Source organism: Gracilinanus agilis, chromosome 4 (genome assembly GCF_016433145.1).
Source record: "Gracilinanus agilis isolate LMUSP501 chromosome 4, AgileGrace, whole genome shotgun sequence".
NCBI classification, from domain to species: domain Eukaryota; kingdom Metazoa; phylum Chordata; class Mammalia; order Didelphimorphia; family Didelphidae; genus Gracilinanus; species Gracilinanus agilis.
In genome coordinates this window covers 63,454,002-63,526,090 of record NC_058133.1, presented here as the reverse complement: position 1 = coordinate 63,526,090, position 72,089 = coordinate 63,454,002, and the positions used below count along the sequence as shown (strand labels likewise).

Genomic DNA, 72,089 nt, shown 5'->3' with positions numbered 1-72,089 from the left:
TAATATTCCTTGCAAAACCTTCTCATCTCCCTCATTTGCTAGTGTTCTTTCCTTCTTCAAATTACCTGTTATTATACCTATCTGTGTGCATGTCAAAGGTGAACTTCTTTGAGAATTGGGACTATTTTGTTTTTGCTTGTGTGTCCCCTGCACAACTAGCATCTTGTACATAGTAGGTACAAATAAAAATGTTTGTTGAATGGAATTGAATTAACCTTTTACAGGGAGATCAGAAGTTCTGATCTGTAGTTGCTCATTTGTTAAAACCAGTCTTAATATCTGGTTAGAGATATAAGGCCCCATTAGGGCTAGATTTATTTAATCTAGTTTTCTTCTTGGACGGGAACATGATCTTTGTGTGATGTTTTGAGGCGTCTTGTTAGATGATGTTGGCACTTCCTATTCTCTCCTCCCACTTTATTGTCTTCTTTAGAATACTAGGAAATGGAAGAATGGGTAATAAACAGATTTAGGTAGTGACAATCTGAGAACTAATCTAAGATGATCTCCGAGAGGTATCTCAGAGAAATCATGCTATCCATCTCATAATTTGGGAAATCCTAGATGAGTCAAATGAGAGGAATCCTTTCTCTCAATTAGAACAGATGTTTCCTCATCACTGTGAAATGATTGTCTGGATATTATCTTCCTATCTCATCCACAGGCTAGATTCTAGTTAAAGTTAAAACCAAGACAAGTTTTATATATCTCATTTTTAGGCTAGAAAGAGCTAAGAAATGGTGCTTTATCCATCCATTCCCCCTAGAATTACTAGATATTAGACCATGAAGAGACTTTGGACACCATCTGGTCCACCTCCCTTATCTTGTGTTGTGGAAAACAGGCTTAGGAGAGGTGAATGACTCATTCAACTCATTCCATCATACAAACTAGGACTTGGCTCCAAATGCAAACCCTTTTTTCCTCTCTGGTCAGGCCTTCCTTTAACACCCACAATTCTTGTTAAGGGCATCAACACAATATAGCAAAAAGTACTTTGGTTTATAATCCTGGAATCAGATCCTAGAGGTTTGGGACAGAAGATATCTAAAAATCCTTTTCAACTCTGTGATGGAATATAGAGAAATATCCATTTGAACTAACTGGGTAGAAAGCAATAATAACTTCCCATTTGTTACTCTGAGGTATTGCTGAGACTAGGGGTAAGCAGGGCAGGTAACCACTTAGGGAGTGCTACATCAACAACTCCTTATGGGGCAAGATTAATTCAAGTCAAGTCAATGAGCATTTATTAATTGCCTACTATATATTGTGCTTAGTGTTGGGAATACAAAAAAAGGACAAAAATAGCCCCTTTTCTCAAAGAGCTCTCAAAGTATAATTGCAGAGACAACATTCAAACAACTATGTACAAACAAGATATATACAGGATACCAGTAATTTCAGAGGGAAGGCACCAGCATTAAGGGGTTCTTCTTGCATAAGGTGAGATTTTAGCAGAAACTTGAAAGAAGCCAGGAGGTGGAGGAGGTAGAAAGTTCCAGGTATTGGGGATAGCCAGTAAAAATGTACAGTTAGAAAATAGAGTGAGGGTCTCATAAGAAAAATAGGAAAGAGGCCAGTGTCACTGGAATGATGAGCATATGAAAGGGTTTAAGACTGAAAAGGTAGTAGAGATCTAGGTTATGAAAGACTTTGAAGGCTAACCAGAAGATTTTACGTTTTATCCTGATAATAACAGGGAGCCTCTGGAGTTTATTGGATAAGGAAGTTGACACAGTCAGACTGGTTCTTTGGAATGTCAACTTGACAGCTGAATAGGGAAGAGACACTTGAGGCAGGGAGACCAACCAGCAGCCTATCATTCCCTCCTTCCTACTATTCAGTTAATTGCCAAGTCCTGTGATTTTTGCCTTTACAACATCTGTAGTGATCTAGATCTAAATATGGGATTCTAAGGTTCTGCAATAGGATGGTGGCAGTGTCAGAGGACAAAAAGGGACATATGTGAGAGATGTTCAAATCAATAGGACCCGGAATTATATTGATATGGGTGAGTGGGAGGTGTGAGAGACAGTGAGAACTTGAGGATGACACCTAGTTTTCTAGCCTGGGTGACTGGAGCGATGAAAGAGAAAAGGGCTGAGAGTGTGTCTGTGTGGGTGGGAAGAGATAACAAGTTTAGTTTTAGCTATGCTGAGTTTGTGATGTTTGTAAGACATTCAGTTTGAGATGTCCATTAGAAAAATGGTAGAAAGAGAAGAGATGAGGGCCCAGGATAGAGCCTTGGGGAAAAGATACCTATTTATTATGGATTGAGAGAATTGAATGAAGATCTAAAAAAAGAGACTGAAGAATAGTGAAGTGAATAGGAGATCAAGAGAGAGCAGTGTCCCAAAAACTTAGAGAGAAAAGAATATCAAATGGGAAAAGGTGATTAAAAAAAACAACATTAAAAGTTAGACAGAGGGGGCAGCTGGGTAGCTCAGTGGATTGAGAGCCAGTTCTAGAGACCGGAGGTCCTGGGTTCAAATCTGGCCTCAGACACTTCCCAGCTGTGTGACCCTGGGCAAGTCACTTGACCCCCATTGCCTACTCTTACCACTTTTCCACCTATAAGTCAATACACAGAAGTTAAGGGTTTAAAATATAAAAAAAAAAATTAAAAAAAAAGTTAGAGAGAGAACAAGAAGGTTGAGGACTAAAAAAAACATTAAAAGTTAGAGAGAGAGCAAGAAAGTTGAGGACTGACAGGACAGATCTTTTGGCTCAGATTCTCTAGTGGAAAATAGAGGATCAATATTCAAATAGAAGAAGAGCTGATCAATTTCTCAGGCTTGTTTAAGGCACTTCAATGCTTTTGACTCAGTCCTACTTTCAGGTTCATATGGACTAGGCTAACAAAGTATGTGTGTAACTTCATAGAATCCCTTAAAGACCTTGATTGAATCAACAGATCAGAAAGAAAAGTAAGGAGTATTTTAGTTGTAATTGGAAGCATAAATTTAAATAGAAGTAAGTGCTTTAAACTTTCTTGAAGCTTTCTTTATTGATAGTGGAAAGGTTAAAAAAAATAGATAAGTGATGCAGTAGATAGAATGCTGGGTCCTGGAGTCAGAAAAAATTTATCTTCCTGAGTTCAAATCTGGCCTCACACACTAGCTATATGACCTTAGGCAAGTCACTTAACACTGTTTGCCTCAGTTTCCTTATCTAAAATGAGTTGCAGAAAGAAATGGCAAACCACTTCAGCTGAGTTTTTAAGAACTATTTTGTTCTCATTTGCTCCCAAATGGAGTTACAAAGAGTAAGATATAGTTGAAAAATAACTAAACAGAAACAACAAAAACTTCTAAAAGAGTCTTCAGGGATTTATGTAATTCAGTTCTGTGCTATTTGAATTTTTAATTTGCTCCTGGGAAAAAAGAGTAGATGCAATGCTCATCTAATCTAGTAAGATGAAAATTAATGAAACAAAAGTAAAATCTTACACCTGGATTTTTTTAAACCCTTAACTTCTGTGTATTGGCTCATAGGTGGAAGAGTGGTAAGGGTGGGCAATGGGGGTCAAGTGACTTGCCCAGAGTCACACAGCTGGGAAGTGTCTGAGGCTGGATTTGAACCTAGTACCTCCCATCTCTAGGCCTGGCTCTCAATCCACTGAGCTACCCAGCTGCCCCCTTACAACTGGATTTTTAAAACAACTAAATTTATAAGCATAAGTTGGGAAAGGTGTGACTAGACAGCAGTTTTTACAAGTAGAGTCGATCAGCAAGAATACCCTTCTCCAATCAATTGAACTTATCTCTCTTTATAGTGCATGGATATGTATAATCGATAATTTATGATTGTTTTATGGTCACTAAGGCTGTTCCCAAGTTAGTTAGTTGACTAAGATCCAAGAAGATGGACTCATTATAGAGGAACTCAGCTTAAAAAGAGAGCAAGAGACCTTCCTCAATTAGAGACCATTTTTTATCAATTCCTTTTCACTTTTCTGGGGCAAAAGGATAGACCAGCAGAATGGACTGGTTCTGGTAAGGGTAGGGGATAGAAAGGGGTGTGTGTACGAGTGTGTGAGTGAGTGAGTGTGTGTGTGTGTGTGTGTGTGTGTGTGTGTGTCTAGAACTTGCATACAAAATCTCCTCCTTTCTTCCCAACCATCCAAAGGATTCACAATGCTGCCTTGTTTAGAATCTCATTACAGTAGTCTAAGTGCAGAAATATTGAGAGTAGAATGTTCTATCCCAAGACATGGGAGCAGCCAGTGCAATAGTAAGAATTCTTTTTTATATTTTATTTAATGTATTGATTTTTAAAATATTTTTCCATGGTTACATGATTCATGTTCTCTCCTTCCCCTCTTCCCTCCCCCTTCCTGAAGCTGACAAGAAATTCCACTGGGTTATAAATGTATTGTCATTCAAAACCTCTTTCCATGTTACTCATTTTTGTAATAGAGTTATCTTTTAAAATCAAAACCCAAATCATATATAATGGTAAGAGTTCTTGAAGAAGCATATAGTAGAAGCAAATATGTGGCCCATGTGGCCAAAGAGGGGAATTCATGGATAATACTATTGAAACTAGGAATGTTTGCATTGAGGAAGGGAAAGCTTCAGGAAATAGATCTAGGCTACCAATAAAAAATTCTTGAGAGAACCAGAGAACTGAGGAAGAAAGCTCAACCTGAGCCTGAGGATTGTTGTTGTGGTTGTGGTTAAGGTTGTTAATCCTTTGTTTTTGACTAGATCAATGACTTCATGGGGTGATGTCTTGACTTACACAAGAATTGGATTTGAGATAGAGTGGCACAATGTCATTGACCTTAGTCTCTTATCCAGGGTCATTGAAATTCCGGGGAAAGATAAAAGATTTCTGGTCAAGACTCAGAATGCTATGTTTGACCTTAGCTTCTTTGATGGGTAATCAAGCTCTAAGCACTCCATGGTGCTTCCTTCTGCTGTCTTCATGGCCATTGGAACAATTCTCATCTTCCCCTTCCACTGGGGAAGTCTTCCCATACTCAAGGTAGACATCCCCCTAATTCAAAGAAAGGGTTGAGTCTTGTTGGTTACTCTCAAACTGGTTTAACCTGCCTGCTGGGTTGATTTACTGGGGTGTAGCAGCTGTGCATGTTATAGCTTCTTGGAGCCACAGGTGAGAGCTAGGTGGCAGGTAGACACCAAAGGAGAAAAATAGCTCCAAAAAGTCATGTTCTTCCATCAGAGATAATAATCTTCCCAGAAGAATACACTGAACACATGGGTGAAGACTTAAAGAATTGTTATGAATAAAAATTAATCTTTATACTAAATTTCTAAGAATTTACAATAAGGAGAAAAATAAAGTTTCAGCCTATTTAACTCAAAGTCCCCAGTTGAGTTACTTCTGATTCATTAAGTCCTAGATGGACCCAGCTAACCACATGGTTGAGCCAGACAAATTAAGACCAGCCAAGGAGTGGGCTTGAGTTCAGAAAGGGTCCAGAGCCCAAGAGTTCCAGTTCTGGGACCTTTTGCACCTCTTGCCGGATATGGCTTACAAAGCTTATGTAGATAAGGGCCCGGACTGCTGAGAAAGAGCTCTTTTCATGATCCCCCAAAAATGGCAGAGAGAGAGAGAGATCCTGTTTTACACACTGACTTTTTAAGCTCAGTCTAAACCCTCCCTTAAGAATTTCTAATTGGTCAGGGTTCCACTTCAGTCCCTACACATCAAGAGAATCATTGAAAAATTATGCATAGAGGGGTTTCATGGTTGGTTCTGTATTTTAAGAATATTATTTTGACAACTGTATAGAATATGGATTGGAGAAGGGAGAAAATGGAGGAAGAGAGATTAGTTAGGAAATCACTGAATAGTCAGGCGAGGCATGATGAGGTTTTGAATTAGAATAGAGGTTATATGATCAAAGAAGGAAACAGTCAACATGACCATGATCATCATTATCACTCACATTAAGACTTAGGAAAGTTGACTTTTGCTACTTTCCATTTACCCTCACCATTACCTCTTATAGTTGGGCTGCCTTTCCTTCCTTAGCACATTTTTAAAATTACACTATACTTGTTTTCTTTGTAATTAATTAAAAACACAGTAGAGTTAGAAGTAAGCTAAAGGGAAAGATTTTTTTAGTTATGTAAAATCCAAAGTTGAAATAATAATAGACTTAGAGGAGCCCCTCTCTAGGCTGAAACCAGGCAGCAAAAACAACCAAGGAAAACAACCAAAACAACACTGCCATTAGAACTTTTTTTTTTAATCTCAAAGGCGACAGTCTGTAAGCATTCAGGAAAAGTCTGGTAAATTAACCAACCTCCCTTATGGGGAAGTATCTTTCATTGTGGGAATTTACTGGGGGCATTCCTGTATTGTAGAGGAGCTCATTACTCTATGAAGTCTGGTATGGTAGAGCTGAGACACAAGGAGGAAATCTCAAGATAAGTGTCTGCCAGATAGGAAACAAGGAGGATCATTAAAACTGTAAGACTGAGAATCATAAAGGAAGCTTTTTAAAAAAAGAACATTTAGGGGAATTCCAGAGTTTTACAGAATCGGAGAAGAACTGATGCAAGAAAATCTATAGGCCACATGATAAGTGAATGGCAGACCAATTCACTTTTTCTGTGTCATTTTCCTTAATAATTCTCTTTCTTCGGAGGAAAAAACCAACACTCATTTCCTATTATAAACCATTATGAAGATTCAAAATAGTGACTTTCTCTAAGAGCCATCAGGAGGCAAGTGGAAGTTCTACTTTCACCAGTAGTAAGATGTGATAGACACAAAGTACAAACCATGATTATTAGCAGGAATATGGTCAGAGAAGGTACCTGGCATAACCCCATTCATTCATTCATTCATTCATTCATTCATACATACACTCATTTATTCCTTCCTTCCTTCCCTTAACAATCAACAAGCACTTACTTAAGTATCTACGGTGTGCCAGACACTATGCTAGATACTGGAGTTGCAAAGTTATAACAGTCTCTGCTACCAAAGAATTTAAACTCTTTTAAGGGAAACGACATGTATATAGATGTAACGGGGTCTGAATAAAGAGGGCTCAGTCGTCTGAGAACAAATGGTCTGATCTACCTGATACCAATGCACACTGAACGTTTGGGAGCCTGGGCATCCCATGGCCATTTAATTAAATATATATTAAATATATTTTAATAATTATTAAATAAAGAAGAAGAAGGAGAAGGAGAAGGAGGAGAAGGAGAAGGAGAAGAAGAAGGAGAAGGAGAAGGAGGAGAAGGAGAAGGAGGAGAAGGAGAAGGAGGAGAAGAAGAAGGAGGAGGAGGAGAAGGAGAAGGAGAAGGAGAAGAAGAAGGAGGAGGAGAAGGAGAAGGAGAAGGAGGAGGAGGAGAAGGAGAAGGAGAATACATATGTGCATATGTGTATATATGAACACATACATGTATATCTATATCTATATATCTATATACCCACATATGTATTTACATATTTCATGAGCAGCTATATGGCACAATGGATAGAGTGCTGGATCTGCAGTCAGAAAGACTCCAGAGTTCAAATCTCTCTCCCACACTTATTGTCTGTGGCACCTGGAGTAAATCACTTAACCCTGTTGACCCCATTTCCTCATCTGTAAAATGAGGTGGAAAAGGAAATTGCAAACATTCTATTCCAAGAAAATGTCAAATGGGGTAACAGAGAGTTAGATATCACTGAAAAAATGGAACAACGAGTTTGCATATTTCAAATGTAAAGAAAAAACAGTATGGCATACTAGTTACAATCTCAAAGTCAAGAAGACTCACGTCTCACCCATGACATAATCCTGGCTGTGTGACCCTAGGTAAGGCATTTAACTTCTATGTACTCCAAGACTATATACAGCAGAGAAGGTGCTGAATTACATTGAGGTGTTTTCTCAACTGGTTGATTCTTATGCCAATGAAATTGTAAGTACAGTTTTACCTCTACAGAAACAAGCATTTATTGAATACCCTCTGTGCAATAGGCCTGAGCTGGGCACTAGGTATACAAAGACAAAATGAAAAACAGTCCCTGCCCTCAAAAAGCTTATATTTTACTGAGGGATAAAACACTTAAACAGAAAAATAAATTGTTAAAATTAAAATTCTCTGGAGACTGTATCTTAATTTATATGTATTTTTAAAATATTTTTTTAAAAAGTGGATCAGAAAAAGAAAAGGTATCAACCACATGTGACTAGTGGTTCCCTTTACCAGCCTACTCCTCTAATCAACACTTGCCCCTACTAGCTCTCTTTATCCCCTTTCCCAGAACTAGCCGGGTCCTAGCCACATTATAGGCATGCCAGTGCTCACCTAGCCACCTATTCTTTTCCTGATTCCAAGGCAAAAGAAGCCTACTTTCTTTCCTTAGTCCCATTTAAACAACTTGTAACATCACTTTTCTGAGTCCCCTCTGATTTGACCCCAGTTAGGATGAAAGTTGGGTTTTCCAGACCCCAGAAGTCACATGGGACAAGAGGCAGACATCTTCTAGGCACCAAGGAGCCATGAAGTCTCTGATGTCCCCCTGGATTGTGCATGTATCCCCCACATCTCAAGCAGTTTGTTGATGGTCAAGCTTTATTCTTCATGGAATCAAAGGGTGGTGCTGAATTGTTGCCCAATTTAATCAGTGAATAGACTATTTTCAAACTCAATGTGAAACTTTCCCTTTTAAAATTTTAAATTCAACCTTGGGGCGCCAAGAAAAAGAAAAGAAGTGGTGCAGGCTAGTGTTAAATTCTGACAATATCTATAGCTTCTCTTGAGAAGTGACACTTGAAGGAAGCTGAATATTCTCATGGACAAAAAGATGGGATCATTTTCACCTTCTTCCCTCCAAGGAATGAGCAGAAACACCAAAACCACTGGGTGTTCATCTTAAATTGGAGAATCAAAAAGAAACTGTTAATGTCATCCCAGATTTTCTACTAATTCAAGCTAGCCAGTAGTAGGGTCTTGATGTAAGGTGACAGACTGGTTCCAGGAACTCTTCTTACTTTAGCTTTTGGTCAAACTTATTATCATTTTCTTTCCCTTGGGCACATATAAGTTTTGGGTAGGTTTTTTATAGGGTCAAGAAGCACCTCCCCTGTCAAAGAAGGCAACAACAACCAAATACTAAACCCAAATTTATATACGAGATATCTACACATATACAGTCTTCTCCTCTCAAAACTCCTTTATCTTTTAACTTGCCCACACCATAGTTATTTTTTTTATAGCCCCTGCAATGCCATTGTGTCCTCTGCTGTAACCTAATAGCCAATGCAGCTGATACCTTAAGTTTCCCATCTTCTGTTCTTTTTCTTCAACATATATCTATCCTTGACAACATGGGCAGGCTTTGCCCATCCAAGAAAAGTAAGATAAAGAGCTAAAGTATATGCCATATCTGGATTTTATTTTGAAAGGAGAGATAGGACCAGAATCTCATTAATGAAGATTTCAGTTGGTGAGAAGAGACACTTCCCAAAACTTTCAAGGTACCAGAAAATGCTGAGGGAATGATAAAATGGAGAATGGAGAAGAACCATAGCTGTTTAGATGTATAGTGATTGTAAGAGGTTGGATATGGGCCATTTTTTGATGCTGTCATCTGTTTTGTAATTTTTTTTACTTTACATTATTTTAACATGTAATAAGAGAGTATTCATTTTAGTAACCCACTTTAGTGTGTCTCTATAGCTACACTCACTATACATGTACCTCTTAGAATTCTCAGAAAGACACATTGCTCCTTAAAAACCTTTGGGTTGATGAAGTGGTTAAACAAATGGATTATGTAGACAAAGTATAGATGGCTTGCTAATTTGAAAATCTGGCCTCATCAGTCCCATTAATGAATCCCAAAATTGTCTTCATTTTCCTAAATTTAGGAAGAGCTGTGTGTTATTTCTAACCCTAGAATTTACTTATTAAACTTTATCAAATCATAGAAATTGTAGTAGTGAGCCCCAGTAAAATCAGAACCATCAACTAGCAAGAGCCAGGTATGTATGATCTCACCCAAAGCACCTGATAAGTTCTTGGCTGTCCCTGGTTGTTCTTGTTCTATCTACTGAAGCCAAAAATTCCCCTTAGAAATTTAGATGGTAACATATTGACATATTGATTTATTATCCTATAGAAAACTCTTTCTAAGTTTTGGTGAGATAAACTAAGTCATTGTACTAAGATTATAAATCATGACTAACCATTGTCCATATAAAACGTTTACCTAATCCCTTAACCGATGTGACTTTCCCTATAAAATACTAGCTGTGATCAATAAACTTTGCCTCTGATTGCTACCAGCTTCATTGACCCTCCTGACATGTGCCATCCTTTTCCCCACATCTCATTCTCCTCACCCCTTTGGGACTCCCGAATGTTTGTCTGGACCCCTGTCAATAGAGTATGAAAAATGTATCAAAGGGAGGGGTGGTAAACTTTGGGAATGGGGCTTCTTATCATCATAGAACTTGTAATATCCATGGACATTCCCTGTAATTTTTCTTTTGGGATATTCCCTGTAGTTTTTCTTTTGGAAAATTTCCTACTTCCTAATTTGGAGACATCCTCCTATTATTCAACCATTGTGTCATGGAATTCCATAGGAAATGTCCTCTTTAAAAGAACTCAGATGCCCAGGGTGTGCTGCAGTTCTTGGCAGACTTCAACCAGAGCACGCAGAGCAGAAGAAAGCCCAGCATAAGACTAGTGGACTTTTACTTAGGAAACTCAGGAGAGCAGATCACCAGATTGTGGAACTCTAACTATACTGTAAGTAAGTATAAGATTAATTTTTGACTAAACCCTGATCATCATTTATTATAGGACCAAGATTCCAAACCTTATGGAGAAGGTATTCTGTCAACATATTACAGGTAGATTTGTATAATTTTCAGACTGACTAAAAGTCCAGCTTCCTTCTCTGGTGCTAGGTATACATCCAGAATCTAGCTTTTGCTAATTTGCTGAAAACTTTAAGGTTTATTTTACCTTACTTTTGAAGAATATCATGTAAAACAAAGTGTATCAAACTTAACAGTTTAGCATTTACATATATCCAATATCTTATATTTTCAAAAGACATAATTCCTTAATATTAAGCATGATGAGGTAGTAGATGGAGTCCTGGACTTGGAGTCAAACTAGGTTTGAATTCTGCCTCAGATACTTATTAGCTGTGTGACCTTGGACAAGTCTCCAGGAACCTCAGTTTCCTTACCTGTAAATAGCAATAATAATAGAATCTCCCCCTAGAGGGTTGTTATGAAGAGCAAATGGAATTACTTATGCAAATCACATTAGAAACCTTAAAGTTATTTATAAATATCAATTTCATTAAAAATAAATTCTGTCCTTTTTTCCTACAGAGATTCCAACTATTCCAACACTAATACTGTGAAGAAAAGAATGGTTTCCAAAATGTTGACTGTCTTGTCTTTTCTCCCTGGTCTCATTTTTGGTAAGATTGCATTTATTTGAGAAAACTGGTGTCATTTCTTAAAATGGAACAAAATCCCCTGTTTTTGCATAGAGACATACTAGATAAAATCATTAATTGGTTCTGAAAAATGTGATGTTAGATCAAATGATATTACAATGGATAGCTGAGAAAAATTGCATGGGGTCAGGGCACTGAGCAGAGTTCCCAGAAATGAGTGGGTGGGTGGGAGGGTGTCTTGGCTAATCTCATTCCTACTCCTAGAAAATTGACAAAGGGGCAAGTCACTCAAAAGGTCCCCAGAAAAATACCATATTGATTTCTAGCTTGTCCAACCATATGGTCATTATTTCAAGGTTAAAAAAAAAAGCCAAACAAACCCATAAAACTGGAGTGGGGAATTTGTCAAAATAATAACATACAGGATATAATTGTGCCCTTGTTTTTTTCTAGCATTTCTTCTGTTTGAACGAAGTGATGCTTGGTCTTATGCCTCTTCAGAAAAACCTATGACTTACGACCTGGCAAGAATATATTGTCGGGAAAATTACACCGACCTGGTTGCCATTCAAAACAAGAAAGAAATTGAGTACCTAAATAACACACTAGAATTCTCACCAAGTTACTACTGGATTGGAATCAGAAAAATCAATGGTGTCTGGACCTGGGTGGGCACACAGAAGCCACTGACTAAAGAGGCCATGAACTGGGCTCCTAATGAACCCAATAATAAGCAAAATGATGAGGACTGTGTGGAGATCTATATCAAGAGGAAAAAAGCCTCTGGCATGTGGAATGATGAGAGATGCACCAAAGAGAAGCTGGCTTTGTGTTACACAGGTAAGGTGCATGATGAATTAGTAGGAAGCAATAATGATGAAATGGGTGAGAATAATACTTGAATAATAGCTATAAAATAGCTAGCTCTAAGGTTTGCAAAGAATTTGACATATATTATCTCCTTTGATCCTGATGTACCTGCCTCATTAGTTTCCTATGCTAAGAGAATGAGATAAATATGTAAATCTATTTGCAACTCTAAGGCTCAATATTATAGCTAGGTGGTGTACTGAATAAAGTGCTGGACCTGGTATCAAGAAGACCTGAATTCAAATATGGCCCTAGTCACTTACTAGCTATGTGACCCTGGGCAAGTGGCTTAGCTTTTCTCATCCTTAGTTTCCTCATCTGAAAAATGAGGATAATAGTAGCACTTCCCATGGTTCTTATGAGGATAAAATGAAATTATATTTGATCTTTGCAAACCTTAAATCACCATATAAAAGCAAGCTCTCATCATCATTATTGTTATTGTTATCACTATACTTATTACAATCAGAATAATTTGTGTGTGACCATGTGGGTTATGTAGCAATGGCCACTGAAGCCAAGTATGTATGTATCTGGGGCACTGGGCATCAATGTTCAGAGATGATGAGGAAATATGGTGCTTCTGGTTTGCAAAATGGTTCTGAGATTTCAAGAGTAAACACTGTCTGATATGATTTTTGGTCTGAAATACATTAACAAGGAGATTTAGGAAAGGCAAACCTAAAAAAAGTAGGTCTATCTTCTTGAAAGACCCTTATTCTGAAAGCAGAAGCACAGCAGGCAAATACTGTGTAAATACCTTTGACATCTCTCCTTTAACAAGCATCTAGATGGCTCATGTGAATGAGTAATAGCGATAATAGTGACACTTCTTTTGGTTTCAGCTTCCTGTACCAATAACTCCTGCAATGGCCATGGGGAGTGTGTGGAGATCATCAATGACTTCACTTGCCAGTGCTATCCAGGATTTACGGGGTTCCACTGTGAGCATGGTAAGAACTCTTCTGCTGATTCCACTTGTTCCTTTATTTCCCCTTTACCCCATCTTTCTCCCTGTCTTTGGAATGTGATCTTCACCACATCCCTTTCCCCTTTACACCAAAGCGAGAAATGAGTTGGGCTGATTTTGTTTTCTATCATAGCTGTGACCTGTGAACCTCACGCTAATCCAGAGAATGGTGTCCTGGTTTGCACTCATCCAGTGGGGTATTTCAATTCTTCCTGCTCTGTCAATTGTGATGAAGGCTATGTCCCGACCAATGCTAACTCAGTGAGGTGTACTTCTTCTGGAGAATGGAGTGAGCCCAGCCCTAGCTGTAAAGGTACTTTACTCTTCTTCAGTATAGAAAGTTCTGGGCCCCTGTTTCTCTTTCCACTTGTATGAAGCTATTTTAGAACATAACTTATTCTGTCTTCCAGTATAAATATTCATATTTATTTATACATATAAATAAAACCAGCTCAAGAGCTACATTAGTGGAGGGGAATAAACATGAGGATAATTCAAAATGGCATCCAATTGAAACATGATATCTCTTTGTCTTTTGAAGGCTGGAGTCTATTCTATTTGAATAGGAGTGATCCAAGTATTGTGGAGATTTAGAATACTTGGGTCAACAACAGAAATGAAACAATCATCTTTCTCTAGTTACCTCCTTTCTTACCTGCCTAAACTACTCCTGTATACTGGGAATAGACTACTTGACCTTTAGACTGATAAAAGTTATGCACATTTATTGGTTTGTACCAGGGAGAAATTTGACTTGGCTTAAAATTCCTTTTCTTACAGTTCCTTTGGGGCTTGAAAAAATCAGAATTCACTTCATGTTAGCCAAGCACAGAAACGTTTAATAGTTCTTGATGTAAATTATCAGAAGTTGCCTTTACAATGGAAATCACACATGAAAGGTTTAGCTTACTGTTCTCAAGTCCCTTATTTGGGGTATTGGTAATACTGTCTAAGTCTAGTAGAACTGTTCAAATATGCTGTTCTTCTGTCAAATTCATTTTAGTGATAGAGTGTGATGCTCTGACAAGTCCTGCCCATGGATTCATGAATTGCTCCCCAAACTCTGGAACCTTTCCATGGAATACCACCTGTGTGTTTGACTGTGAGTCAGGATTTGAGCTAAAGGGATCCAAGAGGCTTCATTGTAGCTCATCTGGGAAGTGGGACATGGAGAAACCAGTGTGTCAAGGTAAGATGTCTTAATATCAAGGGACAATTTAAAAGGATGGTTCTGTAATGTATCACTAAAGGGGTAAAACAGACACCTAATGGGAATGATGTTTGTGTGCTTTAGCCATGAAATGTAACATTGCCAGACAGCCCCGGAACGGCTCTGTGACATGTAACCATTCCTCTACTGGAAACTTCACCTACCAATCAGTCTGTAACTTCAGTTGTGATGAAGGCTTTGAGCTGCAAGGATCATCCCAACTTGAGTGTACTGCTCAGGGGCAGTGGACACATCAGTTCCCAACCTGTAAAGGTAGGACTAAATTTCTGTTTTTTAACATTATAATATAACAGGCTCTGCAGCTTGTTCTTCCCTGAACAGAGATGTTGTCATGCAATGAAATGAAACCAAGTATTACTTAAACTTTTGAGATCATATTCAATGAGCAGTGTTAACTCTATTCATGAGTTTAAGCCACTTCATTGGCTCTTAATGTAACTCTACTCAAACAATTCCCCTCAAGCAAGCACAGAGAATTGAATAATTGTTCTCCACCATTGAGGAACAGCATATTCAAATGAGCTTGTGTTCTAGGTTACACTCATTAGATGCACTCATCGGAAGATTGATTCCTGCTCAGAATGTAGTATGTATATTCCAAGAAGAGCAATACTTTGCATAAGATGAAGACGAAAGAGGCAGAAATGTTAATATGATGGAAGTAATAGAGAACCTGAATTTGTTATATAGCATCTGCCCTATATGGCCTCGGAGGTCCTGGCCAGCTCTTGATTTTAAATCTTTACTACTTCGGGTACAATGCTAGGCACAGAGTAGACCCTCAAGTACATGTTCAGTGTAAATGTTTAAGTGCATATTTAAATCTTCTCTAATAGAAAGACAGAGTCATTGAGACCTAACATGTCTTATAAGAATTGGCACACTTGTGTCTGGAGTGCCAGAGATAGCCAGAAAGAAGTGTTTCAGTCTCACAAAGGTCCACAATCAGGACCATAGGAAAATTTTTTTTAGTGCCCACCCACCTTTCATATTGAATTCTTCTCTCACCTCCTGCCACCACTTCCCCTTAGTCTTTTCAGGTCCCTAGATCCCTAGTGCTTCCCTCTGATTGTCCCAAACTTCCCTCCCCATCGCTAACCTTCTCAGCATATCAGAGGAACAACAAATTCCACTTCCGAGAGGTTGCTGTCTGCCCCTGCCCAGCACTGACCTTGTTGAATAGATGAATGAAGGAGAGTAGGAGAGAAATAAAAATTATTTCTCATATGGGATAACAAAAAAGGAGTGGAAGGAATACAGATTTAACACTGAAATGCCACTACATCCTCAGGCTGCTTTATAATACACTATAATATGTAATACAATGTAATATAATAAAATCCCCCCTGGATCCTCATAAATGCTGATAAAACAGCATGGTGGAGCAAAAAGAATGCTGTATCTGGTGGTGCATGATCTTAGTTGAAAACTGGCTCTGCTACTAACTCCATGGGTGCTCTGGGGCAATTAGCAAGCTTCTATGAGTTTTAATTTCCTTGCCTCCAGAATGAAGAGGTTAGCCAAGTCTCCAAAATATTCTTATCTGAACCATATGTGTCTGATGATCTAAAATTAGCTTCTTCTTCTCCTTTGTCATTTGTTGAATGGATCTGAGTTTACTTCTCAAACTCCAAGTGCTGCCATATTGCTTTACAATCCTGACTGATTACTCTCCTTGTGTCTTATTAGCTATACAGTGTAAAGCCCCAACCCAGCCAGAGAAAGGCCAGATGGATTGCCTTCCTAGTCTTTCTGGAAATCTCCAAAGTGGCTCCAGCTGTGAGTTCTCCTGTGAAGAAGGATTTATGTTGAAAGGATCCAAGAGACTTCAGTGCAACTTAAAAGGGGAATGGGATATGGCGGAACCCACATGTGAAGGTAATTTCTTGAAATTCAAGATTTGTTCCAACACTCAGGATTTTATTTCTTGATAACTCAGTCTGTCCTTGCTTTAGTTAAACAAACTGATAATGAAAATGTATGCATTGCAGCTGTGAAATGTAGTGACCTGAGACAGCCCCTGAATGGCTCTGTCAAGTGTGCCCATTCCTTGACTGGAAACTTCACTTACCAATCAGTCTGTAACTTCAATTGTGATGAAGGCTTTGAACTGCAAGGATCACCCCAACTTGAGTGCACAGCCCAGGGGCAGTGGACACAGCAAATGCCAACTTGTCAAGGTAAGAACAAGTTTCTCTCTTTACATAACAATAGATCAGGTCCAGCAGCTTTTCCTTACTCAAAAGGAGCTGCTAAAAACTTAAAACTCAAGGCATGAAATGAAGCCAGGTGCCCATTTGAGCTACCAAGGTCAGATTTGATGTGCCACATGACCTGATTATGAATTCTTCAACAGACACTACAAGCTGATAAATTAAAAACTGAAGAATAAAGCAAATGCTAACCGAGTTTAGGACCAAGCTGTGGGTTTTAGGTGGGCACATCAGATCTTGGGGACCATTTTAGTACCCAGATAGCAATTAAGACCTTGATCTTAATTCTTTTCTGCTGAGTTTTTGTATAAACTTATACATTTTCTGGCCTCTAGTCCCAAAAAGGTAAATTTAAAGTTTTCAGGGATTGAGTTTCTCACAATCATACACTACTTTTCATGTTACTGACTAGTTTACAAAAATGATTTGTAGAATAATGTCAAAGAAACATGATAGCTAGCTTAGAAACAAAGTAGTTTTTGAAGGGATTAAGTGCTTTATTCAGTATGTATATTTTAGCCAGCTTGACTATTTCCCAATAGACTTTTCTTAATCTCATGTATGTCTCTGCTTGTCATGTCTAGTGGTACAATGCTCTGCCTTGACAGTCCCTAAGGAGATCAACATGACGTGTGATGGTGATGGGAATTATCTCTATGGCACCAAATGTGTGTTTGAATGCCCTGAGGGCTGGAAACTCAATGGCTCAGATTCCTTGACATGCAGAGCCAATGGAAGCTGGTCTGAGATTCTACCTTCTTGTGAAGGTAATATACTATGATAGGCTCACTAAGAGCCTGTGGTTTGAAGTATATAAAGGGAATTATATGAGTATTTGGGGAAGTGATGTTATACAAGACAACAACTATATGTCCTTCTCATGTATTTATTCACTTAACTTATCAGTTAAGAGTTTGCCACATAAAAGGAGATGCAAAAACAAGTTGGAAGGGTTTCTGACTTACATTCTTTAACCAGAGAGATTGAATAGGTTAATAAGCTGTAATAATTAAACTAATAGTCCTTTGCATCCATGAGAATGGGGAGAAATAAGAAAAAATACACTTGCTTTGTTTATTATTTAGAGGAAGGGGGTCAGTGATTTATGGCCAGTAGATCAAATTTGACTCATAACTTGTTTTGTTTTATGGCTCTAAGCTAAAAGAGTCTATGCCAGCAAAAGGGTTAAGAACCCTTGGTTTAGGTTGCTTTTGCTTTGGAAATAGGAGATTCCCTCCGTCCCTCACTTAAACTCCTTACTCAAGCATGCTACCTATCCAACCAGTAGCATTTCTTTAAACAAAATTAATTGTTCAGCTTTTTGATGAATGAGTTGATCTATTTACACTCAATCTAAAATAAGAAAGCCAAATGTAATAAATAATCCTCATATCACTAGGAGAAAAGGTTAAGGAGAAAGGACTTTAAATGTGCTTGCAAGAGTCTTCCTTCCTTTGAATTTCTGAATAACTCCTTTCATCCTCATTCCTTTAGCTCCCGAGGAGTCAAAGACTTCCCTGGCCATTGGCTTGGCCACCAGTGGGGCCTCCCTTTTAACAACAGCATCATTTCTTCTTTGGCTTGCGAAACGTCTTCGAAAAAAAGGTGAGCAACCTTTCTTCATGAATACCCTGCAAATATACTTCTAGAAAGAATTTTCACAGAAAAATAGATGAATGAAGGAAGCATTCATAAATACTTCTTACAAATGTAAACTAGGATTTTGGTTCCACTATAAGGAAAATTAACTTTAATGTTAATCTGTAACACTCCCTTTTCCATTTAAATCTTCCCTCATTCCCTAGATGACCTCAGAAGAGGCTTTTTCAACAGTGCTAGAAATGTCATTGCATTCCTATTCTAAGGTATCTGCTAAATTGGGATGGGTCCCATCCAACAGAGTCTCTTCATCCTGTTAACAGGGTCTCACCTAAGCCTCAGGGGCAACGACCTTCTGCCTTTGGTCCCCTTCTTTGAGGCTTGCGGTGACTTGGTTCTCATGAAGGTGAAGCTTGTCTAGAATAAGGTGGTTTTCTGACCCAGAGAGGTTACAATCACATGACCTCATATTCGCAGATGACCTCCTCAACTCCTGTTAAGAATGTGGTAGTCTGGGAGGAGCTGAAACTTTTTAAGTCTACCTCTTCATCAAGTACCCAACAATTAGAACAATCTTTTCTTATTCAGGGGAGGACTCAGTAATGGGCTGTCAGAAAGACAGTAGGAGCATTTAAGATGATGCAAAGGACCCTAGATCTTTGTCTTTGATTACTGAGAGAATTCTCTACTATTAATTTATCGATTATTGCTAGCCTAGTCAATAAGTTGATTTTTGTGTATGTGTATGTACCAAGAACTCTATCTCTTGGAATTTTATTCATCACACTATGTATAAACTGGGTTAAACTAGAGGAAGTCCTGGCAGGATAGGTGACAGTTGAATTTCCCAGGCAGGGGCAATCCCAAGGTTCTCTCACCTGGGAAAATAATAGTCCAAAACAGCAGCAATAGATTCAGTGTTGAGAGGCAATGTGGCATAGGAGAGAGAAGTCCAGTCTTGGAATTGGGAAGACTATAATTCAAGCCCTGACTCTGACAGACACTAGCTGTATAACTTTGGTCTCTCTCTCTCTCTCTCTCTCTCTCTCTCTCTCTCTCTCTCTCATGCAAATAATGCTTCAACTACAAGTTCTAAAAAAGTTGCTGAAATGAATCAGTGGAGAAAATCTCTACATTTGGGGATTTCTCAATACAATGAAAATTAAAGGTCTGGATAGAAAAGGAGGGTTAAAAATGCTCCTGACATATATTTCTTGAACATCTAAGGCTTAAATCAGAGTTGAAGAGATCATAGGGTAATAGATTTAGAGCCTGAAGACAATTTAGAGGTCTTTTAGTTCTATTTCCTCATTTTATGAGGAAACTGAGTCACAGAGGGCTTATATAGGTACTAAGGTTATATAGGTATTAAGTGACATAAATGAGTTTCAAACCCAGATATTCTATTATCAAATCCAGTGTTCAAGATTGCTGAGCCTTTTTCCTTTTAATGGGAAAAGCATTCTGCTAGCAAATCATTTGGCCTCCATTTCAGAATCAGAATGGAGTACCTGCTTTATAGGGCTGTTATGAAGAAAAGATCGTTAACCTTAGAGCATTAGATAAATGTAGATTGTTATTATTAATTATTATGGTGGCTAAAGAGTTGACTTTGAAGCCAGGAAGACCTGGGTAAGAGTCCCACCTCTGAAATGTGCTGGCCATGCAACACTGAGCAAATCACTTAACCTCTCAGGGCTCTAGGCAACTTCCTAAGTTATAGAAAAGATGCTGACTTGCTTGGTTAAGTGATGCTTTAAATTTTGCTTTTAGGGATTCCTTACATTAATAAAATCGCACATCTAATACCTATCTTGATGATCATTATTATTACTATTACCTTGTTTTGTGCTCATTCAAGCCTTACTGATAACTTATCTTTTAAAGCAATATCAAATTTAGAAAGAAAGTTAAGGACTCAGAACTCAATTGTCCAAAAGGATAAATTAAAAACTAAACAATAAAGCAAATAACTAAAAATTAGTTTTGTTGTTTCACATCACTAATGATTTTCTTTCTTTCCCTTGCAGTAAAGAAATTTATTCCTGCTAGGTAAGTTTTATCTGTCTGGATATCTGAAACATAACAGCTAACATTTTACACAAATATTTTTTCTCTTTTTTTCCATTGGAGAATAGTGGCTTACCTTATCTTTTCTTGTGTATTTTACAGTAGCTGCCAAAGTCTGGATTCAGATGGAAATTACCAACCTTCTTCTGAGTTAGTTTAAATCCAGAGGAATCAGGTAAGGTTTCTACCTTTATAAAAAATTCATTTGGTTCTCAGGGTCATCATCCTTTATTCATAAGACATTATTAACTCTATTGAAGTAATCAGAAATTTCCCTGATTTCTAAGGTTAATTGCCATATTTTATTTTCAATGGGCAAAATATAAAATTATAGAATGTGAGCCAATGTGTCAACAATCTAATGAGCTATTTTATTTTTTCATCCATTCAGTAGAAATTTATGTCTCATCATCTATTTTTGTCAGGACACAATTGAACACTTTAGGCCAAGCCATTAAGCTGTAAGTGCCTAAATACTCCTTTTTCAACAAGAGTAAAGATGAGGATATCCTAAGTATTTGGTGATTTGGACAATTTTATTCCAATTCAATAAATATTTGTTTCATATGCACTATGGACAGAAAGCCCCGTGTCAGGCATTGGGGGAGATAACAAGGTTTACTAAGACATGACCCCTATCTTTACTAATTTTTGCCATCAAGGCCATTTGGTGTTCACAAATAGTTCCATCTACAAATATTTTATTTTAAAAGGATTTGGATTGACTGTGGGGAGGAGGGTGGCAGATTACAATGCACACATGAATTAGGACTTTGGTCTAGATAGAAAAAAGTGTTAAAAATAGACAAGTTTCAGATCTTATGAGAGTTCTGAAAAGTGTTGCTATTGTCTTTGCAGGACCTGGAGATGCCTTTACAGATATGTCCTAGAAAACTAGGCTTTTTAGCCACATGCCTGGCCATTTGGACACAACTATTCTCATCAAGGGGAAAAATCTTCCTTGGATCCTTGTTCCTTCTATGTCTATGGCATCTACAAGGAACCTCTGCTGACCAAGTGTAGGTGACCAGGCCTATTCCCAATCTTTCTACTGGGAAATTTAGTATGTGTTAATATACTCTTCAAAGTAAGAGGATGTATTGTCTTATAATAGATCAATCAACCAACCAACCAGCCCTTGTTAAGCCCTTAGAAAGGTGAACAGAAAAGGGTTTGGAGTATTCGAATTCCATTCCTAGTCATTTTCAAATTGAGAAACAATATTGAAGTTCTTTGGTTCTTCCTGAATAGTGTATGCCCTGACAATTTATAATGCTCACAGAGCACAGTGTTGGGTGGTAATATTTCCCCTTGTAAAATGGAAGGTGCTATGTAAATTGAAATAAGTATTATAATTTATGAAATGTTCAGAAGGTAGAGAATCTGTTGCTACTTAAATACTGAAAAGAAATTCTATGATGCTAAATGCTTTAAGGAAGACAACATTGACAAGAGTTCTGAAAGATGTAAGCTGTACCCATTCCTACTGACCAAACTGTACTGGGATGGCAGATAACTGATCTGGGGCATTTGTATTTCTGTAGAATTCAGTATAGCAAAATGTGTTTTTATAAACATTTTTGATCAACTCTTTGGAATGTTTTGTGATACACAAAACACTAAAATTATCCTATAAAAGTGCTTTGGGGGGCAGTTGGGTGCAACAGTGGATAGAGTTCCAGGTCTAGAGTCAAGAAGATTCATCTCTGCAAGTTCAACTTTGGCCTCAGACATTTATCGACTGTGTGACTCTGTTGCAAGTATTTAACTCTGTTCTTCTTGTTTCCTCATGTGTCAAATAAGCTAGAGAAGGAAATGACAAACCTTTCCAGTATTTTTGCCAAGAAAACTCCACACGGGGTCAGGAAGAGTTAGACATGACTGAAATGATAGGAAAAATAACAATAATAGTGCTTAGAAAACAACATTTAAAATTAGGAATGGTCAAAAGTGCATATTGTGCATTTACCTTTATCACACTTACCTTTCCTGGTGTTAGCTGTATCTTTGCAGAACTTGCAGAAATCTAAGACTATGCCATCTACAAACTTTTCATCCCTTGTCTAAAGGGAAGATCTCAAATGCTCAGGGCAGTAGACTCTAGGTATGATGATGATGATGATGATGATGATGGGACCTTTTCTGTAGCTGCCCTCTTTCTACTCTTTTTTCCAACATGAAGAGTAGAAACAGCTGTCATTATGTAATTTTTTTATATTTATTTTTTTCAGAAACTTGTATATATTTTGCTGGTTATTTCCACAGAGATGTTAAGTAATAAGCACTCTTAGCATTTCCACCTAGAGAAAAAATATGGTTCCAGGATGCTGAATATTTGATTTTGAAAAATAAATGGAGGTACATTTTTAAGAATATCTTCTCTGGGTTTAATTAATGACAATCATGGGTATGCCATGTTTTATGCCAAAGATGTACACTACTCTCAAGAGGCATGTAAACATGACCTTTGTAAACCGAACTGCATTTTCTGTGCAATGGGAGCTCAGTGTAAGTGTATTGCAGTGGATTATGTAGCAAAGTGAAGCTGCCTGAGTGAATCCTTCTAATTTCTCTGTTTTGTAGATTTAGAAGTTATTTTTTAATAGGAGCACATACACATATGAAAATGTTTATTTATATGCAGAGAAATTGCCAGCTCTCCACTGAAGGTAGGAAAACCTGCAACATTGACCACCATCTTGGTCTCTGCAATGGCTGCCCAAACACTACAAGATTTGAGAGACGAGCTTTTCTGTGCTTTTATGCTTTTCCCCTAATATTGTATATACTGAGGCATATTGTGCAATGGGGGTACATTGTGCTAAAGAGATGGTGGCAGTTCGCAAATGATTGGGCCAAAAGCCAACTTGGTATGAAGCTAGGAATAACAGAACAGAGTAAAAGCACACCCTACATAAGGTTGTTCCTGCCATTATCATTCTACAATAACATCTTATGAGCAAACCCCACTGTAAAACTACAAACCTGTCTGTAATAATACAGAATTTTATAACATTTAAAGTGCTATATAAATGCTAGCTATTATTTATTAATAATGGCAGTTGGCTCTTTAACCATTTATTGCATTATTCCTATGGAATGAAGTACGTAATAATGTCATTTTTGTCAAACATGGAGTTTTTGAAGAATCAGTTAATGGTATTAAGTAGATTATGCCTATACTAATACCAAAATATTTTTTTTGCAAATAGGAGACATAGCACTGAAGTTGTAATATGAATGATTATGTCTCTGAAAAATTTTTAAATATTGTTTATAGAGATTATGAATGTGTATGTGTGTGTAAAATATTTGTATTGATACATGTATGAACTATTTGGGTTTTATGATATGACTTTAAAAATATAATGTTTAAAATATTTATTTATATAATGTATATAACTATTTTATTCTACTGTTCATTTGAATAATAAAATGTTCTATGATAGTCTTTGTGTATGGGGTCATTACTTGTACTGAACAACTATATGTAGTTGTACAAAGAAAATGGGAAAAATCTAATCCAATCTAAGAAGCAATTATTGGGCTCCTTCTATGTGTGAGATATTGTATTAGCCCTGGGAATACAGAGACAAGATGAAAAACAATCCATGTCTTCAAGGAGCTTAGAAAGCTATCTTGGGTCACAGAAATGAAGGGCTTCTTGGAATGCACGACCTTGGACAAATCACTTGACTTTTCTGGGTCTTGGATTCTTAACCTGTAAAATGGAGAGATTGATTGACTTTGGGGTGCTAGGCTGAGTTTTCTTGCTATTCATTATGTGTTTTCAATGTGGAACTGGTATTAGGTGTAAAAAGAGCCAAGCCTTGGCTATAGAACCCATGTATCTCGGATAAGCCTCCGTGGGAAGGAAAGAAGAAAGAGGGTCCCACAGGTGTAATGAGGGGCCCATGTGTGGCAAGGCCCATCATCATGAGATTTGATAAGAGGCAGAATGGAGATCCCTACCCTCTTTTCCTCCTACACTTCTCCAAGAGAGAATTCTATTTCTGCTAGTAGGGGAAGCAGGAAATTGTTCCTGGAGCCCACTCTGTTCTCCTTAAAGAAAAGGATACTGGACTAGAAACATATCTTTCTGCTTCCTTAAATATTGTTTGTCTAGGGGATATAACTGGGTTCCATAAGTCTTCTGATCATTTTGTCAAAATTTTTTTGGGGGAAAGAGGGACCTTAAACTCTATATCCAGGTTTGACTCCTTTTCCACCTAAGACCAGTTTCACATTGAACACACATAATGAATAGCAAGAAAACTCATTTATCTGGATTGGTAGCAAGACAGAAATCAGAAGTCACACAGAAATTATTTCACTCTGCCAATAAGTGACTAGAGATAGGCAAGGCCAATTAGGAAGCTATTATGATAATCTAAAAAATGGATAGAGCCTGCATCAGATGGTTGTAATAGGAATTTGAGAGGATTTAAGAGAATATTGAGAGATAAGGATACCTAAAAGAGATTTGGGGAAGACAGACTCTATTGGGCTTGATAACAATGAAAGTCATTCATCTAATCAGTAAGTGGTAGGATGGTGTGTCATCAACAGTAAGAGCACAATTAGAAGAAAGAATGAGGTTATTTGTTTTTATGGAAGATGAGCTCAATAAGGGGCATTCTAAATTTGAGGTCTATAAGGAGCATCAAGTGGAATGCTATCCTGATGACAGCTGAGGCACCAAGGTGTTATGAGTGCACAGAAGGCTCCACTTGGAACTAGGAAGAATGAGTTTAAATCCTACCTCAGACACTTACTAGCTTTGTGATCATGGGCAAGTTGGTCACTACCAGTTTCAGTTTCCTCATCCGTAAAATGAAGGGATTGTAACTAGAGGTCATCTGAGATCACTTCCAGCTCTAAATCTATGCACTTATGACTAAGAATCCTTTAGAACATTGATCTCTTCCTCCGTCCATCTCCAGGGAATATGCAGACAAACTTGCATTACATGAGAAGTTATGTTAGCTATCCAATGTAGATAAATTATGCATGCTATAAAGTCTTTCATCATTTGATCCATTGTAATAATTAATGTAATAATAAATAATAATAATTCACAGCTATATTGTGATTAAAAGTTTAGAAAATGTTTTCCTTACACCAGCTCTGTGGGACAATCTTTTTTTTTAACAGCATCAAAGCTATTTTGTTTTATTACATATATATAGTACTACCTACCACCTATTTTACAATAATACCCAGAGCTAGCCCTGGTGTCTCTTGTCTATTCCACACTTGGCCATATCTCCATAGAGTACATCCACTAGGGGGTGAGCAAGGGAAGAAAGAGGAGAGAAAACATTCTCAGAAGTCAGCCTGCCTTTCTTTCCTTCTGTTGAGGTTTGGTGGGGCATGGGAGAGGTTATGACATTTATCGAAAATACTTTTTTTTAAAAACTATGTATATTTTTACTATCTGTTCTCTAGTACTTTCTATTCCAGCATTACCACAGATAGTCAAGAGATAAATGTCTTGTCAAAAAATAATAAAACAGGTTCACTTCTCCTGTGGGGAGGCATTCAAGGAAAGACCTGGGACCGGATGTGGGGTGGGGTTGGGCTGCCACAATAAGGGAACCAAGTGTCTTGAGAGGGACTCAGTGCATTCTCAGGGCACCAGAGCAGCACCCGGATGAGGGACAGAAGCCTGGGTCACTGACATTGAGCTTGAAAGCTGAACTGCAGAAAAAACTAGAGAACAAAATAATTACCATGGTGAGCCTCTTCATCCTAAGAGACCTTGAGAAACTCCAGTCAATAGATGACCACTCTTGGGAATGTGGAGGGGTTGGTAAATGGGTAAAGAACCACCAATTCAAATTTTCTGTTAAGATGAAAACATGGGTGTTGATTAAGGCAGAGTTAAGGCAGTCTACAAAGGTCTGAAGAGGTGACAGTAGGCTTTCATTCATCTTGCTAATTGTATCTTATTGCTCTTAGGGATCTTTGTTGGGAAGAGATATACTAAAGGAATTAGAATATGATGCTTTGATTTCTCTTGAAAGTATGAGCTTGTTATTTGGGTAAAATTATTTTTCTGTGACTGAACTTTGATACTGGATTTCACTTTATTTCCAGTAATTGACCCATCACCATTTTCTAGAGATGGGCAGCATTGTGGTACCATAACCTAGTATTTTAGCTTTTATATTGAGGCTGGACACTTTAATGTCCCTGGATACCCTTAAATCACAGCACAGTGCAGTGGAAAAAGCATTAGCCTAAAAGTACCTGGGTTCAAATTCCTCCTCTGTCACTTATTACTCAAATGTTCTTGGTCAAGCCACTTAACCTCTATGTGCTTCAGTTTCCTAATCAATAAAATGGGATGAGTGGAGTTAAAACTAGATAGCCTCTGAGGACCTTCCCAACTCTAGATCTGAGATTTTATTCTTATTTCTTTGATAATTTTGTTTTGAATTATGGGATCATAGAGCTAGAAAGGATTTCCAAGGCTACCAATTCCAACTCCCTCATTTTACAAATGTGGAAACTGAGGCCCATACAAATTAATTAGCCTGCTCAAGATTACACAAGGAGTGAGAAGCAAAAGTGAGACTCCTTACCTCAGTAGTTTGAGGATTTATAATTTTATTGTTGTGAGAACTTTCTCCACTGACTCAGTCTGACGTCCTTCCATAGTGGCAGGTGGTTCCTGAGAGTTGCCATAGATATTAATATCCTTAGCTTACAGCTAAACTACTACTTAATTAGTCTTGTTCTTGAAGAAAACAGGCTTATGATCCAGTCTCTTATCCGTACTTTCTAAATGTATTCATTTTAAGAGTATAACCTAGGCTCTACTGGACTACCTTTCAGGAGCCAAGGATCATCTCTACCCTAAACTAAGACATTGAAGAGAACTTCACAGAAGGAGATTTAAGGCTCTAAGAGCATGTAATCTGAAATAGCCTAGGACAGAAATAAAATAAAAATATTGCAAAATGTACAAAATCAACAGAGATGGCACTTGGTAGTTGTGGAATAAAGCACATGTATAGATATCCTTTCTGTGGAGTCATTGGATTTGGAGAAAAATCCACTTTGTTGTGGAGTCATCGGATTTGGAGAAAAATCCACTTTGTTTTTGAAAACTACCCCCAAGAACATCTGTTCTCTTGTCCAGGAAGTCCCTTTGTGCCAATCTCTCAGTAAGTGTTACAAACTTGCCATTTTTTTTATTTTGCAGAAGCTTTTCTGGAAGTATCTGACCCCCTTTGAGGGCTGGTGGAGACTTTTCAAGCTGTGGTTCCTAATAATCCTTTACTATGGTAAGTTGGATAATCAGATTGCTTTGCTATAATAACTCTGGGTAGCTTGATACCATTTGATTGCTTGTTTCTGGAAGCAAGGAAATCAGCTCTGGGCAAAATTGTCTATTAGTCTTTTGGCTTTATCCATCTCTGCTATGTATGGCTGTTCCCATCTTTCTACCTTTGTTGATCCTTTGTCTGATCCTTCTCCCTCCCCTCTTTCTCTGCAGGTGATTTTTATGTGTCTGGTTCCTGCTAAAATGGTAGTTGATAAGGCTTAGAGAGAGCAATCATGGACTAGTGGAAATAGCATTGGGTTTGGAATACAAGATCCTCGATATAAGTCTTGCTTCTTCCAATGACTTTGGATTTAAGCAAGTCACAATAGCTCTTTTTTCTCATTTCTCTCATTTATAAAATGAGGAAGCTACTCTAAGATTTATCTGTCTAGTTTCAAATCTGTGATCCTTTGGCCGATGAAGGCATACCCCATCTTAGTAATATTGATATTTTAATGTAGTTCTCATCAGGATAAAAAAAGTCATCAGTGCTCAAAGGAATGAAGCTATTATAACCTTTAATAAAAATTAGACAAGTGAACTACTCAGGCAATGTAGTTCTTGGAGTGAGGAAGACCTAGGTTCAAGTTGTGCCTCTCTCTCTCTCTCTCTCTCTCTCTCTCTCTCTCTCTCGTCTCTGTGTGTGTGTGTCTCTCTCTCCCCTGTCTCCTTCTCCATATATACATATATAAAGATATAAAAATATAGACATTTATCTATATATGTGCACATGTACACATATGAAGACATAAAAATATGTGTACATATAAAGATATAAAATCTATACATATATGTATATATGTGTATGTATATATGCATATACACACATCCTACAGCTATATGACCATGGGCAAGTCAGTATCTTTCAATTGCTTAGTTTATCTTCTAAGACTAGAAATTACAGATGACTTCCTGATCTGTCTCACTTCCGAGAATTTTCATACAGAGAGTTCCATACACTGATTAAATCACTGGTCAACTCCATTCTTCCCTCTCCCTAGCTATTTACACTCTTCCCCCAGGGGACTGGTCACATCAATAGGCATTTAAGTACCTACTCCCTGCTCTGCACTATTCAAAGAACTGAAAAGTACAAAGAATAGCAAAAAAAAAAAAATCCTGCTCTCAAGAAGCTCCCAATCTAATGGAGGGGAGATGATGTGCAGGACTGTTCAAACAAGATATAGGAAGGATAAATTGGCTCAAATGAAGAGAGGGAGGACACTGGTATTGAGAGGGGTGGGGAAGGCTTCTTAAACAAGCTGGCTTTTTAGCCAGGACCTTGAAGGAAGCTAAGGAAGCCAGGAGGCAGAGATATAAAGGGGAAGCATTCCAAGCATATGGGACTGTAGGTGAAAAATGCAGAGTTAGGAGATGGCGTGTATTTGTTTTCTTTTCTTTTTTGTTTTTTCCTAGAGGAACAGCAAGGAAGCCAGTGTCCCTGGATCTTAAAGCACCTTCAGGGGAATAAATTTAAGAGATCTGGAAAGACTGTAAAAGTCCAGGGCTTTAAAAGCCAAACAGAAGATTTTATATATAATGCTGGAGGTAATAGGGAGCCCTTGGAATTTTTAGAGCAGGGTGGAGATGACATGGTTAGAGCTATACTAAAAAAAACAAAACAAAACCCCTTACTTTCTGTTTTAGAATCAATACTAAGTATCAGTTCTAAGAAGCAGTAAGGGTTAGGCCACTAGAATTAAGTGACTTGGCCAGAGTCTCACAGCTAGGAAGTATCTGAGGTCACATTTGAACCCAGGACCTCCCATCTCCAGACTTGGTTCTTTAGCCACGGAGCCATTTAGCTGCATCCCACATCCTTAAAAAAAAGAAACAAACAAAATGCTTGCCTTCTGTCTTAGAATCAATACTAAGTATTGGTTCCAAGGCAGAAGAGGACAGATTTGTTATGCTTTTGGAAGAGGATTTAACAGCAGAATAGAGGAGGGACTGGAGCAGGGGGACACTTGAAGCTGGCAGACCCGCCAGTGCCATGTTATCTGGCATTCCGTTATATACCGTCTTTTATTTCTTGTGAATTGTTTCATGGGATAATAATCTCTGCTCAAGCACATTGTAAAGTCTTTGAAGTCCAAGAACATGGTCCATATCTCTCACAGGATCTAGCCATGGTGCTGGGAAATTGGTTGATTGATCATTAAGTGATGTGTGCCATCTTCTCAAATGTATATAAGTAGGCTTATGATTTAGGCTTCTGATGAGGACAGCTCCGAACAGTGTCCTGCCTGACACAGCACTGAACTGTCCTCACAATTCTGAGGAGTTCCTCATTAGGTATCCCAGCACTGGCTATAAATCCATGCAAGAGGGCTTGAATCTGTGATTTTACTGCTTTAGAGTACTCCCTAGTGAGGAAACTCCCTCTCTCAACACAGGCTACCACCCTGTATTTTTTAAATAGTCTCAAAAGAGTTAACATGATGTAGTGGCTAGAAGGCAAGCCTTTGAGGCAGAAATATCCCCTTCTGGGTACATACTGACTTTGTGACCCTGGACAAGTCACTTAACCTTTAAGTTCTCTAGGCTGGCTACTAGCCCAAACATAAAGATCCCTGCTGGGCATATATAGATTTAGAAAATCACAGATTAACATGATCCATATTGTATTTATATTTATTTTGTTAATTTTTTTCCTGCAGTGTTTGACTTGCTCTAGGCAAGTCTCTAAGATTGTAGTTATAGGGAAAGGGTTGACCTGCAAAAGCAGAAGTAATTTCCTCACCAGGGAGCTCCCTCTGCCAGTAATCACAGATGGGACATTTTATTAACCCTCCCCAGCTCCTATTTCCTTCCACCACAACTTCTTTCCTTCTACCCATCTGACTAAACAGTTAACAATTCAGTGTCAGTCCTGGAGTCAAGAAGATGAGTCTTCCTGAGTTCAGATCTGGCCTTAGTCACAAGAGCTAGATCACTTTGGGCAAGTCATGTAATCCTGTTTGCCTTAGTTTCCTTATCTACCAAATGAGCTGGAGAAGGAAATGGCAAACCATTGTGTTATCTTTGCCAAGACAACCTCAAATAGGGTTGCAAAAACTGAAAAGAACTAAAACCAGCTATAGTAGTAATAACAACAATCCTTTGGATTTCTATAATACTTTGATTCTCACAACAACCTTGGGAGGTAGGGGCTTTTATGATCCCCATTTTACAGATGAGGAAACTGAGACAGACAGAAGATGTGACTTGCCTAGGGTCATGCAACTAGTAAGTGTCTGAGACAAGATTTGAATTCAGCTCTCCTGTCTCCTGACTCCAAATCCAGCACTCTATCCACTGCACCACCTAGTTGCCTCTATATATAATTTGAATTTGCTCACAATACTTTTTTTTGTCCATGCTGTCTTATTTAATCAATCAATCAATCAACAAATTTTTATTAAGGATCTATTATATGCTAGGCACTGAGATAGGAGTTGGGGATTCCAGTACAAAGAATGAAACAATCCCTTTTCATAAAAAGTTTCTATTGTTCAGATGCAGTGGTAGAATACTGCCCTGTTCATGTATGCTTGTCTCCTTCCTTTGGTTGCAAACTGCTCAAGGCCTGGTCCAATGTCTACTGTTTATCTGAGACTTGGTTTTATCTGGTGCTGTTCTCTACACTCTGAGAGCTACAGGAATCTAGATGATACTGATTTGGCAGCATTATTGTATAGACACCATTGTTCCTCACGGGCCACAAAGAGTTAGCTAATGTATATAATTGTGTGGAATTACCTATACACGTATGCATACGTATAAAATCATATTCCTATATGTTATAAGGGGATTAAGCTAGTAGGGTAATAAACTGGTTGTAATAAGGGAATAGGCTAGAGGTAATAGGGAAATTAAGGCAGAGGTAAGGTTGTAATAGGGAATAAGGCAGGTAAAGGACTAAAGATAGAGTGAATAGGGGATAAGGCACTGTGGATAAGGTTTGTGGATTCCTAACGCAGTAAAGTGGATAAGGAAGGTACAATGGTGAAGGTGGTAAATTGAGGTGGTAAGAGAAGTAAGGGAATGACTGAGTTTAGGGAATATAAACACGGAGTTGTTATACAAAGAGTTTCAAGGGAAAGGATGAGGTATTTTGGGCAGGCAGCTGCAGCCTGGGAGACACAGACTGGGACACAGGTTTGAGACAGAGACACTAAAGGGAAACAGACTGAGCCCTCCAGATAGGAAGGGCACTTCTACAGACAAAGGTTAGGGCCAGCCAAGAATAGCTTGAAACTGACTAGAATGCTTTCTAGTCAGTTTCTCAGGCTCACAAAGGAAGAGTCCAGAGGAAGTATTGAGATTTCACTTCCTCCAAAATGGACACCTCCAATTCCCTTCAGGACCCAGAGACAATATTATTCCTTTCTCCCCTTCTCCCACTCTTATCAATCAACTAATGAACTAGCCAAAGGATTGATTAAGTGACAAAAAGGGTTTATTGAGTTTTAGAGTTCATTGGAAGTGGATGGAGGGATACAAAGTAACTCTAACAGCCGCCTAGGGAAAGCTTCAGGTGGGGGAGGGACACAGGAATGTGAGACTGAGAAAGGACCTGCCTAACTCAGCCCAAGAGATTTTGTAGCCTATAGGGTTAGGAAAGTTGGATACAATGATTCAAGAGATAATTTATAACAAGGGTAAGCCCTATTTGACTACGGGGAAACTAAATCTACCAAGTTTGAAAGCTACCATCCAGATCTACCCTCCTTTCAAAAACCCACAGAAATTTAGGAAGGGAAAATGGTGATTGGAAATAGGGGAAGTTAGAGAGATTCAAAGGAAATAGTTAAGCTTACAAATTTTAAGAGAAAAGCTGCAGAATATAGGCCAGGTTTTCAGTCCAAAGATAGAGCTCAGTCGACCCTCTATACTCTCTTCTAGTCTCCAGGGTCAACTGTCACTCCTCAGGATTCTAAACCCTTTTCAACTGTCAGAAACTCTGCAGGAAGGCTTTGCAGGGTTAATATGTACCCTTTTGCACTACATATATCATTGGGCAGCTAAGTGATGTAGTGGATAGAATGCCAGACCTGGGGTCAGGAAGACTCTTCTTGCTGAGTTCAAATCTAGTCTCAGATACTTCTTGGCTGTGTGACCCTGGGCAAGTCACTTCAACTTGTCTGCCTCAGTTTGCTCCTCTGTCAAATGAGCTGGAGAGGGAAATGGCAAACCACTCCCATATCTTTTGCCAAGAAAACTCAAGTGTGATCATGCAGAGTCAGATACGACTGAAAATGACGAACAATAAGAAATACAGTCATTGTGTAGTTACCCATCCATTTGCTAATGGTTCTCCAAAAGACTCCCATTTAAAGGACATCACTATGTGTCTTTTGTCATGGAATAGAGAATATGGAAAAATGTATTGCATGAAAGTACTGTTATAACTTATATCAGACAATTTACCACGTTGGGGAGGGAGGGAAAAAGGGAGAGGAGGAGAATCTGAATCACAAAATGTCCAAAAAGTTGTCAAAAATTGTTTCTGTATGTAAAAATTTTTTATAAAAATAAGAAGTTAAAAAATAAATAAAGATAAATGATATCACTAGCCTTCTTTGACTCATATTAAAGAAGCTAGGGGACAGCATAGTAGAGCATTGGTCCCGGAGTCAGGAAGACCCGAGTTCAAATCCAGTCTCAGACACTTAATACTGTGTAACGCCAGACTTCATTTACATGCTATTTGCCTCAGTTTCTTCACCTGTAAAGTGAGGAATATAATAGCATTCACCTTTCAAAGTTGCTGTGAAGATCAAGTGAGATAATAATTGTTAAGCACTTAGCACAGTGTGTTCAGTTGTTTACAGTTATGTCTGACTCTTTGTGACCCCATTTGGGGGTTTCTTGGCAAAGATACTGGAGTGGTTTCCCTTTTCCTTCCCCAGTTTATTTGACAGGTGAGGAAACTGAAGTAAACAGTTAGGTGAGCTTCCCAGGGTCACACAGCTAGTGAGTGTCTGAGGCCAGATTCAAACTCAAGATGATTTATCCTAACTTCAAGTCTGCATTCTATCTACCTTGTTACCCTAATTAGCACAGTATTTGGCACATATTAAGTATTATATAAATGTTAGCTTTTATTATTATTATATCACCAGCATCAGTAATTTAATGAGCACCTACTGTATGTAAAACATTATGTAATCAATCACTTAAGGCAGAAGCATTTGGGAGATGGCTAGGAACAATGGATAAAAATGGGTTGAAGTTGCAAAGAGGCAAATTCTGGGGTAGGGGAAACCACCATAACCATGAAGGTAACCCAAAAGTGGAATGGGCTGCTTCAGGAGATGTCTCATTGGACATCTTCAGGAGATGTCTCATTGGACATCTTCAAGCAAAGGCTGGATGACCAGTTATTGGGTATGTCACAGAAAGGACTCCTGTTCAGATACATGGTCACTAAGGAAATGCTGTGATTTTTTTAAAGTATGCAATAGGAAATGCATGAAACATGTGCTAGGTATTGTGATACTCTCAGAAGAAATCATGTTTCAATATCAAATATAATTTTTCTAGAAAGAAAGTTATTATTAGTCATATTCTAATTCTATTTCTTTCTCAGACTATGAAACTGCTACAAAAATTGTCTCAGAAGAAAAATTCTGGCCCTGAATTTTTCCAGAGCTAAATAGCATTAATTCCCCTAATCTTAATTTTTTATCCATAAAAGTGATAATGAAACTCAAACTTCCCACCTCATAGAATTGCAGTCAGAAAAGTACTTTGAAAAGCTTTAAGCATTCTATTTTTTCTTGGCATTATTCTTATTATTAAGTATGTTTTTAAGCAAAATCTTAATAGTCTGTCAATCACTAAGCAAAGCAAAATGAGGTTTCCAAAAGTTATTGTGAAATTTCTTTTCAATCACTTGAAGACATTTTGAGAAGTGGTGCTTTTTTAAATGACAGGAGCAAAATTATTAGCCAATCCTAGACTGATCATTGGATAAAGCTATGTTTAAATATGGAACTAAAACTGAGATAGCATAATGTAGTAGAAACAGCTCAGGGGTAAAAGGTGGGAGACGAGTTCAAATCCTGCTTCTGCCATGAGATAACACTGTGATCTCTGGCAAGTCCTTTCTTCATTCTATTTTTTCTCTCTGTGATAATAATAAAAATGAGAATAACTAGCATTTATATAGTGTTTTTTTTAAAAAAAAACCCTTACCTTCCATCTTAGAATCAACACTGTGTAGTAATGTAGTAAGTGGTAAGGGCTAGGCAAAGGGGGTGCCCAGGGTCACACAGCTAAAAGGATCTGAGGTCAGATTTTAACCCAAGATTTCTCATCTCTTGGCCTGGCTCTGAACCCACTGAACTACTTGGCTGCCCCTAGATAGTGTTTTAAGACTTGCAAATAATTTTGTAAGTATGTCATTTTATCCTCACAACAACTCTGGAAGGTAAGTGCTATTATCATCCCTATTTTACAGATCAGGAAACTGAGAAAGAAGGAGGCTAAGTGATTTGCTCAGGGTCAAGTAAGTGTTTTTAAGTGTTTGAGGCTAGATCTTCCTAAGTCCAGATCCAATTCTATCCATTGTACTATCTCGATGCCTTTAAAATGATAGTTAGACTAATAGATGATCTTTGATGACATATGTTTTGTTGGATTAAAACCTATGATACTTTGGTAAATCCTATTCATATTGGTGTCTTCCAGATTTCTTGGCATTGTATGGAGGTGACTGCTGGACCTACCATTACTCTGAAAAACCCATGAACTGGACTAGGGCAAGAAACTACTGCCAGACCCATTACACAGATTTAGTAGCCATACAGAACAAGGCAGAAATTGCCTACCTGAATGCTACACTTCCCCTACGTCGTAGTTACTACTGGATTGGGATCCGGAAGATAACAGGCATATGGACTTGGGTGGGAACAAATAAACCACTTACTGAAGAAGCAGAGAACTGGGGCAAAGGAGAACCTAACAACAAAAAATCCAAGGAGGACTGTGTCGAGATCTATATCAAGAGGAAGGAAGATGCAGGCAAATGGAATGATGACTCTTGCTTTAAATCCAAGGTTGCTCTGTGCTATGAAGGTGTGGAGCCAGCCCCCTCTTAGCTCCCAGAGTAGAAGGAGCTGACTAAAGTAGAGCAATTGAACTACCCTAGGAAATTTTAAGGAAAGGGGAGACAACTCAGTACAAGGAGTGAGGCTTTTGGTTCATTCTAGGATAACTCTCCTCCTAGGTCCATTCTGGTAATAGTTGAACTATGCAAAGTAAAACTTGGAATGAAAACATTCCTGGGTATTTCTGATCTCAGGGGATATGTACTTAAATGCCCAAACTGTCTCCAAGCAGCCAAGAAAAAGACCAAAAATGAATCGCAATGAGAAATGAAGGAGGCAGAGGGGTACCAGAAGGGCAAAGATCACTTCCTTTTGAAGACAGAGAGACTGAGCAAGTTGATAGTTTAATCTAAAAATCAGAAAACTTTCCAAATCATGCTCAACAGCCTTCCTTTAGCAACTATTTTTACTGAACCAAATGGAGATAGCCAGAATTCCCCAAATAATTAGATAGTGAAGACCATTTTATCTGGACCACAGCTATAACTAGGGTAGCTTAAACAGGCTTTACCCCAAGGTGCTGAGACTTAGACGGCACCAAAAACACCATCTTGGGGTGTGCTTCTTTCCCACAGGCAGCCACATTCCAAATGAATTAATCCTGGGTAACAAAAATTCCCAGATGTGGCTGTGATCTGGAATCCATCAATTTGGAATTGGTCATCATTTTAGGTGGGTTGGCCTGAAAGTCATCTTTGCAACGTCTATGAAGAAATGGATTGCCAAATAATTGAGCAATAATTGTAAGGCTACATAGGAGCATTTCTTAAAAACCTGTGTAACCTTCAAGATCTAATAGTATTAAAAAAAAGTATTAAGATTTCAGCCTTTTGCATGCAAATGAATGGCAATAATTAAATGACCTTATCCATGAAAGTAGAATCTCACAGAGATTTATATAATGTTATTAGTATGATCTTGAACAATCTACCTCAGTTCTCTCCTTCATAAGTTAAGTGGGCTAGACTAGGAATGATCTCTGAGGTCCTTGCTAGTATAACATTACAAGATTCTAGTTTAAGCTTAATGGTTATATGGATTTTAAAAACTTTAAAATGATAATTTTCTGGCTTTCTTGAAGCTTCTTGTCAGCCTTCATCATGCAGTGGTCATGGAGAATGTATAGAAACCATCAATAATTACACCTGCAAATGTGACTTGGGATACTATGGGCCCAATTGTGAGAATGGTAAGGCCTCATCTTTTCCTTTCCTTGGCTTTTTCCAATCTAGGGGTAAAGTCTGAAGGGAGTTGTTGTTGTTTTGTTAGATTCGGTCGCCACAGTCACGAAAGATATTCTGAGAAGTAGGAAGTTTCAGTAAGAAGACTGTGCCTTTTGCAATCTTTTTATTTTTCTGTAAGGATTTCATAACTCGCTCTAATGTGTCAGGAGAACTTCACTGATCAGGAAGCAACCACATCATCCACCATTGAGAGACACACCCAATCGAGGGCATAAGCACCTTGTTGACTGCATTTTTTATATATCTCCAAAGGGAAGACCAAGAAAGTAATGGAAGAAGCTCACATAGTTACACAAAGCACAAGCTATAGGTTTTTATGACTTCAGTGACATAATCCTCCCAGAGGTGCCCTGAACAGGGCTATGTTGGACAGGAAGCCCGATAACCTCATTTAACAGATAAAGAAACTGAGTTTTTTAGAAGTGAAAAGCCTAGCCTGAAGTGGCATAAATGATAAGATACTAGACATCAGGACCTTCTTTGGATACCTCTTTCCTAACCTGTGTATGGGTAACTAGGTAGTGCAGTGGGTAGAGTACCAGAGCGGGAGTCATGAAGACTCCTCTTGCTGAGTTCAAATCTGGCCTCAGACACTTACTAGCTATGTAACTCTGGACAAATCACTTAACCTTGTTGGCCTTGGTTTCCTCATCTTCTAGATGATCTGGAGAAGGGAATGGCAAACCACTCCAGTATCTTTTTCAAGAACACCCTAAATGGGGTCAGAAAAAATTGGATCCAACTGAAAAATGACTGAATAACTTCCAAACCTGTTCGGAGTTGGATTCAGTGAACTCTAAGCTTTCTCTTAGTTAGCCTAAATTCCATGGTCCTATACTGTAGAAGCATTTCCAAACTTCAATTTCTTTATCCATAAGATGAGGAAACTGAACAAGATGAATCTAAGGTTTATTGGTTTGTTTTTTGTTTGTTTGTTTTCTGCCTCTGATATTCTGCCATTATATAGTTCTTCAGGGGAAGACCCTGAAGGGCAGGAATGCACTGGCTATTCCTCTCTATTGCATTGATGTTATAATTTACCCTTTATTCATGTGAAGCTTCTCTTAGAAGGGGCTCCTTTTTTCCTTATTTAGGGCTGAATAGAAGACTGTAAAGAAAAGCAGGGTTGTCTAACTGGCTAGATAGCTGGGCCTGGAGTCAGGAACAACTGCACTAAGTCATCTCTGTGATGCATGCTGGCTCTGTAATCCTGGAGAAGTCTCTTTACTCCTCTGCCATGGCCCCAGCAACTCTCTAAGATTATAAATGGAAGATGAGGTGCAGATCTGCATTTGACAGATGGCGTTTCCACACTGGAAGTTCCTTTTTAACAATGGGATAGCAAGTCTGGCCCTCCACACTGCCCCTCTACATTCCCTTCCCCCTACCACCCTGCCCTCCAAAAGAGAGATTCTAGTAGATGAATTTGCTGGTTAGATATTTCAAGCACTCTTCCCTTCCAACAAAACACATTTGGATCTAGAAAAGTTCTCTACTACCAGATCACATTCATGTTTCTTTCCTCATTGAAGTGATTCAGTGTGAGCCTTTAAGGGCACCAGACTCTGGAACGATAAACTGCACCCATCCACTGGAAGATTTCAGCTTCAGCTCCAAATGTACATTTAGCTGCTCAGAAGGAAGACACTTAATAGGTGCAGAGGACACTACCTGCGAGGTATCTGGGAACTGGTCATCGCTAGAGCCAATGTGTCAAGGTAGGCCACTTTTCCCTGATGTGCTTTGACATTCCATGATCTCTCTGTTCTTTGCAATTCTTTGAAAACTCCATTAAACAAACAAACAATCCTTCCTGTGTCCCCTGTGAATATCTCATGTAATATTATGGTATTCTTGTGTTTCCTTTAGAAGTTAGGAGATTCAGGTACTAAATCCTGGTTCTGCCAACAATGATATGACCTTGAGCAAATTATTCCTTTTTTCTGGGGCTTACTTTCTTAATCAGTAAAATGAGAGCATTGGTCCAAGTGATCTCTCTACAGTAGAAGGAAATGGGAAACCACTCCAGTGTCTTTGCCCAGAAAGCCCCAAATAGGGTCATGAAGTGTCAGGTATAACTGAAATGATAAGAACAAATCCAATAGGTTAAATTATCACAAGAAATCAAACAATTTTTATAAAAAATGCATGAAGAATGATGAAGTTAATTTATAAAACTGACCAACTGGAATAGAAGTAGAAAGACATATGGCACTTAATGATCACTAGCATTTATATGGCACTTATAAGGTTTGTAAAACACATTAGAAATATCATCTCATCTTATCCTCATAACAACCCTGGGAAGAATGTAAAATCTGTAAAATGAGGATAAGAAGAATATTATTAATACCATAATATTTTATTATAATTAATCTATAAGAACACTAATTTATTAATATATGATTATAATATACAATCTATCATCTTATATTAATCATAAGAATATTACATATTCTTATATAGCCTCTGTCTCTCTCTCTCTTTTTACAAAATGAGGAAACTGAGATAGACAGAGGATAAGTGATAAGAAGAGAAGTTGCCTAGGGTCTGAGGCTAGGCTTGAGCTCAGGCGTTCTTGATTCCAAATCTCGGCACTCTATCTACTCCACCACCTACTCATCTTGGCTCAGCAAATCAAAATTTATTTAGGCCCTGGATCTGCTAGTCCAACCTTTCTCTACCTTTACAGATAGAGAAACTAAGACTCTAAAAGACTGAGTGACTTGTCCAAAGTCAAACTCAGTGGATCTCCTGCTCTTTCCCTTGATGATAATGATGACACCAGTCGTGTGGCATTCCTTTGACAAATATTTAATAGATATTTATTAAAAGTAAATTGTGTATAATTCACTATGCTGAAGACTATGTAAGCATATATGGAGGTCACTCTTTGTCCCCCCATATACCAAAAGAAGTCTTCCTTTGTATTGAATAAGCATATCAAGCCAAGCAAGTAGATAAGTTGCCCATATCTGACAACATATGTCTCATTCTACATCTCTATTCTATCTCTTCTCTGCAGGGGTTCTCATTATTCAGAAACCTTTTCTTCCATTAAGAATAAACTTGGGGGGTGGGGGCAGTGAGGTGGCCCAATGGATTGGGAGCCAGGCCTAGAGATGTGAGACCTTGGGTTCAACTCTACCCTCAGATACTTCCTAGCTTTGTGACCCTAGGTAAGTCACTTAACTGTCATTGTCTAGTTCTTACCATTCTTCTGCCTAGGAACCAATTCTCAATATCGATTCAAATACAGAAGGTAAATTTTTAAAAAATAAAAGAATAAATTTGCCTCTTTACAATTCCTGCCCATTATTTCTTCTTCTAGGTGACAATCTTTTCTTTAAGTAGTCATCTTTGTCTCTCTGGTACCCAGCTTGGTGCCTTGCAAATATTAAGAGAAAAGTAGATTTTTAAAAATTGAGTTATTGATTGGAACAATTACTGCTTCATGCCTCAGCAAACTATTTTCCTCAGGATTGGGTTCATTTCCTTCAGTTCTGTCATCAGTGGAGATGTGTGTGAGAGAGCTGTATGTATATCTGGACAGAGAACAGTTCAGTTTGACTAAAACATAAATTCATAGAGAGAAATCATGGTGGCAGACTGTGGAGGAGCTTAAAGTTCGAATTTCACTTAGTAAGTATTAGGAAGCTTCTGAAACTTTTAGAGCAGTAAGAAGAACAGAAGTGTTTGTGCAATTGAAAGGATGCTGGATTTGGAATGGGAAGATCTATCCTGGAATCCTAACTCAATTACTATCTGTGAGATCTTGACAAATTATTCAACAACTCCAGACCTCACTTTCCCTATGGAAAAATGGGACTTGGGATTAGATGACTCCTAAGTATCTTTCTAAATCTAAACATCCTATCACAGGAATAGATCTATGCATGAAAATTGGTCTAAGAATGGAATGAAGCATAGATTAGAGAAGGGAGTAGCTCAGGTGGAAAGACAGGCAATAAGATTATCACAATAATCCAAGATATGTGGTAGGGAGAGGGACCACATGATGGCAGTGAAAATACTGAGGAGGGAATGTATATTACAGAGAAAGAATTGATGGGACCTAATTAGCTTTTAAAAGTGAAGGCAAAAAGAAGATAATTTCAAGGTTAGGAAAACAAGAAATAAGTAGTGGTGACACAGAGGAAATTGATAGTAAATTTAGAGAGATAAATAGAGAATTTTGTATACATTTACAATGTGCTAGCCACAGTATTAATCCTTGGAAATATGAATACAAGCAAAAAGAAAGTGTCTCTACCCTGTAGGAACTTATATCCTAATGGGAAAAGTCAAAACAAAAAAGAAAATGGAAAAAGTTGAATGGGGGGTCGGAGGAAGAGAAATGGTGCCAGGAGTCACAGTCTGAGTGGCTTCTGAAGTGAACATGGCTGGCATGGTGCTTCCTCAATTGGAGGTTCCAAGAAAAACTCATTGAGCAAAGAAGAAGTCCATGGGGGTGGAGGTCTTCACCATGAGATGACAACTGAGGTGGAAGTGGGAAAGTCATCCTAGGGTCCTGGGCTGGGCTACAGATTGAGGGGGGAAACAAGAAGGATGATAAATTTATTTAACTAAAGAAAATTCTAAAAATGGTGCCCATGTTTCTTTTCCCTTCAAAGTGACTCAGTGTGAGCCTTTGATGGATCCAGAACATGGAATGATGGAATGCACTCATCCCCTGGGGAAATTCAGCTATACCTCCAAGTGTACATTCAGCTGCTTAGAAAGAATGGTATTAATAGGTGCTGAAGAAGCTTCATGTGGAGCATCTGGAAACTGGTCATCCCCAAAGCCAATATGTCAAGGTGAGTAACATTTCCAGATGAATGGCTTCATTAATCTTGGCAGTACCATGTCTGAACAATGAGAAAAATTCCACAAACTGGATAATTCTGCTTTTTCTCAAAGGGAATTCTGCATGCCCCAAATCTACTTTGGACTTCTTGAATGAGTTTTCAGTTACTAAGATACCTTCAATGACCTTGATTCATTTTCATTGACACCAAGAACAGTTGTCTTATGTGGTTCCTTTGTAATTCTATTCTAATTCTTTTCCAACAGCCCATCATTTAAGTTTCAGTTGATCATTTAGTCAACAAACATTTATTAAATACTTACTACACTAGCTAAGAAAAAGCAGCTAGGTGGTGCAGTGGGTAGAGTGCCAAGCTTGGAGTCAGGAGATTCTTTTTTTCCTCAGTTCAAATCTGACCTCAGACATTTACTGGCCGTGTGATCCTGGGCAAGTCATTTAACCCCCTTTTGCTTCAGTCTCTCATCTGTCAAATGAAATGGAGAAGGAAATGGCAAACCACTCCGGTATCTTTGCCAAGAAAACCTGAAATGGAATCATGAAGAACTGTATACAACTGAAAAATGCCTAAACAGCAAAGGTTAACCAACTATTGTGTTAAGCACTGAGGACTCTGAGAAAAACAAAAACAATTCCTTTCAAGGAATTCCCATTCTAATGGGGGAAACAACATGTCAATAACTAGCAGTAGATAAGATCTTATCAGAATAGATGGAAGGTGATCTGGCAGAGGAATAATAATAATAATAATAATAATAATAATAATAATAATAATAATAATAACTAGAATTTCCAAAGCATTGTAAATTTGCAAAGTGCTTTATAAATATTATCACATATAATTTCTACATCAACCCTGGCAAGCAGGTACTATCATTCTCACCATTTTACATATGAGGAAATGAGAAAACAGAGTTCACATGACTTGCTCACACTAGTGTTTGAGGCTGAATTTGAACTCAGGTTTCCAGATTCAAGGTCCATTGTTCTATCCACTCTTCCTCCTAGCTTCCTCATAGTGAGGGATGTATTAGCAGTTAGAAGGACAAGGACAAGGACACTTCTGTGGAAAGTAAGATTTGATTTGTTTTTATTTTACTAAGATCTAAATGTCAGTCTCAGTCTGCTTGGGTATCTAGGTAGTACAATGGATAGACTGCCAGATCTGCAGGCAGGAAGACCTGAGTTTGAATCTAGCCTCAGACACTTACTAGCTATGCAACTTATTTCTGTTGGCCTCAATTTCTTCATTTCATTTCTTCATTTGGAGAAGGAAATGGCAAATCACTTCAGTGTCTTTGCCAAGAAAACACCAGATGGGATAATGAAGAGTTGGACAGAAATGAAATGACTGAACGACACCAAAAATGCTAGTGTAGGTTCTAGGTCTTCAAAGATAGGAGGCACCTCAGAAGTCATTAGTGAATCACTTCTATAACATTTCTTGCAAGTACTCATCCAACTTCTGCTTGAATTGACAGGGAGCTCACCACCTTCCAAGGTAGTTCATTCTCATTTTTGAATAGATCTAAATATTAAGAATTTTTTTCTATAGTGAACAAAAATATACCTCTGTTATTTTCCCCCCATTGTTTCAAGTCCTGCCAAGTATAACAAATCTATTCTCTCTTCCATATACTAGTCTTTGAAATAATTGAAGACAGTTATTCTGTCTCCCTTGGAGGTCAAACATCTCCATAGGTTCTTTAGGTTAAACATCTCCAATTCTTTCAACCAATCCATTTATGACACCCTTTTAAATAACTTATCATCTTGGTTTCTCTCCCCTGGATGCATTCCAATTTATCAATTCCCTCTGTAAAATATGGCACCTAGAACTAGATATGGTACCCTAAATGTGGTATGTTCTGAAGAGAATTCTAAGAGACTCATCAGATGCCCCCAAACCTAGATGGATCTATGATTTCATTGCAGAGATAGCATCTCCTCTGGTGCTAATAAAGCTGTATCTATGTCCTTTGATCCCTGTGATCTCCATTGTTTTGAACCTAGATCCTTATGGTACTAATCCTTTAAACTCTGAATCTGATGCTATACCCCTGAAAATTCTTTTATTACATCTTTAATCCATAATCTCTTTTATGGAGCTCATAACTTGCAACTCAGATGTCAAATGTGCTTAGATTTTAGTGACTTCACAGCTTAAAGCTGACATTTTTCTGTGGAAATTAGGACAGTAGGATCCTCCCATTTTCTCTTTACCAACACCAGAACCTGAAAGTGCCAGAAATGGACAGCCTAGACACATTACCCAACATAAAGTCAACCACAATGATCTGTGTTAAGAATTGTCTTGGCACTAACACAAAGGTACCTCTGGGCATCCACAACTAATGGCTCTCCCTTTCTATATACTCTATGGATGCATAACTAATTACTGACCTGATTAGTTTTCAATATTAATCACCCTACATTCACATTGGTGACAATACTGACTCAGACACACACACCTAAGGTCTAACACATTGATTCATTTTCACTGGACTGGCTGGTCCTTCCTCACAGGGTTTAAAATTTAGTGGAGATTAAAAGACATGTCAAAAATATTTACATATGCTATAGGACAGTGATGTCAACCAAGAAGCCTCTAGGTAGGCATAGGAATGACTCAGATGCTCACCACTCAAACACTTTGGTGTCTCAGTGTCACAGAATAGGTCTGATCCCCATTGGTCCAAAAAGAGTAACCAGATAAGACAAACCAGATTAAAACATAATTGAAAAATATTTGACAAAATAAATAAAAATACAATAAAACAAAGATAGCATTGCATTTTAAAATTAAACCATCATGAGGCACATGGGTATCTTTATATATACATTAGTGGTCCCTATTTCTACTTGAGTTTGATACCCTCACTATAGGCTATAATAAGAGAATTATGGAGTTCTATGAGTATTCATAGAAATTGCTTCTGCTTGAGAGCATCAAGGAAAATTTCAGTAGAAGATATAAAGGCAAAAATGGGTATCATATGACATTGTGTGTATGGAGAATAGAGGGAACAAAAAACAGAGTTGGTAAAATGCAGGAACTATTGGAGAAACAATTGAGTAGTGTATTTCCTTTTAGACATTGTATAAATGATGGAGAATAGGGTATGATAAATCAATTGATGTAAGATTGTTAATAGAATTACATTCCTAGGGATTTGGGATTTTATTTAGCAATCCTGGTGATCTATCATTTATATATTTATTTTTAGGTTGGGAGAGAGTGTGATTAAGACGAAGCACTAAAGGAACATTAATCTGGCAGGATGGATTGGGAATGCAAAATATTATAAATAGATGAAATTGTTGGGAAACCACAACAACAGCATTGAACAATTTTTGAACTCTAACCTGTTTAGTAACAACTTGACTTCAGAAGATGCTGGTGTAAGATTTAAATTAGTATGCAATAACTCCAAGTATTATATTTATAAAGTTTATTAATAATCACTTGAAGTAGAAGGAAAATAAACTAAAAGGAATAGAAGTTCAAATCTAATTATCTAAAAAAAAGTAAACCCATGTGAGTAAGTTCTCCTGCCTCTCCAAAAAGCCCGCTTTAGCAGCCACAATTACAGAAAGAGAGAGAGTCAGGGCTACACAAAATTTATATCCTATGTTAGCATGTGAGAAGGAAAGTAGGATGCTAGGAATTGGAGTCTTGGGAAGCAGATTCTAATTACTCACTGGTGAAACAAGTCTACTCTCAGCAAAGAGATGGTAAACAAATATCCTATATTACTAAAGAGTCCCAAAGAGGTGTCACACTCTCCTCTGGACCCAGACAACAAAATGACCCAAGAATGCTGAGATAAGAGGAATGATTCAGATGCTTACCACTCAAACTCTTTGGTGTCTCAGTATCACAGAATTATATAATGACAGAGTTGGAAAGGACTCCAGTGGCTACCTAGTCCAAGCTGTACCTGAACAAGAATCTCCTCTGTGACCCTGGGCAAGTCACTTGACCCCCATTGCCTACCCTTACCACTCTTCTGCCTTGGAGCCAATACACAGTATTGACTCCAAGATGGAAGGTAAGGGTTTTAAAAATTAAATTTAAAAATTTAAAAATTAAAAAAATTAAAAAAAAAGAATCTCCTCTATGACATCCTCAACAAAGGGTCATGCAACTTTCCTTTAAAACATCCAGGGAGAGGGAGGCTCCTACATCTTTAGGCAGTCAATTCCTACTTCAGATAGTTCTAAGTAGTAGGAATTTTTCCTTACCTCCAGCCTAACTCTGTCTCTCTGTGACTTTTATTCATTGATTTCTTTTCTACCATGGAGTCCATACAGAATGGGTCTGATCCCATTTGGTCCAAAAAGAGTAAATTTGATCCCTGTTGCATCCAAACAGAACAAGTCTGATCCCTATCAGGTCCCAGCAGCTCACTATTTCAGGCAACAGCCCTACAAATACTTTAGAAGGGCCATCATGCCCTCCTCCTAATCTTCTCTTCTCCAGGATAAATGTCCTTAGTTCCTCCGATTAATTTTCATTTTGCATGATCTCAAGGTCTTCTCTCTACTAACATTCACCTTTCTTTGGACATTTGACAGCCTATTATTGTCTTTCCTAAAATATTATGTTCAGACGAAAAATAATAATGCCAATGTGGCTTGATCAAGATAGACTATATTAGGTTGATGGACAATGAAGAGTCCAAGATATGGAGACCAGTGTTGCGCAATGGTGGTACTGCTAACAGAAATGAAGTAAGGGAAAGCAGGCTTTTTTTTTAAGGGGGTAGGAGTGGGAAGGGAAGTTTGGACATGTTAAGCTTGAGATATTAGCAGGTCATCTATGTTTGAGCTTTCCAGTATTTGAGGGATTCATGATTTTATAGGTGTGAGTACTCTTTCCAGTCAATCAATAAATATTTATGTAGTGCTTACTGTGTACTATTAAGAACATAGTGCCAAGAAATGGGGATGGAAAGAAAAAGGAAAAAAGATTATTTTCCTTCAAAGAGCTTACATTCTAATGGGAGAGACACCATATACATAAATTGGCATATACAAGATAAATGTAGAATAGATGATTTCAGAAGAGAAAGCATTAGAAATTAGGAAATAGGGTGGCTGAGGAGGAAAAAGACTGAAATAAAGTCAGAGGTTCTAAGAGTGAGAGGCTAGGAGGGAGAGTATTCCTTCCATTGTCAAAAAGCACAAAGATTCTATGAGAGCAGAAGTATTTTTGAGAATTCTATGATAGAAAATTTCATTTGGTGATCATAATTTGGTGAAAATGTCTATAGATTCAGGTAGCCTGGTCCTTGGACAACGTATCTTGAGCTCATAATGAAAGCTTTTTTTCATTATGGAAGGACCAACCAGATATCGTATTTCTCTAGTATGGTTTTCAAAAACTCAGGGTAACCTTCATTCTATGTTTAGTGGAGGAGATCTTAAATAGGTTATTAGAAATGTAAGTCCAGACTTAAGAGCAAGATTGTTGATGGACGGAAAGATTTAGGAGTGATCCACAGAGATACAATACTTAAAGTTGTAGGACTGAATAAAATCACCAAGGGAAAGGGCACACTGAGAAGAGGGCCAAGAGTAGTAAAGCCTTGAAGAATCTCCATATGTACAGAATGGGTTGAAGAGGAGGTGAAGTTATAGAAGAAAGCAGAGCAAGTGGTTATAAAAGTAGCAAGAAACCAGGTGAGTTTAGTGTCATGGAAGCCAATGAAGAAATTAAGGTTATCTCATCAACAATGTCAAATGTTTCCAAAATATGAAGGATGAGGACTGAGAAGGGGCCACTGGGGTAGATAAAAATGAACTTAAATGAATTAAATGTGGTACATATTGATCCATGAGGCAAAGGTTTCAGAGTAGAGTCTCTAGAAAAAATAAAAGGGTGAAAATTTGACCAAGGAAGGTATAGACATATACGGAGGCAGGAGGTCACCTTTCTGTTCTGATTTTTCCCTCACTAAGGTGTTTTTCTCCTCATCATTATAGAATAGTCCCTATTCCTATTCTCCTAATGGGAGTAAATTTTAGAAAATGAATAACAGTGATAGGGGAAACGTATGGAGAAGTCACTGAAAGAATTTTGGATCAAAGATCTAGAATTAACAGGGACCTCATAGGTAATCTATCCTCGCTGTCTCACTTTACAGATAAAGAAACTGAGTGGATTTCCATATTTTCTCTGGGCAATTCTATATTGAAACCTACAAATCATAAAGTTTCTGCCAGCTGACACTGTTTTCTTTTTATTACAGAGACTCACTGTGAGCCTTTGGTGGCACCAGAACTGGGAATTATGAACTGCACTCATCCCTTAGGATTTTTCGATTTCAGCTCCAAGTGTATATTCAGCTGTGCAGAGGGAATATCCTTACTAGGTGCCAGGGAAACTACATGTGAAACATCTGGAAACTGGTCATCTCCAAAGCCAATATGCAAAGGTAAACCACTTCACCCAGGTGTGCTAGGGACCACATGTGGTAAGATGGATGAGCAGACAGTGAGGAACAATTTATTGATGATTTTCCCCAACATCAATTAAAAGAAACCAGTTTACTTATTGAATTCCATCGCTCCCATGGCTGACCTCTCACCCGTGGCATAACAGACACATTTTTAGATGCATTCTGTGTGAGTGAATTGCATCCTATGCTGGTCTTTGAACTTGGTATTCCATAACTTGTCTCTGCTTCCTTTAGGGCTGGAATGTGCTCCCTCTTTCCCTTTCCTCCTATTTTTTTAATGCTTACTTTCTGCCTTAGTAATGACTTTAAGACAGAAGAACAAGGACGAAGCATTTGGGTTTAAGTGATTTGCCCAAGGTCACACGGCTAGGAAGTATCTATGGCTAGATTTGAACCCAGGTTTTCTAAACTCCAGGCCTGGCACTCTATGTACTGGGCTAGCTAGCTGCCCACTTTTGTTTCTTGAAATTCCTCATTTCCTTCCACTTGAAGTTCCTGTGCTATCTATGAGGGTTTTTTTCCCCTCCTGATTTCCTGATAGGTTAGTATGCTCTCTTTCTTCAAATAAACTAATAATCTCTTTGGACACTGTAACTTCCTAGAAGACTGTAAGCTCCTAGAAAGGAGAGACAGTTTCAGATAAAGAGAGCATTTATTAAATGCATACTAAGTGCTAGGCACCTTGCTAAGTGATAGAAACACACATACGACTATCCCTTCCACATTGCAGAGGTTAGGGGAGCGGTTACCCCAAACATACAATTTTGGGGCCTTCTCTTTATACCAGAAAAGAAGTCTGAATTTTTTCTTTTTCTTTTATGGGATGTTTGTAGAATCTCATTGTAAAATTTGGGTTAAGTATTTGGTCATAGGCTACATGTAGGTCAGTGTTAGCTTTTCTAGTCTCAGTGTGTCATTTGTGGCTTCCAAAAAACTCTCCTCAAATTCTCATTTAATTTCTTATGCCAACCCACCACATATCAAAACTGTGATAGAAAGTCACAATGTGGAAGATATACTTGTATAAGCAAAAGGCTCCTTCGAGGAGCTTATTCTGGTCCCCCCCCCAAAGTTTTTTTTAAATTCATAACTTAAGGCAGTGCTAAATTTCAGTCAGAGGTTAGTAAAAATAAAGATGAAATGTTTTCCCATCCAAGATCATGGACTCTTCCTGAAATGCAAGAACCCGTGTCTCAACTGGAAATGAACCCTGAGAACACCGTGTAGCACTGCTCTTACATGTATCCCATCCTCCCTTGCCTTAGAGTTATGTGTACATTTTCTCTACCAAACTAGAAACCATTTTCTCCTACATATTCATGTCCCCTACAATAGAAATTATACCAGCACTTACTTCATGTAATCATTATAATGATCAAGCGAGATAATATATGTTAAACACTTTGCAAACAGCTATAGTGAACAGAAAAGGTCTAAACTCCCCTGAGTGCAATGAATAGCCATCTGCTCCATTCTCTTTTTGCTCTTGTCATCTAAAGGGGCGAAAAGGAGAACTCTATAACCATATCCATCAAAAACTGTTAGGTCAGCCATGATAGAGTGCCAGGCTTAGAATCTAGAAGACCATCTTCTTAAGTTCAAATCTGGCCCCAGACTTATTGGCTGTGTGATCCCGGGCACAGGTCATCCCCATTTGCCTCAGGTTCCTCATCTATTAAATGGACTAGGTAGGAAATGGAAAATCATTCCAGTATCTTTGCCAAGAAAACTCCAAATGGGATTACAAAGAGTTAGACACGATTGATAACAACTGAACAATAATCAGCCTCTTATCACATAGGCATACTAATTACATAGCTATCTTATAGTAACAGAGCCCTTCATTTTCTTTGGACACTCAGTTGCATGCCTCAGATTAGTGATATTTATGAAGCTGTGTATACTGCTCCATTGCTCCTGCCCTTGAATCCCAATTCTGATGTAAGGCTGTGATGACATGTGGAGGCCACCAAGCATCCTTGAATGAAATATCAAGACAGTATCTCTCTCCCAGGAATCCCTAGACAGGAACTCTCTTATAAATTAGGGTTTTATGGGTAACAGGTTAAAAACCCACTGATCTAGGGAGAGAGTAGTTTGAATTGGGAAGTCTGATCCTTGGTCTTGTCTCTGTCATGAAGTTGCAAGTGTCATCAGATTAATCATCTTACCTTGCTCATTTCCTTATCTATCTTATGGAGGCAAGGTGGAAAATACATGTCCTGGGTCTCCGATGAACTCTGCTATAAAGTATTAGAAGTCTCAAAATGAGAACAAAGAAAGTACAACGTGCTACTGGGTAAATGTGAATTTGGAGATGACAGGACTTTAGAGGTCACTGAGTGTTTACACGTGAATGTTTATACCATCAAGGGAGAAATGATCACTGTGTCAAGATGTCCTGTTGTTTTTTCTTTTAGCAACAATAAATATTCTATCACCAATCAAAGAGGGTAACTACAATCCTATCTTCATCCCTCTGGGGATTGTAGTCACTTCCTTCTGTGGACTGGCATTTATCATCTGGCTGGCTAGAAGGCTGAAGAGAGGTATGAGATTTTAATCTTCTATGTCAAAATCAGAAATATTATGGGAATACACAAAGGAAGTGAAAATATCAACATTAATATTACCTCTAGTTTGTAAAGATACAAAAATGAGGCAAGAGACAATCCCTGCTCTCAAGGAGCTTACAATCTAATAGGAAATGCAACATTCAAGTAAACATCTAAAAGAAGCTATATACAGGATAACTAGAAAATAATTAACAGACTACAATGAAGACATTGAAATTAAGAGAGGTTGAGGAAGGCTTCCTGTAGGAGGTGCGATTTAGTTAGGGCTTAAAGGAAGCCAGAGAGGTCAGTAATCTGAGTGGAGGAGGGAGAGTATTCTGAGCATAAGGCCAGAGAGCCAGAGAGAATGACTGGAGCTGATAGATGGAATATCTTGTTTTGGAACAGCCAGGAGCTCAGTGTCACTGGATTGAAGACTATGGGTAGGAAGGTATAAGAATACTGGAGCGGGTTATGAAACACTTTGAATGCATTTTTGCACTTGCTCCTTGAGGCAATAGAAATCCCTGGAGTTTATTGAGTAGGATGGGTGATATGATCAAATTTGTGCCTTAAGAAAAATTTTTTAATGACTGAATGGAGGCTGGATTGGAGTGAGAGGAGACTTGAAATAGGCAGACTCACCAGTAGGCTTTTGCAATCGTCCTTCTTTAAGATGATGAGAGATGGCAGTGTCAAGGGAGAGAAGGAGACATGTTCAGGAGATGTTGCAAAGGTGAAATTGATAAGCTTTGGCAATAGTGTGGATGTGGGAAATGAGAGATAGTTAGGGATCCAGGATGACTCCTAGGTTGTGAGCCTGAAAGAAGGAGGATTGGCTATTGTCTTTTGCTGTAAGAGGGAAGATAGTAGGGTAGGAATGGAGCATTAAGGGGAAAGATAATGAATTCTGTTATGGACATATTGAGTTTAAGTCCATCGATTCTTGCTATCTTATTACCTTAGAAGACCAGATATCTCCTGGAACATATTGCATGGGCAATGAAAGCCAATTCCAGATATTTCCTCTTGCTAAAACTGAATTTTGTTCTGGATTCCTTGGACTGATGGAAGAAGAGGCACTGACTTTAGTATATTTGGAGTACCATATCTCTCTGCTACCTGGCCCCTCTGGGAGGGAAAAGATGACTGGAGAAGAAAACAGAAGGGTGGGAACCAATATACCATAGTTTTTTGAACCTCCTCAGAAGAAGTAAAGCAGAATTCAAAGCCACCAAAAAAAAAAAATCCGAGTACCACTCCCATAGCTCTGACTCAACTCGTTTTAAGTGTGTCACAACCTGAAGTATTGTGTTAGCTAAACCTGCTATTTCAAAATCACATTTTCTAAAGCAAGATCTATGTAAAATGAATCAGTCTGGGTGTTTCTGTCATTAGATTTAACAACAGAATACCTAATCCTGGTTAGGAGGAAAAAAACTATGAGATAGTGAAATTAAATTATGCATTTAAAAGAAAGACAGTAAAGCACCTAAATGGTCCATTGATGAATGCAGATCATTCAGTGCCCAGCAATTCTTTATTTTGACAAACGCTGCCTTCACACTGAGTTGCTATTTGAAACTCCTCATTTCCTAATCAGTCTGTTTACAGAATGTTACTTTTTAAAAGTGATTTTCGGTTAATGGGTTCCCATGTGTTGTCTATAAGCTGGCAGGGGACTGTAAAGGTCCTCTAGGTCACTCTCAATATAGTTCAAAACACAAACATAGATATGCTGGGCAAGTTTTCCAGTCAGTGTGGGAGGGAAGTTGAGTGGCACTCTGGGTAACTACAGATCTACTAAAGGCATATAAGGCATTTTCATTGATGTGGCCACTGCTATCAGTTTTGATCAGGACTTTCATCTTGAACTAAGGTGAGAGAAGCTGCCCTCCGGTATGGGTCAGGGTAGACCAGAGGAGGGAAGATTGTTGTGGAATTCTTCAACAGAGGGGATTGTATCCATCAACTCCCACTATTGCCCACCTTACACCCACCCACCTATATGAGACAGAATCGTCCTTTGAAACAACAGAACAGCCTTGGAGTTAGAGAATTTTTGTTCAAATACCATCTCTAGTCTGAATTCAAGACCTGCCACATGCCACCTGTGTGACTTTAGATAAGTCACTTGATCCTTTGGACCTCAGCATCCTTATCTGTGAAATGGTGGGTGAGTGGTGGTGGGAGATTAGATGAGATGGTTTTTTAGGTACCTTCCAAACCTAAATTTATGATCCAGTCTGAAAATGATGAGGTTATACTAGATTATCTTCAAGCCTTAAATCTGTGAACCTATGATCCTACAGCCCCATATCAATTCCCAGTGCCTCCCATTCCCACAACCCAGAAGACTCTTTTTTTTTTCTCTCTTGGCAACTGGTTATCCTCTGAAAACAGTTTATGGACCCTCAAAGAAACCATTTGTCTAGACAATCTTTAAAAATTTTTAATAAAGATGTTTTCCTTCTACATTTCAATCTCACACAAACAATCTGAGCCTGCCTAATTCATTTAAAAAAAAATTTTTTTTACCCTTGTACTTCGGTGTATTGTCTCATAGGTGGAAGATTGGTAAGGGTGGGCAATGGGGGTCAAGTGACTTGCCCAGGGTCACACAGCTGGGAAGTGACTGAGGCCGGGTTTGAACCTAGGACCTCCTGTCTCTAGGCCTGACTCTCACTCCACTGAGCTACCCAGCTGCCCCCCATTTTTTAAATTTTTTTAAAAAAATTTTTAAACCCTTAACTTCTGTGTATTGGCTCCTAGGTGGAAGAATGGTAAGGGTGGGCAATGGGGGTCAAGTGACTTGTCCAGGGTCACACAGCTGAGAAGTGTCTGAGGCCGGATTTGAACCTAGGACCTCCTATCTCTAGGCCTGACTCTCAATCCACTGAGTTACCCAGCTGCCCCCTGAGCCTTTGTAATTCAATGAAAAGCTTGGTGAAGGTTAAAATGAGCAGTAATGAGACAGGTGGTAGGTTGTTGCTGTTTTTTTTGTTTTTTTTTTTTTTAGTTTTCTCCCCCAGTCATTTCTGTACAAGATCTCAGGAGGATAAAATGATGATTGACGTGCCACTGCTGTGGGAATTTCAAAGTGGGGGCAAACAGGAAACAGATAACAGCTAGACTAGTTACAGTTATGCCAACGAAGACAAGAGACGCCCAGAAAGATCACAGAAGTCACAGGTAGTTAGGACTACCATAAAGCCACAGTGCATTGCACACAGTAGGTACCCAATAAATGTTTGTTGAGTTGAATTCTGATATAGGCAATCCCCAGTTTTCTAGCAGGCTAGATCTTCAAGAATTTGTAAGTAAATTGCTTGTACTCAGATTAGGCTTCTCCATAACAAGAATGTTGCACATGATGGTTAGCAAATTAGTCCCCAGGCGGTTATTTAACTACAAATGTGACTGAAATACGGTATATGGGCAATGAAAAACATAGTATAGTGAACAACTATGTTGCAAATGCTTGGTAGTTCAGTTATATTAAGGACTAGCTTGGGAATGTAAGCACTTTGTAACATTGCTTTTCTGTAAAGAAAAAAAAAACTGTGCTGTGTGATTCAGGGAGGAAGGAAACGTGGAAGTTCTGGGAATGTGTCCTTCTCCTTTTCCTTCCACAGGGAATTAGGGGAAAGAGGAGCTGACTGAGAGAGGAAAGAACCTGATGTGGGAAAAGATAATTAAGAAATTTAAGGAGTCTAAAGGAAGTGAGAGGGCTGAGATGAGATGTGAGAAACTGGAAGGAGGGAGGCACCAATGTGAAAGAGGTTGATAGAAAGACTCAATTCCCCCATGAGCCCTTTAGCACTCCACCCATAGTCTTTGACCTAGGCAAGATTCTTGGAAACTAGACCTGGAATCATTTCCCTTTCTCCTCCACTCTACCCCCTCCCCCAACTTGGATGAAACACAAAAATACATTTTTCTTTTGGCCATCCAGCTCATGATGAAAAGAGAACATAGTAAGATACCAGGAGCATATCTTTCCCCCTTAATCTTTGCTTTACTGGCTCCCCTTTATATAGCAAGAAGGGAATATGGCCAACTAGGGAACACTCTTCAGTTGCTTTTGTGACAAGAATTGACTAAGTGTATATACAAGCAAGTGCCCTTACTCATGACTGTAAAGTCAATCAGCAAGTACCATCAGCCCAGAGGAGGAAACTGAGGCAGAGGTACTTTAGGGATACTTTTCTTGGTTGCATAGGAACAGAACTAGAATAAAAATGTAGATTTCCAACCAGATGTGGCCTGGACCCACTACTAGCATTCATTCAGACTAACGCAGTGTTGTGTATGTTTTGTGGTTGGGAGAGTTTTCCACATGAACCAATGCACAGGATGAGAATAGGGTTTGAAACTAAACACATACCCACTTAGTTCCCTTTTCTCTAAATATAAGCTCTCTCTATAGGACTAGGGTCTTACTGATGTACAGCTGTAGCTTTCATTGTTTTTTATTTCAAAGAAAAGCATACGAAAACAGGCAACATAAAATTCAAAATGAATGAATGAAAAATCTTTATAAGTGATTTACCCAAGGTCACTCAGGGAATATATAACAAAAGCCTGTGTTTGAACCCTAGATTTGGACTCTGGTGCCAAATGTGTGCGACAACTTCTAGGAAGGCATAAGCATTGTCATTCTGAGTCAGACCCATGGTCCCATCTAGCCCAGTGTTCCCTGTCACTCCAAGTATTTAGAGCTTGAAGGGAAATTAGTCTCTCGACTTGTTCAACCCTCTCATTTTAGAGATGAGGGCCAAACTTGCCCAAGGTCTTAACCCAGGTCTTATGACTCTAAATGTACTATTTTCCCCATCACTCGCCATTATCTGTAATCAAATTCTGATAATGGTATCAACAGTTAGACTACATTTGTTAGTTCTCTTTGAATTAAGATTTCTAACTAGTAAGCCTCAAAAGGAAAGTTATGTTTCTATACAGCAGACATTTAATAAAAGTAAAAAAAAAAGTAGACAAAAAGTAAAAGTTTAGTTCAAGTTTTTAGAACAGTTGGAGATGGAGAATCTTCTTTAATAAGACTATGATGCATCTTGGTATCATTTTCTGACCTATTTTTGTTAATGACATCTGTTTCTTTTTTTCCCCTGTTGATAGGCAAGAAGTCTCCGAATAGGTAAGCCTCCTTCCTCAATGAACTTCCTTTGTAAAGATATCTTTTAATTTTTCTCCTTTTTGGATCCTTGCCTCATTTTCCAGATTGTAGCTGAGCTATCTCTTTAAAGGGTCCTGTTTCTGTCCCCAATTGAATTTAGTATCTAGAATTTAGAAGTTAGGGTAGATGGAACAAAACACAAAACAAACAAACAAACAAGAAAACAAAAACAAATCAACCCTAAAACTCATCTGTTTATAGCAAGGATATATTTGTGTGCCCCATTCTGTTTAAATTAGAGGCCGCTTTCTAGACTGTCCAAGATTTCTCTTTGAAGAATGAAGTTCTGGAAATTGATTTCTGCCTGCCCTAAGAAAGAAAATGCCCAAATTTAGGGTCTATGTAAACATTCAATTTAATTTAACATTAAAAATGCATTCATAAGAAAGATCACTAAATTGTCTTTCTTTAGGTTTCAGGGTGGCAGATTAAGTTTTTGGGGTTTTTTTTGAGATTTTAGGGAGAAGGCTATTAGGTAATAGGAATTGTTGAGATGAGAATTCAGAAGCATCTTAACTGGCCATATAGAGGGTATGCCAGGTCTCTGGGGAATCTGGGACCGAGGCTAGACCTCAAGAGGGTATTTTTTATTTTGATGAATTTTCTAAATATTGCTTGTTGGTATAGATGGTTTCTTTCTCTCCACCCCACCCTGCCCACCTCTGTATTTCTGTGTGTCATGTGGGAACAGCAGGGCTGGAAATTGATAACATCTACAGATTTATTTCCTGGCCACACCCATTGTATGAAAGATTCACCTGGCATCAGGGGAGGCAAGCTGCCAGTTGCACAACTACTGAAATGGCTTCTAGATGGAAGCAATTCAGATAAATTAATATTTATTCAGTTTTCCTAAGGAACACAATGGACGTACAGGCAGGAAATGATAGTATATCAACATCAAGTTAAAATGTGACAGAATTATAAGCACCCCAAATCAAACTAATCCTGACCCTGTGGTTTTGGGGTCACCATACTAAGCTATGCCACGTGGCATGGTTAGTAAATGCTAGTCTTGAAATAAGGAAGGATCGAGTTCAATTCCTGCCTCAGACACTGATATCTGCTCTGTGATGTCAATCAATCAGTAATCATTTATTAAGGATATAACAAGAGGTAAAAGACAATCCCTGCCCTCAATCTTTCTAAGCTACATCCAGATAGTTTCTGAAGACTTAACTGGGGGACATCTAGGAAGTTCAAAGTATAGACAGTCTGTCCTGGAGACAGAAGGTCCTGGGTTCAAATTTGCCCTCAGACATTTCCTAGCTGTGTGACCCTAGACAAGTCACTTAACTCCAATTACCCAGCCTTTACTACTCTTCTGCCTTGGAACAAATAGTTCAATTCTAAGGCAGAAGGTAAGAGTTTAAAAAAATAAATATGTGAGTTTTTGGTGGGGTAACCTATAGAAGCTAATTTTCACACTTAGGACATTGCAGACCCCTGAAGAAATTATTTTACATTTGTTTTCTATGTATTTTGTATCTACTTATTTGTAGCAATGTTGTACCCTACCCCCTAGCAGAAGATAAACTCCATTGGTTCAAAATTGTCAAATTCACTATCCAGTGTATCGGTTACCATTTTTTTTTCTTGAGCATTGTCAGTGCTAGACACTCTGATAGGTTCTTTGGGAAATACAAAGAAGTATAAGGCTTGACTCTCTCCACCAAGATCTTACCATCCATCTAGTTGGGAAGCTATATATCTTGTAAGAAAAATAATAATACCAAAGAAACTAGGGAATTCTAGGGTGTGGAAACTCCTTCAGTGAGGGAGAGTTGGTTGGCACCTTTTGTGAAAGTCCAAGTCTTCAAGAGTTGGCATAGGCATTGAGAGACTAATTGAGTTCCCTAGGATCACACAGCCAGTATGTGGTCAGAAGTAGAACTTGAATAAGATTTATACATAAGATATATACCTAAAGTGCTTTGTAAACTTGAAAGTGCTATAGAAATATTTTGTCCATTTTAATTTTATCCATTATTATTTTTATTTTTGTCGTGATCTTCTGTCTTCAAGGACAGGATTTATCCATTCTGCAACTCAAATTCTCCTAATAATGTTAAATATTAACTGGAGGAAGAAGTCAAAATGGAAAACCAATCAGTAACTCTTCAAGAACTGAAGAAAAAATATTTTTCAGTTGATTTGGAAAAAGCTGGGGAGCTGACTAAGAGAGAGAGGAATAGAAGCCACATCAAAGTGGCATTGACTCTAACTAGGCTTGTTGACTTGCAGGGACTTTTTGGGCTCTTTTATGAACAAAGGAAGGTGGAAGAAGAGGGGAAAATCAGAAGGAAGGAGAAATCAGTGAGAGTCAAAACCAACAGTGGTGGTTTCGGTCTTGTCTCAAAAAGTTATTTTGACTTGGATCAGCAGAGGAATTGATTTGAGATGGTGTCAGATTTGGTTTCATGAAATAAAAAACAGTTTTGCCTGAGGCAAATTGCACAATGTTCTTGGAAAGGCCAAAAGGGAACCAAATATAGCAAATCTTTGGGTCACAGTCAAACTAGGACCCAGGTTCCCAGGCCCTGCATTCATTGTGAACTTGAGCTGTTCAAGAGCAGTTGCAAACATGCTTGCCAGGGTAAAGATAAAAGCTCTTAGAAAAAAGAAAAAAAAACCCACAAAAACACAAAACCTCAAGTTTCAGAAACACCCTCATCTGATGTTGGGCAATGCTTCTTCCTGTGTATCTTATCTCTTGGGTTATCATTTGCCCATGCAGAATAGGGGCACTGGAAGCCCAACAAGATGGTAAATAGAACTAGTTCATATAAAAGTCAAAATAGACCAAGGGTGAAAACCACAAATGCCTATGGAATCAATGGATTTTAATAGACGCTATCCAAAAAGGAAGTTGGTTAACATTTAGTCCATGATCCTTGATATAGAGAACGCTGAAGCAAATCAGAAGTTAGGTGTCCATGGACCTGGGAGTGAAGTTTTCTCAAAAGTGGCAGAGTAGTATTATTATTTCAACATTTGCTTGTTATCCAAGCATGACCTATTCCCTCTATCCAACCCTTCTTTTGGAGCCTTGTCCAATGGTTTCCATTTTGGGAAAAAATAAAACCTTGATAAAGTTCAGAAATGATATAGGAGAAATCAGAGAAAGAACATGGAATCAGGAGACCTCAGTTTGAGTCCCAGCACCACTTCTTATTAAAAGTGTGATTCTGGGAAAAACGATAAACCTCTTAAGGTCTCTGTTTCTTTGCCTTGGTCTTTTTTAGTCATGTCATGGCCTCCTTCAAGGAATGACCTTCCACTACTTCTCTATCAAAATCCTGCCCAGTATATGTACCACCCCTTCTATGAAATCTTCCCTAAGAACTTCTGCCTGAAGTAATCTCTCCTTTTTTAAAATTCCAATGACACTTTTTATCTGTCCTATTCATTGTCACCTTTCTTAAAAGATTGCTAATATTTTTTAATTGTTAAATTTTAATTCTTAATATTTTTCTTGCATAGATATCTAGTTTCCCAACTAGATGGATGGGAAGATCTTTGAGGAGATGGACAAGTCTTACCTATTTTAGTATTTCCTACTCTATCACAATGACTTACATTGTTAATGCTCAAAAAATATTAACTAATAGACTGGGGACTTAATCAACAAGCCCTGAATGAATCACTGGAACATACATCTTCAGCTATCAATTTCAGTTCAATATGATAAGCACTTATTAAAGATTTGTTCTATTCTAGATGCTAGGAATATCCAAATAAAAATTGGTCCCTGAACTTAAATTTTTTATATGCCTTATGCCAATGAAATTCCAGGTTCCTTACTCTTATCTCTCAGTCCTTACTTATCCTTTATACGTATTTCCAAGGTTGACGTATCAAAGGAGAAAATGTGTGTAAAGAAAGTAGTCTGCAAACTTCAAAAAATGTATATGCTGGATGTCAGCATATAAATGAGAGGCAGCTTGCTATGAGGGATAGAGAGTCTTAAGAGTAAGGAAGAGCTGAGGTCAAGACCTGCCTCTGACACATACTGGCTGTCAGATGAGGACAAGCTCCTAAATTCTCAGTGCTTCACTTGGGTTTACAAATTGCAGAGGACCTACTGATCTATGTTGGCAAAGGGAGTTTTCCTCACAGGGAGTCCCTCATATCAACCAAAACACAGTTTTAGACCAAAAGAGAAATTCCTCCTAGAATTTTCTATAGAATTTATATGAAAGATCCTAGAAATGTTCAATCTCATGTTTAATTCACAATCTCCTGCTTTTTCTTTGGCAGATCTGACATATACTAAAATGCTATTTGTTAACGAAAAATCAAAGAACCATCAGATCATCCAACTTTGTGAAAAAGGAAAAGAACTTTTGAGTGAAGTCGTCGGCATTCTTCGGTTATTATTTGTAGCTATGACTCATAGGTTAATTACCTTGTATATTTTTATGCCTAATCATTTATAAAAAATAATTTCAGATTTCAAGAAAAATAAAGACCTCCAACTATGGCCCACTGCCAATTCTGTTTTGCAAGAACAATAAAATGCCATTTTATAGTAGGCCTTACCTGATCATAGATTTGATACACTGTAGTGTAAACACCACTGGATAAGGATTCCAAAGACATGAGTTCAAGTCCCACTGCAGAAACTTGCTATGTGGCTTTGAGAAAGTTGTTTAACCTCTTTTAGTCTTGATTTACTCATCTGTAAAATTGACTCTATAAGGAGAGGCACATCGTGATTAGGGAACAAGCGTCAGAGATGGAATACCTACCTCTGATACATCCTGGCTATGTGGCCATAGACAAACCATTAATTTTCTCAGTACCCCAACACCACTCTTTAAGAGGAGAGTTTGGAGAAGAGTTGACAACCTGCCTAGTGGAGGAAATTCCCACACTAGGAGTTTTCCATGCTAATGACTAGATCTAAATTTATTGGATGTAGGGACCCCCCAGTGAGGGAACTCCCTCTAACAATGGAGATCAGCAACTCTTCTGTTACTTATAGTCCTAGAAAGTTGCTCAAGACAATGAAGTGGCTTGTACTTCACAGAGGGTAGTCGTAAAGAAAAAAGACTATAAATTTCAAAAGCACTATAAATGTGAGTTATTATTATGTAGCCATATCTACAGATTATGTTTTTCATAAACATCATATTGTATGATGACTCTCTTTCTCATACACATATGGATATTAGCTTCGTTTCTAATATCACTGATGTAATGGATTTTAATTGAAATTCCCAAACACCATTGGCAATTAGAACTGACAACTCATATGATTTTCATTGTTCTCTACCTTCCCAATTATTAGTGCAGCTCTTTTCCTCTGCTGGTTATCCCCAGTGTCCTTTGCTATTTCTTAGATCAGTAGAGTGACCACAGTAGAATGATGCTCACCAAAACCAAAGTACAAAAAGAGGAGAATCTACTTCTCTTAGACCTTCTATTATACTTCTATGAAACTTGTTGTCCTTGGGCATGTGGACCAGGGTTGAACTTCCTGACTGAGCTATATTGTAAATTAAAAAGTAAGCAAACAACAACTCATCATCAATAGTGCTCTGGGAGAAAGATGGAGAGGGACATGTCAGGAAACAAAGATAATGGTTAAAAACACAATAAAAGTAATAAAAATTTAAGTTGAAAAAATTAGTCATCAAAAGTCTTAGGGGCAAACAAAACCCTTCTGTTTATCATATAGAAATGCTAGAGGCAACAGAAAGAGATGCTTTTGATCATGTTATTTTTTTCCACCTGAGATGTCTCCTATTTCAAGATCCTCCACCTTATTAAAAAAGGTTTCTTTGGGTGCTTCCATTCTTCCTGACCTCCAATAGCACACATAGTCTCTGATCCAATTTAACCATAAACTATACTGTTGTATACATTGTTTTCTACTTATTTTGTATATAAAGTCCTTGTCTCCCCAGCTAGAATGTAAGATCCTTAAAGGTAGGAGCCATTTGTTATTCTTTCTTTCCAACTCCCTAGCTCTAACTGGCTCTACCAGTTAAATGATAGTTCAATAAATACTTATTAAATTATGAAGAAAATTAGGGACAAGAAGATCACAGGAGACAAAATGGCCAACTCTACAAAAATAAATGAAAAAATAATCACAAGCAAAATTAATGCAATTAGAATGAGGAAGGAAGCAGTTCCAAGGTGGGAAATCTTTGCAGCAATTTTTCTAAAATCAATACACACAGGGAATTGATAATGTATATATACATATGTTATCAATTCCCTATGTGTCTTGGATATCAGAAAATGTGTGTGTGCAGCAGAATCATTCTTTAATAGATAAATGATCAAAAGACATTGAAGGCAGCTATCAAAAGAAGGAAGGTATATCATCAACAACAATGTGAAAAAAGTTCCAAATCACTAATAATAAAAAAATCTACAAATTAAAGAAACTCTGAGGCTCTGTCTCATATCCATCAAATTAGCAAAGATGACAAAAATGGAAGATGACAATTGTTGAGGATGTAGGGAAGGACAGATACTTTAATGTACTCTAGGTGAAGTAGTAAGGTAGTTCATAAATAGTTGGAATTCTAGCTCAAAAGTCGCTAACCTGTACATGAGCCAGTCATATCACTATAAGACTTATACCTCAAAGAGATCAAACATAGAGGGAAAGGAACCATGTGTACAAAAATATAGCAGCATTTTTTGGTTGTGGTAAAGAATTAGAAACTGAGGAGATCCCCATATATTTGGGAAAGGCTGAACAAATTATTGTATAGCCAAGTGACAGGTAGGTAGTGAAATAAATGGACTGCTGGACTCAGACCAAAAGAACTGAATTCAAATCCTGCCTCAGACATTCATTAGCTGTGAACCCTTGCTTAGCATATCACTTAAGTTCTCTCAGCCTCAGTAGCCACACCTTTAAATTGGGGATTTTCATAGCAGAGATCTCAAAGGGTTTTTGTGAAGATAAAATACAGTAGATAATTTATTAAAAGGCTTTGAAAACCTAAAAACATGTATTCACACATTTGTATTAAGCATATATACATACATATATAAGTATATGTATATGGGAGTCATTTGTAGTACTATTATTAAAAAGGAAAAGAAATATCATTGCTCTATAAGAAATGACTTCAGAGAAACTTAGGAAGACTCATATGAGTTTACAGAGAAAAAGCAAGAACAATTTCTACAGTTATTCCAACACCAAAAAGGAAAACAACTGTGACAGATTTAACTCTGATCAATACCATGAGCACTTTGGATCCTGCATGATTGATGATGGATAGACAAGCTTCCCACTTCTAGCAGAGAAGTGATGAATAAGACATACATTTTCAGGCTTTGAATTTCTTTTGTGTGACTGTTCTCATTTAAGAGGGGCAGTGGGAGGAATAGAAGGGTATTTATAGTGTTACTAAAAAAAAGAAGAAAAATAAAGAAAAGAGAATTAATGAATCACTAAAAAAAACAAAAGAGCAGAAGGAAGTTCAGATGGGAACCACAGATAAGCTACCATGTCAAATTTAAAATATTCAAAAATAAGATTGTGCACAGAGTGGAGATTCGTGGTTTCCTCTTTTACTGTTCTTTGTACAGGAAGATGTTTGTATTTGTTAATGTCTGTCAAGTCTAAAATAATAAAAAGGAAAGTTTTTTTTTTTAAAAAAATACAGCATACCAAAGGGCATTTTCATTTATTAGTTTTTGTAAGCTTATCAAGCTGGAACAGACTCCTCCTTTACCACTGTGTTTGGTGGTTTTATATGGTGATAAAGCTCAAGGTCAGAGGCCCTGTGCAAATATTAATTTGGTGATAAGGACTGGACTAGTATCAGAGAAATAAACTCTATCAGAAATATTGGAAATGCCTCCTTTTCGCAAAATTCAGTCCAAATCTGGAGTTCTCAAAAAGGTCTTCAATTTTCATAGCCATTTTTCACTTACATAGAAATGTTTTGGGAGGAAATGTCTTCTTTCCTGTATTGTGTATATACTTATATACGTGGCTCTCCCCTTGCCCCTATTAGAAGGTAAATTCCTTGTAAAAAAGGATTGTTCTTCTCATTGACTTTGTATCTTCAGTTTTTACTATAGTAGGCACTGAAGAAATATTTCTTTACTGATTGATCTTCATTACAAGGAGTTCTCTGCAGAGTTTTTAGAATCTCAGAGCTTTAGTCACTTAAGACATTCAGTCATTATTACCTGCTACAACATTTCTGAAGTCCCAAACAGATTAAAATGTAGTTCCCATCTAATTTTAATGTGTTGAGATGTGTGTGTGTGTGTGTGTGTGAGAGAGAGAGAGAGAGAGACAGACAGACAGACAGACAGACAGACAGACAGACAGACAGATAGACAAAGAGAAAGATGGAGAGAGAGACAGAGAGAGACAGAGACAGAGACAGAGACAGAGAGAGAAGGAGAAAGGGAGAGGAAGAAAGAGAGAATGAGGTGTTCAGGGAAGACTAGCACTTTTGAGGTGGAGGCTTGCCAGGCTCTTTTCAGGGCTTCTCATCCACCTTTGGCATCCACCTGGCACTCATCTGTGGTTTCAAAAAGCTATAGCATGTGCAGCAGCCACACTCCAGTAAAACCTTCAGGTGGACAGGCTACAGATGGGCCAAAACTTGTCAGTGGGGTAGACAGTCCAAGCATGTGAAGACTTTCTTCTCTTTCTTCTATGGAATGGTTAGATGAGAACGGTTTGTTCTGACAGCCATGAAAGCAGCTGAAGATAATACTGTGGAACACTTAGAACTTGGTCAGACCTTGAAGATGCCCAGGTCATTCACTGCCAGCACTAGTTGTTCTGACTTTTGTCTTGCCAGTGGACTTCAATGATTCTGGAAGAGAGAATGAGGCTGAAAGATTTTGTGCAGCTCTGCCTCACTTAAATACCATTCACAAGCAAGTCAAGATATCACCTTGTGTTGTCATTGATCCTCTTTGCAAACACACACACACACACACACACACACACACACTGTTTTCTAAGTCAATAAATGGCTCACAAGGACCCTTATATACAGTTTGGTGGTCACTATTTCTATTTGAAGGCAACTAAATGGCACAGTGGGTATAGCACTGGACCTGCAACCTGGAAGACTCATCTTCCTGGGTTGAAAATATTATTACACTTACTAGCTATGTGACCCTGGTCAAGACACTTAACCCTGTTTGCTTCAATTTCTTCATATGTAAAATGAGGCAGATAAGGAAATGGCAAACCACTCCAGGATTTCTGCCAAGAAAACCCCAGATGGGGTCACAATAAATTAGAGAGGACTGAAACAATTGGATGACAAAAATTTCTATTTGAGTTTAACACTGGTGTACAGGAACCAGTACTAAACAAGGAGTCAGCAGACGTGGGTTCTAATCGTGGCTAGTGTCATTGGTGGTCAAGTCATTGAACTCAAAGTCACAGTTTTCTCTTCTGTAAAATGAGTTGACAATGAGAGTCCTGCTTAACTTTAAGGTCAGTGTGAAGATTAAATGAGGTAATGGTTAAAAATATATAGATAAAATTGTGGTTTACAACATATCATCAACTTTAAAGTATCATAGAAATAATAGATAATATCATCACTCCACAGCGGATTGTGTGAAACTTACCACATTCAAAATTTTAACTGGTTTGCCTTTCTTAGATTTAAATATTTTGTTGCCTAGTTTTTTTGTAGTACTAGTTTATTGAAAACAGAGAATGGTCAGGAGGATCACCCGGGAAAGTAGGGGCCACCACAAGGGACAGCCTACTCCATTTATACTACATACCTGAATCGCACCTGGCAATGCAACTAATGAAGTTAGACACCTTTATCTTCTTTGGATGGGTAACTAGCATTTTCTGCTTTTCTTTGGCAAGAGGAAATCATCCGTACTACACATGATCTGTTTTGATTTTCACCATGACCTGGCTTTTACAAATGATTCATTATATGAGATGTGACCTTAAAGCAATAGGATCCATCTTTTGTGTGTGGCTTGTGAATCCTACATGGCCATTTTAGTCTACAAATTGTATTGTGTGTTCCAAGTTATAGTAATTTGTATAGAATTATACTTGCGGGTAGTTAAGCAGCACAGTAGATAGAGTGCAGGGCCTGAAGTCAGAAAGATTCATTTTTCTGGGTTCAAATCTGATCTCAGACACATACTACCTCTGTGGTGACCTTGGACTAGTCACTTAACCTTGTTTGCCTTAGTTTCCTCTTCTGCCAAATGAGATGGAGAAGGAAATGGCAAACTACTCCAGTATCTTTGCCATTAAAACTCCAAATGGAGTCAGGAAGAGTTGAACATGACCAAAATAACTGAACAACATATGTTAAGATTCCAATTCCTAACTTCAAGTTCAGTGCTGTATATACTATGCCACATAGCAATGCTGTATCTGTCATATATGCTATTCTGTCATATATGTATGCATGTCTAAATATATATACATATAATATTTACTTATATTTTTCATGAATCCCAGATACAACAGATGATAGAAAGCTATATGATTGGAAACTAGACTGAAGCATATGAATGATTATCTATACGAGAGAAAGAGCACAAATGTTGTAATCAAGGACACATGCTCAAATTGCCCAGATATTACACTGGTATTCATGAAATACTCAATTATGGGCTCCAGTATCTTCAATATGGAAAGAAAGACATGGATTTAAAAGGACAGTTATTCAAATAGCATTTATCAAATAGCCAGGCACTATGCTAAGCACTTGGGAATACAGATGGCACAGGATGTTATTATATGGATACTATAGTAGAGAAACTGTTTTAATAGTACATAAAAAAACTGTTTGGCGAACAAGAGGGCTCCTCTAAATTTTAGGCTTTTTCAGTATGTGAAATATTGGCAGAGAGAAATGCAGGGCTCAACTTGTGGGTACTGAATGCCAGGCTAATGAATTTGTATTTCTTCCAGGGCAATAGAGTATAATTAAAGATTTATTAATAAGGATTTTCAAGATAAATGCAGTGCTTTAAGAAAATAAATTGACAGTATTGCACAAGAATGAGGAGAGAGTTCAGTACTATAATTATTAGTTATTAGAGTCATCTATTTGTCCAATTTCTTGGTAGTTACTTCCCCTCCCTTCAAATTTCACTCATATCTGTAGATTGGGTTCTTTCTTTCTCTCTCTCTTTCTAGGAGTTATACTGTGGATCTGAACCACACCTCATAAGCCCTCACCACAGTGTTTTCAATTAACAGTCATTCCCATGGATTCAATAAGCACTAAGTAAAGGCATTTACTTGAATAGCATAGCAAAAATAGTAGTTATAAAATATTGCCTCACCTTCTCACAAATAAACATAGCTTCTGTGGGGAGAGTGGGCTCAGACTTAGACTAGTGAGGCACAAGTGTAGGAAAGTATGGCAAAGGTAACTCCTAGTATCAAAGTACCCAAAATTCTTTCTCTCTTTGTAGAGTCCGATGCTGGATTCCCAAGGTCTGCTCTCCCGTACAACCTAACTTGATTACCAAAGGTCTTACACTTGGAGCTGCTTTCTTCCTTGGGCGACTTTCTTTCTATATCTATGTATTTCTAGAATGTGTCTGTACCATGATGGACACAATATCTTCTAGTAGTACAGTAACTCACCTTCAACGTTACACAATTACAGTGTGAAGGTAAGAAAGACAGAAAGAGAAACTTCTCTTTCCCTCATATGAGAGTTTCACTTTATAATTACCTATACTTCTCCGAACTTTGCTATTTAACACCATCATAGAGAGAGGACTAATTAGTTTTATTCATGCCTGTTAACATTGTTATAAGAGCTTTATTATGTGGCCATTTACATTGTAAAACCTTCTCTTTCTGTCTCTCTGTCTCTGTCTCTGTCTCTGTCTCTGTCTCTGTCCCTCTCTGTCTCTCTCTCTGTCTCTGTCTCTCTCTGTTTCTGTCTCTGTCTCTTTCTCTCTCTCTCTGTCTATCTCTCTGTCTCTCTTTCTCTCTGTCTGTCTCTCTCATGGATATCTAATCTCTTTCTCTTTGGGCCATATAACTAGCAGGACTAAATTCTCAGAGAAAAACTACCACCATGTGGTTTTCCCCAAACTCTCTCAGTGTCCTAAGTGTAACATTATTGGAGGGAAATATAATTCTTCTATATGCAAAACTCCCACAGGTGCATTATGATTTAAACAAACAAGCTGCTAAAATGATGCTTTTAGATCTTAATTATAATCATTTACTTAAAAATAAGTCCAAAGAAATAACATCACAGATACTTCTATATTAAAGAAAATGCAGAAATAATAAACTTATCACCACACACATACAAAACTTGGGTCACACTCTTTTGTCCCTGAACCTAGTTTCTAAGGAGGTCTGAGAGTGGGTACCCAATTTTAGAAACCTTGCAAGAAAGCATATGAGGGATGAAAACTCATATGTTCTGGATAAATTACAAATATGGGCTAAAGGCTTTGATGTCATTAGTCTAAGCAGCAATATCTGTATCACATGCCACCGTTTCTCTGTTAACTGTTCCCCCTTTCATCCTCACTTGTCTCTAGCTAGGAAATTCAGATTATTTTCTACTGGCTGACCATAAAGTACATGAAGTATTTAGAAACGTTGTCAACCTATAATCACTGTGAAAATCACACTGAGAAAGCATTACACTTTTAATTTAACTAATAGTTTCCTTTTGAGTACAGCTTATCAGGTTAATGCTCTTGTCATAACAGATAAACCTATTCACTCATCAGTATGATCCATATTTCAATCGGCTGATGGCAGAGTTGAAACCTAGCCCAAAGCAGAAGTCTTCCTGATTTTTCTCCCTCTCAAACCAGAGAGGGTAGTAGAGATTATTGGGTACTTCTAAGAGGCTTTTCCTCTTTCAAACTATAGGTGGAACCAAAAAGCAATAATTTACAATGAAGCTCTAATCCAATGAGCTCCCATCTCACTGTCAGCCAATCAGGAACCTCCAAGATAAAGCCTTCTTGTCTTTTGACCACTCTAGCTAGTTTCTTCTTCATCACAGATCTCCAACACACCTAGCCTTTTACCAGCAGCTGTTTTTTCAGGCTTTATTACTTTTGATTGGTTTCTGATCAGAATCTTCTGATACTGACTCCCTTCTCACTTAGGAGATAACAACTCAGCAGATTTCCCTTGTGAAATCAGCAGTCCTTATTTAATCATCCCATAGTCTGAAACATTCAATGTGTTTTTTCTTTTTGTTTTGAGTTTTATCTTCTTCAATCTTAAAACAGTTACATGCAAATGAAGTGAGGAGACCACAGTGCCCTGCAGCTTTACTATTCTGTAAATCTTCAAAGAGATCCAGTTTAACAGTGCTTCTGACAATATTATTATTATATAAGGACAAACCATTATTATATAAGATATTATACTCTTATTTTTATTATTAGTTTTAATAAATTATTTTCTCTGTTACCTGTAAACTTTTATTGTTCATATATAAAAGAAGCATCAATTATGTTCTTAATGAGACTGAACTTTTTATGTCAAATATCATATTTTTTACTCAAACTGTTCACATTCCATCTGAAAATTATCTATCTATCTACCTATCTATCATCTATCTATCTATCTATATATGTATATATATGAATTTTAACAGTTTTTGGTAAAGATATTTCCTTCTCTTTTCCAGGAGATAAAATGTTCATCTTTATTGATTAAATTATTTTTCTTTACACAAAAGTAATATTTTTGCTCCTTTCAGCACCAGAATGCTCCATATGAAAAGGGACAGTACTTAAAGGGAGAGTACTTTACAAAGGGATCAAGGCATAGGCACATCTCTCTAGTCAGTTTTACACTTTATTAACACATTCTGGGCTTTCTGTGACTATATCAGTTGAAGTGGGGCAGGGCACTTTCTCTCTGTTACATAATTTAAATCTGATGACAACTTTGGTGGGAAATATTCGGTATATGCTAACATCTGAAATGATACAGTTCCAGAGAGAGGCTATGATTTTCAATGATGAGCTTAGCTAAATACAGAGTCTCATTTCTCAGAAGTCCCTAGATAAATACCATGGTACTTGGGATAGAATGAATTTAGTCACATACTGACCAACCTAGAAGAAAGAGGCTGAAATCTAGCTCAATGAAATAATTGAATTTCCTTGATAAGAAAGAGGTGAGAAAGACAGAGATTATGCAGACATCTTCCTTTTACTATCATATCTTAGAACCAGGTTTGTGATCAGTTTCCCAGAGTTCTCATTTGTTTCTTCTTTCTGTCAAGGTGCTCTGTAGAGTATGTCACAAAGACAAAATCATTTCTGTTTCTCCCTTCCAATGATCTTCACTCGATCCTCTCTATCATATTTATTTACTTTTATGTCTGGTTTTGTACATGAGCATATTTGATTAATATGCAGTGCTTTACTCTACCCCGATTTTATCTGTTCTATTTGTTTTAAATAAGATATGCCTACCCAGAAGCATGTTCCAGTCATGGGTTTCATTATTTCAAGTCTCAGTCAAATTTTCTTCCTTACAATAGGATTTCTAGTTAAATGAAGAGCAAAGTCACAAGAATGGTGAATGGATTATTGAAATGCCCTTTCCAGAAGCAATGCTAATTTTAATTTGATCACTATTCCTGGAGCAAGAGATAGAAAGGAGGAGAGAGTGGCTGAAGGGATTTATTCAGCACTCATCAATTAGCATGGTGCAGGGTTAAAGCTAAAGGTTCAGTTAGAAGGGTGTCATAGCAGGAATAGCAGGAAGATTGCAAGGTTGGATATCTGGGGCTCTACTTAGGAAAATGCAGTCAAAGGAGTGGAAGAAAATAGAAAAACCCTGAAAGGTAAAGGTCCTTTATGAGACTACTGTATAGCTATTTTGTATTTTCATTTACTTTGACTCCGAAGGGTTCGAGCTTGACTTTCTTTAGTCATTCAGTTACTAGCTAGTCCCAAATTGGTCATATTCTCCCCTGGCAAACATTGTTCTATTAAAGAAATAATCACTTTCTCTGGGTAGATGACACTTGATGTTAGAATTCTCAATCTACAAGGTTCCTAACATGGATTCAAATAACCATTCCAATGATCAAACACCCATGTTTAGAGAAGAAAATATAAGAACAGCTTAGAGACTTAAGCTCATTGAGGCAAATACATCGTCTTGTTGCTACGTGATTATAGCTTCATGTCACCATTATTGCTGGGGGAGGAGAGAAGGACAAATATGTTTCCCCTTCCCCACTCCTAGCCGTAAGTCCAAGGAAGATAAAAAGTTGGAAGAGAGTTCCCAAATGACAAGATTATATGTACCCTACCCCAAGAAGTTTCTTTTGCTTTTTGTAAACAAGAATGGCAGTGAGGAAACCATCTTTGGTCCATCTTAACTAGCAAGTGATGTTGGCCAATCAGCGGGGACTTCAATGTTTCCCCCCAGGAATTTGCCCATACTCATCTGCAAGAAGTATAGAGCAAATATTATATTGCCTTTCATTTTCAGATAATAAAATTGAACCATATGGAACTTAGTCAACTCAGTTAGAACTTAGCTCTAGACTTCCTCCTTCAACCCAAATGAAACCCCATTTCATTTTCTAATCTTGAATTTCATTGGAACCCTGATCATGTGACCTTGGCTTGACCAAATTGATTCTTCACCTAATCAGACCCATCTGCTAGGATTTCATTTGCTACATTTACTCTTAATATACTGTCTACTCAATAATAATATAAGGAATACTTATGTACTAGAACATGTTATAAAGATGTATAACCTCCACCAACTGGCTCGCTGCTTTCTCAGATCCTGCAAGTTACCCTGATATAGGAAACATATGAGTTTGTTTCATCCCTTTCTGATGTTCTTCTCTGTGTGGACAAAGGAGTGTCTTTTTAGTGCTCCTTAACTTATCAAATGAAGAGACAGGAATTCTAGACCTGGGACTCAGCATTAGAAACAATTATATTTAGTATCCTGAGTGAACTTAGGATCTTGGTTCATCCTGAAGGTATGGAATTTGGTTCGGGTGTTTTGTCACTGATAAGACCTCTTTAAGCCATAG

At 37.9% G+C, this 72,089-nt stretch overlaps 2 protein-coding genes across 2 annotated transcripts; both read left to right on the top strand.

Annotated features, from left to right (window-relative positions):
* The first annotated feature begins 11,378 nt into the window (after positions 1-11,378).
* Positions 11,379-21,234, top strand: SELE (selectin E). Its single transcript, XM_044674256.1, has 13 exons — positions 11,379-11,430; positions 11,863-12,249; positions 13,125-13,232; positions 13,383-13,562; positions 14,253-14,438; positions 14,544-14,732; positions 16,170-16,358; positions 16,472-16,660; positions 17,278-17,460; positions 18,188-18,298; positions 20,323-20,344; positions 20,465-20,537; positions 21,221-21,234. The coding sequence occupies exons 1-12, from the start codon at positions 11,379-11,381 to the stop codon at positions 20,520-20,522; spliced, it is 1,854 nt and encodes a 617-aa protein (XP_044530191.1). The 3' UTR covers positions 20,523-20,537; positions 21,221-21,234.
* A 4,782-nt stretch (positions 21,235-26,016) lies between these two features.
* SELL (selectin L) lies at positions 26,017-60,610 on the top strand. The gene is made up of 10 exons (XM_044672831.1): positions 26,017-26,098; positions 27,573-27,654; positions 35,373-35,759; positions 36,873-36,980; positions 38,568-38,753; positions 41,670-41,855; positions 48,118-48,303; positions 50,748-50,876; positions 56,019-56,037; positions 60,337-60,610. The coding sequence occupies exons 1-10, from the start codon at positions 26,096-26,098 to the stop codon at positions 60,350-60,352; spliced, it is 1,302 nt and encodes a 433-aa protein (XP_044528766.1). The 5' UTR covers positions 26,017-26,095; the 3' UTR covers positions 60,353-60,610.
* The last annotated feature ends 11,479 nt before the right edge of the window (positions 60,611-72,089 follow it).

Bases quoted from the DNA above. Each gene is read 5' to 3' on its own strand.
- SELE (XM_044674256.1), top strand. From the start codon at position 11,379: ATGGTTTCCAAAATGTTGACTGTCTTGTCTTTTCTCCCTGGTCTCATT. The intron at 13,563-14,252 runs GTACTTTACTCT...AATTCATTTTAG, and splicing joins GCCCAGCCCTAGCTGTAAAG to TGATAGAGTGTGATGCTCTG. The intron at 20,345-20,464 runs GTAAGTTTTATC...TGTATTTTACAG, and splicing joins AAGAAATTTATTCCTGCTAG to TAGCTGCCAAAGTCTGGATT.
- SELL (XM_044672831.1), top strand. The intron at 35,760-36,872 runs GTGTGGAGCCAG...GCTTTCTTGAAG, and splicing joins GGTTGCTCTGTGCTATGAAG to CTTCTTGTCAGCCTTCATCA. The intron at 41,856-48,117 runs GTGAGTAACATT...TTTTTATTACAG, and splicing joins CCCAAAGCCAATATGTCAAG to AGACTCACTGTGAGCCTTTG.